The following is a 52865-nucleotide window of genomic DNA, read 5'->3' on the forward strand; positions in this document are numbered from 1 at the left end:
AACTAATTCAATCCTTTCACATTCATGGCTTGGAAGTGGATGCCAGTATTTCTGCTCTAAAAACATTTCACTGACGACTTGAATTAACATCCAGAAAGACGTGATTCAATTGTTACTTCCCAGATTACATAAATTCTTTCTGTACTCAGTTTCTCTGTGTTCCATGTATGCCAACATATCACAGGCATATTTAGGCCATACAGGGTAATTAAGTAACAACAAATGTGAGCGTCGCTCGGGGGGAAATGGCAATTTGACAGCGAGAAACATGGGAAAATATTCCAACGCTTCACCCTCGAGTCAATCCCTCTCCTTTACTAACCGGAGCGGAACCCCTCCTCCCCGGTGTGGCTTGAAGGCCTTTTCGTTGTTCGGTGGATCAGTTCAAACCCTATTGGCTTGCGTAAGTGTGCAGGCGTGCGCGTCTGTGTGACCCGTCGACCAAATTATAATGCAGGATGTTGGCATGCACGCACGTTGGATTCATTCGCAGGTGTTAAAAGTGTAAGAGCCCCAAGTGATTGTTATGAACATAATTAAGCTTAACCAAAAAAAAGGACAGATGAATATTTTCTTTCAACACTTCTATAATGTATAGGTGCGAGTAACCACAGCCATCTTCAATAATTAATTGCTATCAGCTACTAACAATTGACCACATTGCCTTGATAAGTGTCCTGTTACCAGTCACATATATGTTTTAAAAGATAAGGGCAAAACTCTCCTTACAGCTATTCTCTAGGGCTGTCGTTTCTCACGCTTCTCCGAGACCCACGGGTGCTTTGCACCGGCACTAAAGCTGCGCAGAGTCAATTATCTAGGGAAGTCTGACAGCGCGGCGGCTGGAAACCTCGGCTCGGTGGCTCGGGGCGTGTTTTTTCTACTGTGGGTGTTCCCAAGCAGGACGTGGGCGGCAACGCTCCCCCCTCGCCTGTGATTGAGGCTCCGAGGTTTCGTGGGAAAGAAGTTCAGAGGGATTTGTGAAGTTACCAGGGAAGGCTACCTGGACGCACTTTCACTGCCTTGCAGAGGTTAACAAACGCCGCTTTCACTATGAAGAGGCCTTGCGAGGACACTACCTCTGACAGCGACATGGATGAAACTATAGATGTCGGGAGCGAAAATAACTATTCAGGGTAAGTGTTTTTCTTAAAAAAGCTATTTGACATTAACTTGTTGACATGTTTTCATTTTCAGTGCTCCCCTAGGAGCTGTTTGAACAGGGTCTTGATTCTCGAACTTGGAACTAGAGCAAAATTATTTTAAAGTATTAACATGTAGATTTTAAATTCCTGTAAATTTGTTCTCAGTTGCAAATCCAATATACCGTGCTCTTTGGCGCGTGTCAAACGATTTTGCAGTTTAATCTTCAACACAGAGTTTTGACATTGCGACTGAAATTCCAATACGTGATTGCAAGCCCTAATTTAAAGTATTTTTAAATCATACATTAGTATTCAAAGTATCGTTGTTCACTTACAATAAAGTTATTCAATTTATGAGGTATACTATTAATTTCATTCGTGATGTAGCCTGTCGCATCTAGAAGAAGTCTGAGAAATTCATTTGAAGAGGATCAAAGTTACTTCTGTAATAACAGGCAATAAATAATCACATTGAAGACTGATAGCGAAACACTGATTAGTATTATTGTTTCTGAACAGACAAAGCAGCGGTTCTCTCATCAGATCCAGCTCCCCAACAACAACATCCCAAGTTATGGCAAGAAAAAAAAGAAGAGGGGTATTATTATTATTATTATTATTATTATTATTATTAGTCAGACATGTTTGATTTTCTAGCATAGAGTACAACGTTGTAACGTACAACGTAGTAAATTAATTACATGCCTTGGCTGTTTCAGATAATCGAAAAGAGACGGAGGGATCGCATCAATAACAGTTTATCAGAACTGCGGCGACTTGTCCCCACTGCGTTTGAAAAACAGGTGAGTTGTTATTACGTGAACATTGCATGTTGTTAACGTGAAAGCCTAAATTTAAACAAATTTATTTTCGTTATGTTAAAAATAGTAATAATACTATAAAGAGAGAAGGAGGAAACTCCAGGGACCAATATAAAGAGTAGGTCTCGCCTCTGTATCATTTAACCTGTTTCTTCTTTTCCAGGGATCTGCCAAACTAGAAAAAGCTGAAATATTGCAGATGACAGTTGATCATCTTAAAATGCTTCAGGCAACTGGTGGTAAAGGTAAGGAGTTAATTGACTGCTTTTTTCCCCACCTTTCTTTGTAGTGATATCCGAGCACGCAGTCCCTTTGACAAGATTAAAGGAGTGGAAATCAATGCTAATGGCAGGATTGAACTCGTGGGAAAGCACTGCTGGGACAAAAGGAGCACTTGACCCTGGGATTGTGTCTGCTTTCATAAATCCGTGGGAGGGGAGAAGGCTGCATTCACAGGCTGCCCTGCTGGGGGCTTGTTTGGGGTTTCCAGAGAGTGTAAGGACCGGCACGCTGGGGAGACAAAACAAACACACAAACACCCCAGCACAAGAACGGCATGTTTATGTTACACTGCAGTGCGCAGTCGGAGGCTAACCGTGGGCACCAGCCTCCACATGTTTCAGCGTTTATCCCTCGCTGCTATTAACAGCTGCTAGCTCCATTAGGGCCTGTTTGGTGGAAGGAGGGCAGTATTTATAGGACTCGGCCTTCATATTTCCGCTGTCTCTTCTTGCCCGCAGGGTTTTTCGACGCGCACTCTCTGGCCATGGACTTCATGAGCATCGGTTTCCGCGAGTGTCTGACGGAAGTGGCCCGGTACCTGAGCTCCGTGGAGGGGCTGGACACCAGCGACCCCCTGCGCGTGCGCCTCGTCTCCCACCTGAGCACGTGCGCCTCCCAGAGGGAGGCAGCTGCCATGACGTCCTCCATGGCGCACCACCACCAGGCCCTGCACCCCCACCAGTGGGCCACCGCCTTCCACCCGCTCCCCGCCGCCTTCCTCCAGCAGAACGGACTTCCTTCCTCGGAGGGCGCTGCCAGCAGACTGTCCGAGGGGCCCCCGCGCAGCTCGGCGCTCCTGACCGCCACCTTCTCTCATAGTGACTCCACTCTCAGGGCGCCCTCTACTGGCAGCGTCGCGCCCTGCGTTCCGCCACTCTCCACCTCGCTGCTGTCGCTCTCCGCCACGGTGCATGCCGCCGCTGCAGCAGCCGCCGCCCAGACATTCCCTCTCTCCTTCCCCGGAGGATTTCCCATCTTCACCCCGAGCGTCACCGCCGCGACCGTGGCTGTTTCGGCGGTCAGCCCCACGTTATCGACCGCATCGGGATCCCCACAGACCAACGGCGGCAGCAGCAGCAGCAGCAGCAGCAGCAGCAAGCCGTACCGACCCTGGGGGACTGAGGTGGGAGCGTTTTGAGCCTTTCAGCTCCAAACTCCCCTTATGGCTGAAGGTCTTCCACACCTTGTAGATAAAACTGTCCTTGTTGCAGGAGGCCTTTCACACCTTGTAGATAAAACTCTCCTTGTGGTTGGAGGTCTTCCACATCTTGTAGATAAAAAAAAAATCCTTTTGGGATCTTCCGTTGGAAGTTCTTCACAGCACCCTTGGACTGCACACACCAGCTTGCATCTCGTGTCTCAGCTACACGCAGAATTGAAGCACCTGCATTCTAAAACGTCTTGGGAATGGAAGACAGTGGATTGTGTTTACATATGTCACACAAACTGGACAAACCTTACTGAAATTTAACTTTTTTAAAGTTTGAGGAATGGAGCAGCACTCATTTCGGATCTTTTTACATGATTTCCTTCTTCTTTGTAATAATGTACAGTAGGCTGTTCAGACCTTGCTATGGCACAGTCTATGGTAGCCTAAGTCCATGGTATCTTTCTGTATGTAAATGGATGCAGCAGGATGTATGATTGGTCAGATGTGTGTGAGACAGTGAAACTATCTGTGATGACTCCCTTTGGTATACAATCCTGTCAGGAGTCTATCCTGAACTGGTGGAAATATCAATTGATAATATCAATTATCAACATAAAAAACATAAAATAATCCAGGATAACAGGGATGAATAGCATATTGTACATTGCACATTGTATCAGAAGAATTTAAGCACCAACCTGTCTGTCATCCACTTCTAGACCAGACAGTTATGGTCATATATGGTCTGTGTTTTTTATTAATCATAAAAATGAACCTTGAAGCCAAACCAAAGGTTTTTTGAGATAATCAGAAAAGAGTATAAAACATTGCAGTGTGTTTGATTCCATAAACTAACAAATCTGTATATATGTACATGTATGATATCAAAAACTACAAGTTATATTAAAAGTAGAAAATTGCTTTAATTCATGATGATGCACTTCAATTCCCTGTTGCGTGAAGAGGGACAAAAACTTCTCAATGAGAAAATATGTGAAAGGTGCAAAAATTCATAACCACCAAAAGAGTCAGAAAGTGATGTTAAGTGATACTACTGTAACGTGTTTGGCTTTTTATTTCTCACCCTGTGCTGTATGCTGTAACCATGTTCTATGCAAACGAAACCTCTGCAGATGTCACTGATTAAAAAAGTATTCTTTTTTGTTTTCAACACGCTGGCAGTCTCTGTCATTGCTCATGCTTTCAACACAGGCATATCATTACAAACCAACTCGCCAAAAGCCAACCCATCAGACAAGTAGTCTTGTGAGGTTTTGACAATGCAGAGAGGACTTTCATAAGAGAAAGGAAATGTTTTGGAGACAGTCATAAAATTAATGCCACAAAGAATGCGTCGAGCCTAATCCACGGAATAAAAGCACTTCTCTTTCCCTCAGTATGTTCTTCGTAGGATTCAAAACAGAGTAACTAATAAACAATAGACTTGTAGCTGGCATTTTGTGTGGTAAACGATTTGCCAGAGCTCCAGCACTCCTGAAGCTCTGCCTATAACAGTTTCTCTGAACCATAGCTGTCAAACAATGATCATTTGTTCCTTTTTTAAATGGCTGTTTTGTAGCAGTTGTAGTGGCACTAGCAGCTGTACGTAGAATTAAAATCATCTTAAAATAAATGCTTGCAGTTACACGTGCTCCAAAGATATAATTTTTGATGTTGATTTTGGAAAAGTTGCATGTGTTCTGCCTTGAAAGGCAGGCTGGATAGACTTTGCCACATGTAGGTTGTTTTCTGGTGCAAAACATGCTTTTACAACAGCAAGAGCATGCTAGCTCCTTTCAGGGACAGACCCGAAGCGTACGTAAAGGGTTTGGTTTCCCTGAGCCATGCTGCAGGGTTTGTACAGCAGGCAACACATGAAAGCCAAAACAACAGCAGTCACTCCTCCCAAGATGGGTCTTTATGCGGGGCTAATCCACTCTCTTCATCCCGGGGTCTGTTAGAAAGATTTACATTAGTAAATCACTGTCACACCATTAAATTCCTTAAGAGAAAAAGTATCAGCATTTCCAAGTGAATGGGGATTACCACAAACACTGCCTGCTGCCCACCAGCAATCATGGGAACAGCGCTGGGCCATAAATCCGCCAGTTATCTGCTTTAGTCTGACTGGTTCTCACGCCGGGACTCAGGCTTTGAAGTGGCCGTCATAAAACAGGGCACCCGTGATCAGGAGCTAAAGAGTGGCACAGCCAAAGCACATAGGGGTGGTCATCCCCCTTATGATTTAACAATAACAAAATTTGTTTGATGTAATAGTGATATATGATTAAGACAATTAATGAATAAACAAGAGTTCACATCAAATAAACATCCCTCAACATAGGTAATATACGATTTCTTTTTACTAGTCTATGGATATACAGTTGTGTGTGATGTTATGTTGATGTAATATTTTCTGTAGAATTAGGTAATCAACTGAGATTCCTTATCTCTGCAAGTTTATTTGATTTTGTCAAAAATACCATCATGACTTTGACTCACATTAATTGAAAAATAAATCGCTCTCTGTGAAAATAAATTAAGCACACTCCTGAAGAATTATGTAGGCATCACTCACTCACTCACATAGGCACACATGCATGCATGTCCATGTACACACACATGCTTGTGCATGCACACACTCACACACAGGCATGCACATGTGTGTGCATGCACACACACATACTGAGAGAGGTCATGGGTTTGAGCTGAGTTTGAATCCTTGAGACCATAAGATGACAACAGCATATATGCTGTAAATATTCATGTTTCCCTAAAAATAATCAGCATGTGTTGTTATCAAAGCAGACCGTGATCACAGTGAAATAATGATACTCTGAGAAAGAAACCGATAAAAGTGTCATATTTTCCACTTCCAAGAACTGGCTAACAGGATGGCTCTTGAAAGTATTTTTTTAAATGCCCCCTTTTATTAACTTTGCTTTTGAATGGCGACTTAATATTAGATTAAATTTCATGCTGGTAACAAACTATATAGTGATCTAACTAAGTGAAATTTAAACGCATTAACACGTACGGTTGTGGTTGAAAAAAATAAGGTCATTGTGACAATATCCCCATCTTGTGGACAAACACATGCAGAAACATTTGCAGAAACCTCGCACGTTCTTGATAAAGCTGGAAACATTTTAGCGCATAGCTAAAATATTTTTTAAAATATACTGTACAGCTACCTTGTGACAAACTGTTAGAAAATTAAAGAGTAATTAGTCAATAATATTTGTTTTCAAAGCAGGTATACTGTTGCTTATTTTGAATGTGATTTCATAAAGTGAAATCAACCATCGTTCAACCAATGAGAGAGCGCTACACTGACAAACTGGCCAATTATAATTGGGCCTTACAGCGACCAATCAAATGCTGGTGAGCTTTGTGCTTCCGCTGTGATCTTTGCAGTGATTCCAAAACAAGGAAGCCAGAACAGTTTTGTGTTGGTAGCGAACGGTGTTGGGAGAAGTGTTTCCCACGACATTGTGTTATGCTGTGTAGTTATCTAGCTGAAGAGAATAATGATTTGTCATGACCTAGCTAGAGAGGTGCCAGCATATACTGACGACACAGTTGACAAGTTAGACCAGCTGTCAAAGTAGCAAAAGTAGAAGGACTGTCTAGCTAACGTTCCATCATGGCAGAAGTAATGAAGACGTTCAGATTCCCATCTCGACACGGCTATGCAGTAGAGATATCCCCGTTTTTTGCAACCCGATTGGCATGTGCTACGTCTCAATACTACGGAATAGCAGGTGACGACTTGTTGAATACGAACATGCGCTATTAAATAGCAGCATGGAAGCGATAGGTTGCTCCTTGACATACTTTCAGCGCCCATGGTTGCTATCTCCATCGCAAAGACAGATTCACACGTGTCAAATATGCAAGCTAGCCTTAAAACGTGCTGAGAAAATAGCCAGCTAGCAATCTAGCCAAAATGACAATCGAAAAGAAGCTGCATGTGGTAGGTTACAAGAAAAAAATCACACTCCAACGAAACATTCCTGCACAGAAAGGAGTCCGTCTTTCTAAGTTTGCTCAAAATCCATTTTGTTGTTGAACTTAGGCGAATTTGGGGGGCGAGGGGATGATAATAACTAGCAAATTCGTTATTTTTTGAGTTTGACGAGTACGATGGTTTATTTGTTTAGGATGCGGGACACTGTTCGTGCTGGAACAGAGTGAAGCTGGCATTTCTCTCTTAAGAAGGTAAACTATTCACCGCTTGATGGACAGACCAAAATCTGTTAATTTTAAATACATTTAAAGCCTGTGCAAGCAGGATTTTGGAAATGCTCCAGGTTCTGATTTACACAGAACACGACCTATTTAAGTGGTTCACCCAAGACCTTTGTCTTGACCGTGGAACTGCTTACTACTCAGGCTATCTATAGCCCTCAAAAAATGCCAAATAAATTGGGTCTCATATAATTAACCTCCCAGACAGCATCGACATCTAGACAGACCCGGATCCATTAAAAAGGCTGGGTGCAGTTTTTCATGAAAGTGGAGGGGGGCCCCTTCAGATTGCCATCTGGCCTGTAGGTGTCAATGCAAAACTCCCAATGATGACAGAACAGCAGAGAAAACCAATCAAACCGAAATGTCTTTCAAACTTGTGTGCAGTACAACTAATATGACCTGCAGTGCGTTCACAACAGAATTAGTTTGTTTTTGAGGTCCTCTGGAATACTATAACTCATGTCACGGTGATGTCACTGGCTCTGGCTAAGACTATTTCAGGGGTCCTTTCAATGTTTTCAGAAGAGTACTCATTTGTGCTGGCACAATGACATCCAGAGGAAATGTCATGAGACAACACCCTCTGTCAGCCTCCTTTTGGCATTTTCATTGAGTGTTTGTTTTGACTAGGCCATTTTATGTTAGCAGATATACAATACCAGTTAAAACTTTGGACACACCTAATTAAGATAATGGGGAATCCACTGAATAATTCCATTTGCTTTATTACATGGTTTTGATGTTCTTGCTAGTATTTTAAAATGTGGAAAATTGTAAAAATAAAGAAAGAAAAGCATGCCCAAAGTTTTGACTGATATTGTGTTGTTGTGGTACAGAGTGTTGGGTTCAGCATTGCTCCCTGTGTGCACAGCTTTGACTGGAATGACGGCCTTTTCGACATCACCTGGAGTGAGAATAACGAGCACGTTCTGGTGACAGGGGCGGGTGACGGTTCTCTGCAGATCTGGGACACGGCCAACCCCCAGGGGCCTCTACAGGTGCTGAAAGAGCACACGCAGGAGGTGGGCACCTGGCGGAACACAGAACGATCACCCGGACTTTACACCTGTGTCACCTCACCTCACAGCCATCTCTAGTCCTAAGCCTGCATACAGTACATATTATTAACAGTGGTCACTGGTAGCTGCTTGGGCTGCTGCACAGGTACATCATACATAACCCAGTCATGGATTAATCACAGTTGGGACATTTAATTAATGGCTGTTACCTGATTACACAGTGCTAACATCCTCATTTCCTCTCCAGGTGCTCACGCAGAAGATAAGCACTTTACTACTGATTGCCCTCGGATGCTGATGCCGTCTGTCATGTCATTCTTACCCTCCTGTTCTATGGATATATTGCTAACCTACTGATATACTCCTATGTTCCCCATTGTACCTATTGTACTTACTATATACTCATTTCCTAGCATTTCTGCTAGTCATTCTAGCAGTTCTGTCCCAAAGGGGTATTCAGGCTAACTGTTGCATGGCGTATATGGTTTAGTCAATATACAGTCCTCAGAGGCAGGTGTAAGGACACGGTGCGGTTAAGTCGTTTTTATCTTTGATTGTTGCTATGGCATCAAAACAAAGGGTAGCTGTAGCCAAGGTGACAGTCAAGCCAGGTGTCTAATACTGAATTACAGATTTTAGCTCTTCAGTCAGCATGGGCAGCAGTCTCAGAGAAAATGTTTCGTAGGTAAACACATACAGTGCTTAAAACGTTAGCATTGCCAGATGCAGCCTCTTCAGTTACTTTAAACTGTTGACTGGTTAAACTCTATCCTTTAAATACTGTATTGGTCCACATGTAAGGTGGTCTTCATGTAAGGTATGCGAAGGTGAATTCTCAGGTACCTCTCTGCACAGGTGTACAGTGTGGACTGGAGTCAAACGCGTGTGGAGACGCTGGTGGTCTCTGGCTCCTGGGACCACACTGCCAAAGTGGTGAGTTTCACAGTGACTGCAGATGTCTGTGTCTGCAGTCTATACTTAAGTCAACATTTTTATGGTTAATTGTGTGATCTTGTCTATGGACACAACACAAGATATATGACTATCTGGACACAATTTCAATCAAAACAAAAACATATACTGTATAAATAAATAAATGGATGTGTTTGCGTGTCCATGTTTGTGTATGTGGTGTGTGCTTTTACAGTATACACACATGTGCATATAGAGACCTGATGCAGGGTTTCTGTTCTCACAGTGGGATCCAGAGCGCGCTCGGTGTCTGTGCTCCCTGAGGGGTCATGAAGGGGTCATTTACAGCACAGTGTGGTCCCCGCATATCCCAGGATGCTTTGCATCTGCATCAGGTGGGCGCCATAATTTTTTAAATCTCTGGAAAAGCCACCTCTGTGCTCACTGCAGAAGCAGGAGAAAGTGGTTTGGTATCTGCTCAGGATTGCTTGTGGTTCGGAGTCTCTGACATTTCAGTAATTATTTGATTAGTTCCAGCTACATTCAGTAAATTTTAAATAAACGTTTTTATAGACAGTAATTCCAGTGGTGACCACATGGTGTCAGGAAAGGTGTAACTGTGATACAGAGACAGAAATCAATATGAATAAGGCTTTTCCACTGGGTTTGAGTTGGTTCCTCTCAATACATATGACTTGAGGCATTTTATTTACAGCTTTTTCATTTTTGCTTTCAGTTCTTTTGGGTTGATTCTAATAAACATGCCACACTGCTCTCCTACTGCCATTTGATCATTGGAATATGCAGCAATATTGCTTTTCAAGGAAAATTGGATTCAGGGAGCAGTTTCATTGGTTCTGAGTAATTATCCTGTCTTTATGGGCTCTATGTATAAAAGACACTTAGGAAGATTTCCTTTTTACAGTGATTAAATTAGAATGTTTTGACAGCTGCATCTGTTGGCTTCAATGGTCAGAGTAGAACCTTTAAATATCAGGAAACACTAAGTGTCTTGGTCAGTATTTTCTTATATGTGTACACCTGTATGGCTTGCATGGTAAAATACAGGTCATGGGATATCAGTGATTTTTTTTGGATGTCAGCTAACCAAACTGGAGCCACCAGAAACAGTGTGAATTTATCTTTGCAATCTTGCCATTTTAGTTCAGACTGGCTTTGATTGCTTTTCTTAAAGCTAATAAATGGCACCGTGTAGCTTTGAAACACATGGATACATGTGGATAAAGCTTTTAAGTTGATCATTTTTTCCCAGCAGCTATCACTCAAAATACAGTGATTTTACCTTATAAAAGATAAATGTTCGTGCACTTGTAAGAATTCTTTGTGAAGTCCATCGATTAATTTGGTCTTATGGTACTTTTTTGTCTTTGGTTTTATCTCAGTTGATCACATACGAAAATCAATACAAGTACAGTATCAGTCAAAAGTTTGGACACACCTGTTTAAGATAATGGGAAACACACATTCAAAGACATTTTGATCAAAGACTTATCCTTAAATGCTTGAAATTTGTTTCTTAGACAAATATAGTGAAGTTGACACCTATGTATGAATTTCTTTAAAAAAAAGTTTTATTTTTTAAGAAATTTGAATCTAAGAATCTAAGAATATATGAGTTGTTTGGATTTGTTTAACAGTTTTTTGGCCACTGCATAGTTCAATCTGTGTTATATAATAGTTTTGATGTCTTTACTGTTATAAAATGTTTGTGTCCAAGCTTTTGGTTGGTAGTGTATATAATTATGTTAAGGTGCTACTAGTTTAAATTTAACATTTTTTTTTCTTTAACTTTTACAGTATATATGAGTAAAATGCAAAGTTGGAGGTTAAAATAGCCATTTGTGATCTTCATAAGTAATACAGAATGAGCACTATACAAGATGAAACTGAACATTATGGAAGAGCTGTTTTCTCATAGTCATGACTGGCCCTCTCATTCATACACTCCGTATAAGTCGCCCTGAGCATCGCCCTGTTGCTATGACGACTGCAGCTGAGGCAAGTTTGGTCAGATGTCAGCTGCCGCGGTCTCTGGATCTTATCAGCAGTTTCAGCGAAACGCCCGCTGCCCCGCCACCCCGCCGCCCAAACCAACTCTGCGGGGTCTGGTGTCAATAGGCCTTTGTCACCACAGATACGCCTGTTTCACTGCCTGGGTGACGCTGGTGCTGATGGGTATCAGGGCTCTGGAGAACAGGAAACAGTGCGGAAAATAAGAGGGGAGGAATTACATGAAGTCAGAGTGACCGCTGGTGGAGGTGGCGGCAGCAGGTTTAGTGCCAGTGAGGTCTAGTTTGGTTGGGTCATTGAGAATGGCTGCTTTCATGCGTGTGTTCAAAGTTAGATCTGTCGGACAGGCTCAGCATGAGAGCTTCTAGTCAGTCCTCGCACTGAGTATAGATGGCTGGAGTTGGTGTCTTTTTTCATTTCTTTGAAAATGCACTCCATTGTGTGCTTTATCTGAAGCCATGAATTATAAATTGTGAGGCTGTTATTATGTAATGTTCCTGTTATGAGTGTGACACCTTGTGAATGGTCAGAGCCTCAGGGCAGGCCTGTGTTTGTCTCTCAGAGGGGGGAAAAGTCTGTGACGTTAATATCTCTCTCTCTCACACACACACACACACACACACACACACACACACACACACACACACACATATACACACACATGTAAGCATATGCACACATGCAGGGCACACACTCACACACCATGAGAGAGAATTATGCACCAGGCCCCGCCTCTCCCCTTCAGTGACCCTCAGAGGCATTACTTAGAATAACGCACTGACGTGTTGATGGAGGGCCCCTTTTTTCCATTAAAGAGAGACACCACCAGCATTACTGAGGCGGCAATAAGCGTTGGCTTAAAATCAATACGCGAGCTGTGAAGCTCGGAAACAGAGGGAGAATCTGAGCTGAATCATGGGACGGAGGAGGCCGTGAGCTAGCGGAACATGTCTGGGTGTCAGCATGCCCCCCTAATTCACCCCACAAGTGAGGTCACAGCACCTGTCCTGCTCCCGGAACAGGCCCCACATTTCCTGCCCCTCCAAATGCACGCCCCCCTTGTCTCTGCAAAGGTGCATAATCAGGTTTTGGCTGATTATGAGATGTCCTTTCCGGCACCACCGACCAGAGATCAGCGAACGCAGCTGGCCTCTCAAAATCATTTATTTGTTTATTAACTTATTTATTTATTTATTTTTATGCACTGTTCTGCTGTCCATCCCCCATGAGTCAGTCTCCTTGACAGCAGCATCAACTCAAGCACAGCAAGCAAGGGACCGGTTTCGCAGAGGTTTAGAGAACTCTACTTTGTGTAAGATTTTCTTCTATGACATGAAAGATAATGTCATGCGGAGTGAGGGGGGGCCCCTTTGAAGCGATCTGGGGGGGGACAATGCCGGCTGTCCCGATTAGCGCTTACCGGGAGCTCGGAGCCTCTTTCATTCCGCCCGGATGGGTGGTAGTTACAGGGCTCTGCTCTGCGCCGCGTTTTGGCAGGGAGACGGTGAAGCCGGAGCGGAAGCGCTTTGTACGCCTGCAATCTCAATGAGGGATCCATTTCACTATAATTAAACATGTCAGTACTGCCTTGAGCAATGCATAAAAAATATCAAAGATGTTTAAACGCCAACATCTAGGTCACTCCAACTGAAGAATATTGACATAACTCTAATCTCTCTGAACTTTCCAGCAATTTTCATTTTCCTTCCACTATGGATCAGTAATCGTTTCATGGTTTTTATCTTTTTTTTTTCTTTTTAAACCATATGAAGGAGTGAACATGCTTCAGTCAGGCAGTCAGTGGGGCCGGGGCCGCTAATGCAGCGGGAGGAACATTTCAGTATGCCGGTCTCTGTGGCTGTTTTAAGACGGGCCTTGTCTGCTACTGAGGTCTCAAACGGTGGAGCTGGACGTCAGGTGGCAGGGATGTGTCCACAGGATGTGGACTGCAGATTAAACAACGTGTTAAACTGAGTGACATTCAGTGAATTGCTGTCATAACATAGTCTAAATTTGGACCCTATTCCTATGCATATGTAACGGCGCTGAGAAGCGTAGGCTATTTTTCTGCAGAAGATCATCATAGCCCCCAGTGTAAAGACAAGAACAGGATGTTCTTGAACAGCCAGATTTGAAAATCCACAATCAAAATCACATATACAATAATATGCAGGTGTTAATGTTTCAAAAAAATTGTGATTCACTATGTGCAATATGTTTCAAAAATGTTGCATGCACACGGTCTCAGGCAGCCAACAACTAACAAACAGACAATTTTTTTTGGTTGAAGGACTGTGAGCGCAGCTCCTAAATCAGCTTTTCACAGGTCAAAAGTTCTCACCACAAATCACTTTTCCTCTTGGGAGAAGACCACAGATTACACAGCAACAAAGCGTGTGGGTGTTCCACACCCATAAAATGCTGTGCATGAGACCTCCCAGGAGACCACTTAAAATTGAAAATCTAGGTTACTGTTAATATGTTGCTAGTGATACACACACTGCCAATTGTAGGAGGTCCATCAAATATGCAAGAATGATTTCTCGTTGAGGTTAGGGCTCATGTGATTTCAGAAGGACTGTCAGTTTAAGGACCACATTTAGCTTAACAGTTGTGGCCTCTGTCTGTAACAGTTAGGAACCTGTTCATTCAGATGTTTTTTAAGGTGACACAAATTAATGCTGCAGTCATTAGAAACAAAGTTGTCTCCCCCATGTGTGTACGTGTGTGTGTATGTATATATTCACCATGTGCCTATGTGCGTGTGTCTATATACTATACATGTGTCTGGGTCGCATGCGTGTGTGGTGTGTGGTGTGTAGTGTGTGTGTATGTGCATGTTTACTGGTGTGTGGGTATGTAGTACACGAGTGTGTCTGTGTTTGTGTGTGTGTATATGTGTATGGCATGCATGTACGTGTGTATACGTGTAGCACTTGTGTGCGCACATGTTTAGTGTGATATGCAGTGTGTGTACAGTACAGTGTAGTGCAGTTTGTTCTGAGGTGGTCAAGTTGTAATGAGGCTGCAGTCTTGCTGATCTCCGCAGTCCCTCTGCAGCCTGCTTATTACTGCTGCACTTCTAGCACAGACCAGAGGGGGCAGCGGTCCTGCAGAGAAGAGGCCCTTGAAATGAGCGTCACGGATCACGGATTTCCCGCAGACTTTGGAAGCACATGATTAGTGGGGACAGCCATATGGGCAAGTGCCAGAGAATCCCCCCCCCTCCCCACACAGCGTGCTCTCTGACCCACATGATGTCTCCCCAGGCGACGGGACGCTTCGAGTGTGGGATGTGAAAGCGGGCACGTCCAGGCTGATTGTCCCGGCGCACAAGGCAGAAATCCTCAGCTGCGATTGGTGCAAATACGACCAGGTACCGTCATGCTGCAGTACTCTCCCAACAGCAGAGCTCATCTCTTAAGGTCACAGCTTGAAAATGGCTGAGAGCTGTGTAATAAAGAAGAACCGGCCTGATGAGTCCTGCATCATCGAGGTGAAGAAGAGGCCACAGGCCCAAAAACGAAGTCTGTCTAACAGAACTTTTCAGAAGCTGCACTGCTCAAAGAATGTGCGGGCTTTCTAAGTAAATGTAGCTGCAGTTCAATGTGTTTGAATAAAATGAGTTGATGTCAGTGTAAAAGGACCAGTATAGAAGCTAAATTTTAACAACCTTAAAATTTAGCTTCTATACTAAAAATTTCAATTTTGATCAAGTTTGGTGTGGGAAACCTTAGTGAAAGTGGGGGGGGGGGGGGGGTGATTTATACAGGACAGGATTTCTCTCATCATGCCATGTGCTCTCGCAGTATGATATGTGCAAGCTGAATCCTTCTCACGTGAGATTACCTTAAAAATGACTCAGTTCTCGGCTCGGCTCTCTGTCCAACGCTTGCTGTGTGCTTTTTCGGGGGCGTTTCCAGAACGTGATCGTGACTGGAGCGGTGGACTGCAGCCTGCGCGTCTGGGACCTGCGGAACGTGCGGCAGCCAGTTTCCGAGCTGCTGGGTCACTCTTATGCCATACGGAGAGTAAAGGTACCTACTGCTGTTTATAACAGCTGACACCTTTTTAAGTTTCATTGTCCTCCACTTTTCTGTCTCTGGTTTGTTCAAAGCCATTAAAACATTGCCTCCAGCAATCCCAGCAGTTAAATGTTTCTTGTCTGTTGATACTTTTATCACAAAGAGAATCAAAAGAATTCACATTGTAAATGGGGAGTGGTTTCAATCCTTATTCAACCAAATTGATGATGATAAAACACTTCAAGCTTCACCGAATTTGTCACTCCAAGTTAAAGACGAAGAGCAGCAGCACACAGATAGTATCCGGTTCTTAGTCGACTTACTTCAGCCTCCTTCCTCTCATAGCTTCCAGTCTCCTTATAGGAGTGTTAGTCGGGGTGTCTGATCAAAGCCTGGAGTTGAATTAAGTGTGAAGTAAAGTGTGTTACCTCAGCTGTCTGTGCAGACCTCTTTCTGAGACCGTCAGCATTTTTTCCCTACCTGGTGACAGCTATGGATTTTTAAAAAAGATCCAGTTAATTGAGTTTGTGCAAATGGGTGCGGTGCGGTGTCTGCTCAAACAATGACCAATTACCCAGATGAAAGCACGCTGACTTCCCTCTGCACCTGTGCCTGTGTGCCGGCAGAGACTTTTCCCGGGATTTTACGCACGATGAGGAATCAATCTGTCAAAACCAATAAATGGGAATTAAGGCCATTCTATCTACAGACTTGGACCACTTGTATTAATATGCTGCATTGTGTAGAGGGGTGCTGAGCTTTCAGCTGATGACGGTTAAGTGATCGATATTCATGTGGCATTCTTCCTGAGTTTCATTCATCCAGCTTTTCAGTGTATGTTTTGACCTTCTAAATGGTATGGATTTTTTAAAAAAAAACTTGAGTTAATACGAGGCTAATATATCATTCCAGCTTGTTTGGGAAAAAAATAAATTGCTCATATTAAACAAGAAAAAATGAATTTCCTGTGATAAGTAGTCATGGTGATGGTGCAGGTGCTTTTGCTTTGGCTGGTAACAGTGGTAAATGTATACCTTTCAGAAATTTGTTCCTCAGTTTTGAAGATAGTGTTCCATAGCACTAAGTCTGAATGTCCTATCTAAAGAAATAAACATCAAAATAAAAAGCTGAATTGAAAATAAACCTTAAATAACTGCTGAACCGTAAATTACTTCAATTTCCCTTTAAAGTCAGGAGTCTTAATGGGATATTTATTAAAATATGTATATACGTACATACATTGCATGTACATGAGATTGGAGTAATATTCAGCATTGTATTGAAATCATGTACTGAAACTCATGTTCTGCCTGTCACTCTTTAAACTAGGTGCACTAATCTAAGTTGATAAAATGGTGATGATGTAGGTAGTAAGTGTAGTTATTAGTTTGTATTATAAACTCTTGTTCATTGTCCATCTCTGTCTCCCCAGTTCTCCCCATTCAAGCTGACAGTCCTGGCATCCTGCTCCTATGACTTCACTGTCAGGTAACAGTCTTCATGATTTCACACATAGTTGAAGGCTTTTGAATAGAAATTGTTTAAATGATCAGCAGCCAACCAGTGAAGAGATTTGTGAGTTTCTCTGTTTCGCTTTTCCATTAACTTTCTTTTTCTCACAAATGGAAGCAATTAAGTAAATATGGCATGCTGAGAGATGGAGATAATAAGGAGGACAGAATCAGGAGAATTGCAGTGGAATGTTTGTTTGAGTAAGCACAATTTATGTAAAAAGCACAGTTTAGGTCAAACAGAGACATTAACAGTTGGAGCTAATGTACTCCTGACTGCAATGTTAGCTCTGAGTGAAATGTGAGTGTTAATAAATCTTCAGTGCATGTTCAAAATACATATATAAATACATTTCAAAACACATTCGATGTTAAATTGTTAACGCTTGCAATAGTTGTCCTGTAGTCCTAGAACATATAATAGAACATACTTGCTTCTTTAACTGAAGTATACCTGTGTTAGGCTGAGGCAATTCAAGTTATTAAAGGTGTTAAAGTTGTTAAAGTTATTATTATTAAAGGTCTCCATTACAGGTTTATTTTCTACAGTGATTTGGCCACACTGTCACAGATGGAATCTTTCACTATGTGAGCAAAACTCAGAGCAGTGCATTCACATGTAGTCATATAACCCCAGAAACCTCATCTGTTGAGTGGCGTTTTAGCGCAGTGATGGTCAATCCTGTTCATAAATTGCTTTTGCATTTTCTCCGTCCATTTTAAATGAATTGATTGGGGTCTTTTCAATCTCTTCTGTAATGCAAAAATCTATGCAATAGAAGGAAATGAAGAAATTGATTTTAAAGATGCTTTACCTTTTGTTATTCTGAACAGTAATGAAAATGTTTAGTATGTTTACGCTTCAAGAGATTGCTGTGGCTTTCTAATTTTTTTAGGAGCTTTAAGCTTCCCTCTACTTAAAGGTTTATCTCTGAACTGATGTGTTTTCACCACAGTCATGTAATTGGAAGTAATTATACACATTTAATGAAGCAATTGAAGTAATTAAGCAAAATAATTAAAGGTGTTAATGAATGAAGCAAAGAACCCAGAATTTAAATGAAAAAAAGATACACATACAAACAGGCAAACAGAATCAATGCTGGAAAAGGCTGCAGTGCGAAAGATTGTTTTGTTCCAGTGCAGTGTTTCAAAGGTCATAAACTCAATTTCTCCACATTCTTTGGTCCTCCATATTTTTTTCCCTTTAAAATATTCTTTGGGAACAGAAATGGGTGGATTAACAAATAAATTCTTCATTCATTGCTTGACTGCATATTGAAGTTCTCTATTTTTTGGTTGGATTATTGTTCTCGTACATTTTGCTTCCACGAAAACAGTAGCCATCCGAGCAGAAGAAGGGTTGCGTATCTCAGAGAACCACTGGGCCACCAAGCCTTGGGTGGATGCCAGGTTATTTTATTGATCACAGCCACTGCTTTCCCTTGGCTACATCAGGAAGATTACAGAGAGGGTATTTTACTAGAACGTTCTGTGCAGAACCATTCTTTATGTTCCAGTGCTTTCTAATCACTTTGATTCTGGGGTGAGCTGCTTTGTTTCTGTTTATTAAGGGAGCATCCCAAAAAAATCCTGTTTTTCATATGTTGTTCTATACCTTTATACTGCTTTGCACAACTTCTGTCATGTCTTGCATTGATTTAGGTAGACTCAAAACTGTCACAGACAAGCGCAGTGGAGAACTGGGATGTCAGATTCAGAGTTAAAAAAGAACAGTTTATTTGTAGTTTTTTTTTTATTTTATTTGGGTATATCGCCTCATGTTGTCTAAAGTATACAGTGATATTTTGCCCTGCACACTGATACTGAAGGGCCACGTGTTTTTGTGGTACACAGGAATGGGAAAATACTCAGCTCACAGGAAAAATGGCCAAAAGATTGTTATAGCAGGATTCTTAGGGTATAGTAATGTAGTATGATGTGCATAAATTGCATATTCTGAAGTGTATGTGTGTTTGTGTGTGTGTCTTTGCTTGTCTGCATGTATGTGTGTATGTGTATGTGTGTGTGAATGTGTATGTATGTATGCGTGTGTGTGTGTGTGTGTGTACATACGCATGTGTGTAGGGGGTGAACTGTGATCATTGATATGATGAGGTGAAACGTATGTTATTTCAGAGAGCACCCCGCATAATCACTGGTCTTACAAGGTGCACTCCAAATCTGTGCCCACCACCAGCCAGGCTTTAGTTTTTAGTCATACATTTACTTTCAGCATATGCAGTGAAAAAAGGCCCTGTAATTCATAATCTCTGTGTACTTTCAAAAATCAATACTTACTTAGATACTAGGGGCATGGTATGTAATATATGTAACATGTTTCCTCTGGGCATTCATATTTAGGCAGGATATCTTGTAATTACATCTGCCCTACCAAAAACGATATATACTGTATCGATCACCAGGATGAGTGCAGTATGTAACGGAAATGATTTTCATTAGATCTAGGACCTGCGTGAAATGTTTTTCCCTCTGGCGTATAGGAAAGAGGCCGTATTTTACGTGCGCCCACTATCATCTTTGTTGTCTGTATTAAAAAAAAAAAAAAAAAAGGTAAATGCACCTGCTGTCACACTCACTGTTCATTTGGTTTTGTTTATTTTACGTTAGTCTGCCGGGGCCTCATTTACGTCTGTCAGATTTCAGTGTTTACATGAGATTAGGTGTCCGGCTTCATTTACAATCAATGAAGAGTCTGGGTTGCCATGGCTTTGTTAAGCAGCCAATGGCCTGCTCATTTAGAAAGGCTGGGTGAAGCCAGCGTGTGAGGTAGATGAGTTACCTGACCTCATGTTCTGGGCCTAATCAGAGGATATTGCTTCACCTAAAGTGCACCTCTGCTACACACCTTTCCCCAGCCGTTTGTTCCAGGAATGATTTCTGCTTTCCGTTTCCTTGTACATTACAGTGGAAGCATTTGGAGGCTGAAACAGCCTTAAAAAAGTGTGACCACTGATAGGTTTTGTGGTGTTTTAAGCAGTCCGGGATCCTACGTGCAGAGTGGGGCGGGCATTTTAAAGCAGGGGAATGCTGCAAAGGCCTGTGTTTCCACTCTGTTGCATCAGCTGGTTTGAAAGGAAACAATAATAACTAATATTATAATAATTTTATTTATATAGTGCTCGTCTTACATGGCACACAAATTGCTTTCCAACTTAACAGATATTTGTAAATTAATAACATTATTAATGTCATATTTAATAGCCTGAATAGGCAATTATGAAAATCTCAATATGTATGGCTAATACTTTTTAAAAGCAACCAGGAGCCAGTGAATAGAGGCCAAGACTGGGGGCAGTATGTGCTTGTTTTAGTTAACAGCCTGTTGAACTTTGTACCAGCTGGGGATGTGAAAGGGCCTGGCATCTTAGACAAGGATAAATGAATTGCAATATGAATCTACCTTAGATAACGTAAAAGCGTTGACGATGGACCTAATTCTAAATATGTTTCTTAGTTGGTAATAGCATGTCTGAGCTAAATTTTTACTATACAGCCCAAAATTCAGATTCGGAACAAAAATAACAGAAAGATGAATATTTTATTGAGATTAGGGAGCCCAGAGTCAACAAGAGTTCAACTGACCCCTGTGCTTTTTGAATTTCTTACTGTCAATTTTACATGTAGTATCACAATGTGTTTTGTATTCCGTGATCTAGTGACTGATGGTAGTATACTTGGCTTCCCTCATACAGGCTTCCCTTATTCCTTATTAATGATATTAACTGCTTGTCGACCTTCTGTAAAAGCTGAAAGATCTAAAATTTAGATCATGGACAGAGGGAGAATTCCTTATAATAATAGTATTGCTAATAAACAATGATAAAAAAAAAGTTAATACTGCTCAGGAGATGATTCAAGATTACTTTTACAGGAGGGATTTACAATACAATCAAAGTCATGAATTGTGGCTAGTCTCCGCTATCAAAAGAGAGAAATGGTCATTTATACATTATATGGCCAAAAGTATGTGGACACCCCTCCTAATTATTGAGTTCAGGTGTTTCAGCCACACCGATCGTTAACAGGTGCATAAAATCAAGCACATAGCCATGCAATCTCCATAGACAAACCATAGAATGGGTCGTACTGGAGAGCTCAGTGACTTTAAATGTGGCGCTGTCATAGGATGCCATCTATGCCACAAGTCATTTTGCAAAATTTCTGCCCTGCTAGATATACCTTGGTCAACTGAAAATGCTATTATTGTCAAGTACATGCATCTAGGAGCAACAACAGCTCAGCCACAAAGACTCCATATTAATGCCCATGGTTTTGGAATGGGATGTCCAATCAGCTCATATAGGTGTGATGGTCAGGTGTCCACATACGTTTGGCCATATGGTGTAGCTGGATATCACAAATAATACTAGATGATCAGAGACATAGGTTTAGGCCACAAGTCAGGACAAGAACATATGTATGGCAAAGATGGTTACTAGGCCCTTCAACACACTGCATAAACTTAAAGATCTTAGTAACTCTGTAGGGTCTAAGGTCCTCTCATATTTAAACACTATCAGGGGTATGAGGTTTGAAAACTCGGTTATCAAAAAGCTATTTGGTTTTGATGGGCAATAAACCAGAACACAGAGAATAGCTGGGCCCTTAAGTATGGAAGATCTAAGTAATTCAAAAGAGCATTCACCAAATGAAAGCAGACAACATAAAATGGTTTCTGTGAATTACAGCTAAACCCCGCGCCTACATTATTGTTTGCTTTTGTAATATGTCATGTCTACCTTAGTTACGATTATGTGTATATGTTTTCTTTGTTTTTAAAGAAAAGCACATTATTTTTGACACAGCGCGATAGCACTGCATTGCAAGCGGTTCCAGAATTTATCTGTTTCATATGAATGTTAAATATCATCCGCCTCTGTCATATCCGCTCTGGTTATGCACAGTCTGAGCCTTGGATCTGCGGGTGCCTCATTGGTTTCGTGGTTGTGATTTACGGCGGACTTCTTTAAGTAATACCACTGCTGAAGCCAGCGCTCCCCGAGGGCTCGTATATAACACACTTTGGCTTACACTGTATGGCAATGTTAGTATTAATGCTTTCCTAATGTACCTCTATGAGCTGGGGGGTATTTTTCAGGGAAGTGATTTAATTACATTTGCAGAGTGGATGGCTCTGTTTTGGTGCAGTGAAAGCTGCGTCAGGGTTTGAGCGGGTGCCCTCTCTCTCCCTCCACAAGAGGATGAAAAACAGCCTTTCAATTAGCCTGATTGCTTTTCTGCTTTCTGGCCCCCGCAGGTTCTGGGACTACTCCAAGGACCGGCCTGTGCTGGGCACGCTGGAGCACCACACCGAGTTTGTGTGCGGGCTGGACTTTAACCTGCACGTCCCCGACCAGGTAAAATGGCCACACTTCCACCCTAACACGAGCCTTACCATACGCGGGAGTCAAAACTATATAATGTGCAACAAGCTCACTTGCAAAGTGCACTTTTTTAATATGTTATTTTATTGGTGAAGCCCTTTAATTTGTTCTTATGTACCTGCATTTTTTATTTTTCTGTTGTTTTACGTTACGTGCTTCTGTTTTCCACATGCTTGACTGTCAGTAAAGCAATTTTCATTTTTGACTTACAAAGTACTACTCTACCCTAACCTTGCCTTAAAAGGGTTAACGAGCCATTCTTGATTTCCCATATGCCCATATGTCTCATGTATAGGGGTGTTTTTTTATTTTATTCATGTGGTGAACAGACTCTTATCTGGTCTGCCCAATATAGCTTACATTAAACACATTAACCAGTTCATTAGTCACTGTGCTCCTCTGCTGACCGAAAGGTTAAGAGCTATAAAATTCAAACTCGTTGAGGATACTGCATCATTTCCCTTGGGTTTCTTTTTATGTAGCACCTATTTATTTATCAATATTAATGGCCATATGTGTGAATAGTCTTAAATATAATATTTAATATATTTATTTAAGAGTGATGCATATCTACTTATTTCTCTTTGTCCCAGCTGTTTTGCTCTTTTAATAAATCACTGCACCTGCTCTGTGGTATGAAGTCTAGAAAGTGTCTTGCCAGTAATGTATACTGTATTGCTACATGTTGCTATTGCTATTGCTATATTTCTATAGTGTAAAACATAATTTTTCTGGATCCTTGCAAAAAAAAAAAAAAAATCCACTTTAAACTTCAGTGGCTGCCCTTTATTGACATGCAAACACAGACCACAGATCATGTGTTATTACTTTGAGGAACAACTCATGTGATGTGGTGGGGCCATCTGGTCTTCCAGGAACAATTTTGTTTTTTTATTTTACGCAAGTAAAAATGGAACATAATGATGACTGTGAGTGTCTGTGGGAGCTTGTTTTCTGGCAGTACAATGGAGCAGTCATATCATTCTGCATGTGCCTCTGCTGCCACTGTTGTGCGTGCGTGCGTGCGTGCGTGCGTGCGTGCGTGCGTGCGTGCGTGCGTGCGTGCGTGTGTGTGTGTGTGCGTGCGCGCGTGCATGCTCATTTTTAGTGCTGTCCGTTAGGAGTGACTTTGATCGTGGGGGAGCTGACTGACCTGACGTCAGCACCCAGGGTGATGAATTGAAGACAGCGCATTAGATCTGTCAGGGAGTGGACACAGAAACAGGGAGAGAGTGAATGACACTCAGACAGCTGCCAACTACAGATAAGGCCATGAACAAAAACCGTACACTTAAGTCTAGATAAACTGGATATTCCTAAAAGTCCTCCACTGCATTGCCCTAGCTTTATTTCAACTAGCTAATTGAGCACAGCATTACCCACCATCGTAACTGTCAAAAGCAGTGCTATGTTGTTCTCACCATCTTGAAGTCATGCATAAATCATAGTCATTTCTTTGATGTCCCCCTGAGAAAACAGATTAATAGAGGGTAATATCACAACTTTGATTGAGTCCCCAGGCAAGATGGCTTAAACTGAAGATGATCACAAAGAGAAAAACTGGCATGAGGTGCCATGAATCTAAGAGATGGATTTTCAATGAAGCACACTACACCAGAGAAGCATTTAAAGTTTTCTCATTACAATGCAGGGCCACTGAAGCACTGATCCATTCAAAACAAGCAAATAAAATAAACTACTGGCAATTTGTAGCATAGAGGGGGGAGGTAGACAGAGAAGGGGCTGTGTAGGAAGTAGACCACAGGAAGGCATCCAAAGTGAATTTAATCCAGTCGCCAACTGATATGGATAAGAATAATGACGTTGGGGGTGACATATTGATATGCGGAAAACCAATGGCTCCACACCTTTCAGAGGTGGCCATGAGCTCCCAGCAGCCTGAGCCAAACCCTGTGAGTCATCCATCCAATAACCCCACACAATGCACCCGATTCATGCAAGATGCTCCATGACACAAAAGAGAAATTGCGCTTGTGCTGTACAAATTACAAATCATTATTACGCAAACTGCGGAGGAAGATTGCTCTGTTTGTCTGTTCAAAAAAAAAAATATTAAAAGAACCAATCAGCTGGTGACATCACCCCCTCGCACTGGGGCCGGACGGCGGTCCCTTCAGTCACGGACTGAGCGGACTGAATGAACGTCTGAGCGCCTTACGAGGTGGAGTCACGATCTGGTTATCACGGCCAAGAACTGTCTTTGCTCTGTAATCCAAACCCCCGCTAGATGCTACAGCCAGTTTTGAGGATCAGCGGGATAGTGCCATTTTGTTTTATGTTGCTGGTGGCAGCATGCCTCATGCCGGGGGGGGTTGGGGGCAGAGTGTGAGTGCTGTTCTGCTGCAGTCACCCCCTTCCCAATCAAACACCCCCTCCACTCCTCCCTGTGCTGTGGCCCCGCCCCCCCCCCGTGCTGTCCCGTCTCTGCGATGTTCGGCCATGTGATTTATTACCTCCCTCCCCATTCCGCAGAAAAGCCCAACAGCTGTAACGTCACCGTGTCCCGGAGCGCACCGGCGCTTCTCGAAGGGGGTAGTCCCTCCTAATGCAGCAGCTCCTTCTCAGCTCCTTAAGGGAGCGGAGGACCTCTCCTCCTCCCACAGCAGTTTTGGGTCGTGCATCATAGAGGGGTGAACAGAACCGTTTGTCAAATGAAGTAACGTCATGTTAGAGCTCAGAGGGTACATAGAAGCGTGCTGCTACTTCACGATAAAAGAATTACGATTTATTTATTCATTCTTTTGGCCCTGAGCTTTGAGGGGTTGAGTGTCTGAACCTGCGTCCATCTGGCAGACTGGAATCGCCCCAGAGTCACCTCCCCCCTCCCCTCCTCTCGTCTCTCCTCCTCTTCATACTCATCCTCCTCTTCTCTGCAGTGCTGTCCTCTGCGTGGCATTCAACTCATTTTTTTTTTCTGTAAAATAATTAATGGAGGCCATTTTTTCTCTTCAATGGATGAGTCACGGGCCGGCGGCTTGGCAGCGTTGCTGTAGTACTCAAATGAATTCCCCCTGTCGCCGTCCAGGAAAAGAGAGAGAGGACGTGAAGGAAAGAAATAGCCTCCAGCAGTGTTTTCCCTCCCTCTACCGTACAGACAGTTCACTCATTTTCAAACATGATTTTACACAAACTGCTCAGCGGGGCCATTGATCCAGCTTAACACAGGCCAGTCCTCTTGTGTGTTCAGTGGGACAGCACTGGAGTACTCCACTGCTGCTCACTGTCTCTTAAAATCAGCAGCCAGGACTTCCCTGAGATAAACAGGTTTGGGTTAATTTGGCAAAATTGGTGGGAAAAATAGAAATATTTTTCTTGAAAGTAAGAGTATGAAATATTGCAAAACCATTTAAAAGTCTTTCATATCTGCCTGAAACCTTGTAATCTAGCAGTATATATGGTGTATATAGAGATTTCTGAGGTAACTGTGTGAACAGGTATTTGGTGTAGAGTACCATAACTTTATGCACTCCTTTCACTGAGAATGAACTGGTGGGGAAATGTGTTTTATTATGATCGCATTACTTTAGCAGCAGGTTTTATGTTTAGTGCCCTGTGTAAATAGTTAAAAGAAACAGGCTTAGGGCACTTTGACACCAGCTGGTTCACTTGTGGTGCAATATCAGACTTACTTTATTTTTTCCATCTTGGTCTGCTTTTTCATGCCGGGTACTGCAAATGAACTTGAATTAATTTGCAAACAAATTCAAATGTGTTTGTTTAGTGCACTTGCTGCTGCGTGTGGACCAGAATTCTCAATGTTTTTATATTGCAGCTTTTCAGTTATGCTTGTTTCCCATGCCATTTAACTGCAGCATAATTTCTCTGAAGAATACGCAGGAGTTACCATCAATACCCCACATCCTAAGCACTGTGCTGTTGCTTCTCCTTTATGCCAGTTTCATCCATTATCTGCAGTAGAAATGGAACTTGGTCTTGAAGAGCTCTGTGCTAAAAGTGGTCTTGGTTCCATTGTGATATTAACCTTGGTGCAGTTATGTGAGAGGCTTCACATATAGCCTCAACTAAAGTGAACTGCACCTCTAATTAAGCAATACAATTTTCTAAGTAAGAGAGTGCCTTTACACATATAGAATGAAAAGACATTTCATACTGAAAATGTTAAGGTACTTTCTTTCCTGTGTTGGCATCATTTTTATTTCCTTTCTACTCTCACTAATAGATTTATTAATGGAGAGTAGCCAGGGCAAAAAATTAACATACGTGCCTAAACAAAATGTCAGCTAAACATTGTCAATCACCCAGTGTAATCCCTTCTCAACCAATTCCCTGCCACAGCCCCACAACTTAGCCAACCAAAGGTTTTCAGAGTATGCCAGTCTTTGCTATTGTAACAGCATAATTGTGAATGTCTGGAGTCGTATTTATTTTCATTTTAAACTTCACATTCATTTTCATAATCATTAACTCTTTGGGTATCTTTTATTGTGCCGTCATTAGATTGAGCAGTGGGGAGCAGTGAAGATGTCTCGAGGCTTTGTACTATGTGTGTAAGTGTGTCACATGTCTGTGGTCAGTGTGTCAATGCCTCACATTTAAAGCACAGTTTCCCCTGTGGAACACCTCCACACGTGCAAACCCTTTTGCTAATAGGACAGGGGATGTTTGGATCAGGACTATCATCCTACAGTTAGTCGACATACTCTGTCTCAAGATTGGTACAGCTGGCATAATTTCATCCACTTCATGTGTGTTTTTGATATGGTGCAGTATTTAAGACCTGTAAAATTCTACATTATGTCTGAGGGAGTTAGAGGTACTCTCAAAGACAAGAGAACCCACCGTTGCCAGCGTAAGCCCCTCTCTGCATCACTGAATTGCTGCTTCAAAGCCTCCAAAGCTTGCAGAGCTTCAGAAATAAAGGTCAGCATCTACTGTGCTCACATATACTTTTACAGGTTGCCAGGACGATATCTTCAAGTAAAAGCAGCAGGCCAAAATTGCTGTTCGTAATTCTTCCCAGTGTAGAATAGTCTAATTGATTTTTAACATTTGCAAATTCTAAATCACACCTGAATATTCTATTGGGTCATACAGTCAAGGCATATGTTTTAACTACAAATTGCAAATATGCAGACGTAAATATATAGGACCAATTACATAATTACATCAGTTCTGCCAGGAAAAATTTTAGTTGGAACAAACACTGGAATACACATGGCCTTCTCCTGAGTTGGACATTTCTGGAACAAGACCTGCGATAAATTATCTGTGAAATCATCTGTTATCATATGAATCTGTCCCCTCATTGTCAATAATAGTGGTATTTTAGCATTCTGAGGTGACATTAATGTGTCTGTTGCAGGTTGTGGACTGCGCCTGGGATGAGACCGTGAAAATATATACACCTCCGTGCCTAGCAGCACTTAAGCACAGTACTCCGTAGAGAGGAGATAATTACTCTGCCCCGAGGAGGAGAAACGGACTTTTCAGGCTGACTGAGATCTAAATCACGGACGGCGGTTTTCCAGAGCGTCATGGCAGTTTTGAAAATGACGCCATTAAACGGATCCCTGGGGACCAGTGTCGCGCGGGCAAAGTTTGAATACAGAGGGAAGAAAAATGCTACACGGCGTGGAACACGAGCCACCGCCAGCAGTAAAACCCCAGATGTCTCCACGTAGTTTTCATCAGAGTCCCTTGTTTATAACGTGTGAAATTAGACATCTACATGCATGTGTCTTGTGTGCCGTTTTTGCCAAGTGTGGAGCTGAAAGGAGGAGATGCTTGAGTGGTTTTGCCTGCTGTTTCCCTGAAACCCGTGGTAGTGTGCGACAATACACTGTGTGTCAGGTAAACGGTGATGACATTCAAAATGGCCTGTGTATTTCTTAAAAATAAAAGGAAACCTGGAGTGGCTTTGTCTCGGTGTCCACTGATGTTCTGTATGTGTTCTGCAGTTCTGTGGAAATTGAAACGACGCAGGACGTAATATATTCCTAATATCAATTTGGCATTAGTAATTTTGACAGAAAGGTTTTAGTTAATCGCAGATTCATCCTTGCACGTTCTAGCAGGTGGAACATCGTCAATTAAATGGATCTATGCTATCTTAGTTGCTGAAATGTAAGTGAGACGCTCTTGATGGTCAGTAATAGTTGCCTGAGACAACATGCGCATAAAACTGTAATGACAAAAGCTGACACTGTTTGGTGGCAGTCGGACGCATCCGCGGAGCGGCGTGTTAGTATCTACCTAACAGGAGTGTCGCTTGCGCAATCACCTGTACGCATTTTATGGAGAACAAGACAGACTTGATGTGATTGCCCTAAAACTCTGGAAAATCCATAAATGTTGCATTTTATGACTGTCAAACAAAACCAACAGTGACTAAACCCTGCAAAATACATCCTGGAATTGTTTCAGTATTTTTAGTAGTCTCACAGTCATTATGTGGATCTGCCGCCGCCAAAGTACTATTTCTAATCTCTATCAGGAGAATTCTCTATTAACATACATAATTTAACTGCTTATTTTTATTTCATGTATAAATGACTGCATGCTTAAGCTTGCATGTGGCTACAACAAATCATCACAATGAAATTTATTTCTCCTACATTAGTAATTGTCCCATTTTTAGCATGAAGACTTCTGAAAAGTCAATTAATAGATAACGCTGGGGAAATAATTATACTGTCTGTCGAATTAACCGCTCCTATTCTGATGATCTCGAAGTGTGCGCCTGTGCCCAGGAAAACTTAACTAGACCTACATATGGGACTTCCTCAGTGCCTGCGCGTTTGATTTACACCCCGTATTCGAGCTGCAAACCGTAGGCGCTGGTTCCCGGCTCAAGGGAGTTTAGTATGTAAATAAAAAACGAAAAATCCGTCAGAGTAATTGGGTAGGCTGCGGACGTTTGCATTTTCATTATTCTGCACAAGGACAGTCGGCGCTGCAGTGAATGCCGCACTCACTACCACAATCGGAGCGCAAATGTCTCTCACTCAGTCTCCCTGGAATTGCGCAGAGGGGACACGGGTGGGTGGGTGTGTTGTAAATATTCTGCATATACCTCCCTCTGCCGCTGTTGATCTGTGCGGCACGTGATGCTGAGCAAAGACAGGGAAAACTCCCGAATGAAATAAATGTATTTGAATGAGAATATAACAGTCGCCCCTTAAATGTATGCGTCAGCAGATCTGAGTGTTTTTTCTTAGTCCACCTCGAGTAACAAACTCTGAGACTCCGTTCTCTGAAGTGGACGTCCTTAAAGTACAAGGTTTTGCTTGCACATAGATTTTTTTTTTTTGCCTGACATCGATAACTTGGACGATTACAGGGGGTGCGCTTGAAGAGTGAGGCAGTGTTGCGTAGTTAACTGAGCACGAGTCTACTCCTGTCTTTCCGATCGCTCCCAGTCGCGGCAAAAGAATTGATTCCAGGGAAGCATGGAAGTTTGCAGGGGCCGTTTTCTGGGGATATCGGTGGCAGTTGCGCACGGATTCTTCTCGGGATCGCTGAACATTTTGTTGAAATTTCTCATTACGACTTACAACTTCAACTACCTCACGCTCATTCAGTGCCTGACCAGCATCACTGCGGCGCTCACCCTCGAGATCCTCAGGAGACTTGGAAAGATTGATATCCCCCCGTACAACCTGAATTTGGCCAAAGTTTTCGCAAGTGTATGCATCCTCTCCACGCTGCAATCCACTCTAACCCTCTGGTCTCTGCGAGGGCTCAGCCTGCCCATGTATGTGGTTTTTAAACGGTGTCTACCTCTCGTCACTCTGGGTATCGGAGTCTGCCTCCTGAAGAACGGAGTCCCCTCCTTTGGGGTGACCGCAGCGGTGCTCATCACAACCATTGGAGCCGCTTTAGCCGGTATGTTCAATTGCCACCTCCGTGTGTTGCCTGACTAAATAAAGAGTCGAATTAATGTATTAATAATAATTGTTGATCATGTATTGCTTATGTTCATATAAAGTTAATTAGCATTGGCAGAGATACTGTTCTGAATAAATTTTGCATCCTGAAGCCACCGTAGACCTAAGAAGCAATGACAGTAGCCACGTATGCTCTGCATTACTGGGGGAAAATAAAAAAGGGCACGAATGTATATTGTAATTTAATGTTGCCTTAAAGTGAACATGTTTTCTAGGGTTCCATTTTAGTTTAGCTATTTTGGTTTGTGATGTAGCCGCATAGTTGCAGCACAATATCTAGGTGCTGTACTCAGTTCAGTACCACACAATGAGAAACTGTTTGGTGTATGGAAGTATGGAGAGGTGTTTTTAGTGTGTAAAAGTACAGAGAGGTGTTTTCTAGTGTATGAAGATATGGTGAGGTGTTTTTTTTTTTGGTGTATAAGAGTATAGGGATTGTCTCTTAGTGTATGAAAGAATGGAGAGATGTTTTTACATTAGATTATTGTTATTTAGCAGACGCTCTTATCCAGAGCGACATACTTATGTTATAATTTCTACATGTTATCCATTTGTACAGCTAGATATTTACGAAGACAATTGTGGGTTAAGTACTTTGCCCGTGGTTAGCAGCAACAGTTCCCCAACAGGGAATCAAACTGGCAACCTTTTGGTTACAAGCCCCACACCTTACCACTATGCTGCACTGCGACCCTTTTTAGTGTGTGAAATGTAGAGAGGTGATTTTAGTGTATGGAAATATGCGAGAGGTGGTTTTTGTATCCTTGCCACAGTACAGTGGAACTGGAAGTCACAGGCTTTGCCGTGACGTGCTGTGTGGCTGTTCCCACAGGAGCGGGGGACCTCACAGGCGATCCATTTGGGTACGTGACGGGCGTCCTGGCCGTGATCATCCATGCCTCGTACTTGGTTCTGATCCAGAAGACGAGCGCGGACAGCGACTACGGCCCGCTGACCGCCCAGTACGCCATCGCCGTCACCGCCTCCCCCGTGCTGCTGGTCTGCGCCATCGCCAGCATGGACTTCATCGACGTGTGGTCCTACCCAGGCTGGACCAACCCCTTCGTCCCCTGCATCTTCGTCACCTGCATCCTCATAGGCTGCGCCATGAACTTCACCACTCTCCACTGCACCTACATCAACTCCGCCGTTACCACCAGCTTTGTTGGGGTGGTGAAGAGCATAGCCACCATCACCGTGGGCATGCTGGCATTTGAGGACGTGAAGCCCACCCGCCTGTTTGTGGCTGGGGTTGTGGTGAACACGGTGGGGTCGGTCACCTACTGTGTGGTGAAGTATTTTGAGACGAAGAAGAAGAGCAAGTACCAGGACCTGGAGGAGGCCAGCAAGGATGAGGAGTTGCCCGGACAACCGTACACAGAGGAGAAAAAGCCCAATGGGGACCTGGAGATCATGCCCAATGGAGATGTGGTGGCCCCTGTGGAACCTCACCACTGCAATGACTCTACTGTACAAGAGGGTGGCTCAGTGGAACCCACTGAATTACAGACACATGGAAACCCACCGCAGAACGGGGCCAACAATCTGTCTTTGAGTGACAGTTATGTAGGAGTGTGGAGGTCTATTCGGAACATGAAGTTTCTGAAGAAAGACACTTTAATCGATAATATGGAGGTACAAAGCCCTTGAAAGAAAATCTTTATTTTGGGAAAAAGGTGCATGTCATATAGCTGTTGTTTCTGAATGACTGGTATGAACTGAAAATAAAGTTTTTGTGTTGCTGATTCTTTTTTCTTATACATGGCTCAAAGGAAAGAGATTTCTTAAATGGGAGTTTTTTTAAATAATTGTTCTTTGTACAGATTGAAAGACATGTCAAGAATATTTCTATATGCATTAGGGAAAACCATAAAAATATTTTATACCGATTGATCAGTTATAATAAAAAATTCTGATGAATAATCATACATGACAAAATCGATGCAATTAGAAAGACTGCCCTTTTCAGTGGAATAAAGCTGTTGTGTAAAGTGCTTTCATAAGGGTAAATGGCACATGAAGAAGGACATGTTGGTAAACAGGGATCGGTTTTCATAATTCATTTGTTTTTGCACGCTCACATGCACAGTACATGCCTGTTCAAATGCTGTATTGTATGTATTGTTGACAATATTTGATAAGTGAAAAGCATTACTGACTCACGTGTGCATGCATGGTGGCAAGTAATTTCAAATGGGTTTCATATGCGGAAATGTTACTGTGATGTTGGTCTCGTTTTTTTGAGGATATCCTCGTTATTGTGAGGTTTTCCTTGCTGTACTGTACAGAAATCTCTTTGAACTAAGATCTGTTGATCTGTTGAAGAGGTTTAATTAACAATGAAACAGTATTAGTACAAATTAAAAGACTCCATCCAGGGTCCATGACAGGTTTGATTCAGTTCAATCTTTAAAATGGTAGGTATAATTTATACACCTTCTTCTGTGTTGCTGTAACCTCTTGTTCTAGAAGTACTGTGTTGTGCAGGTAATTGTAAAAGGTCAGAACAATAATGTGAGAAGTACATAGTATTATACACAGAAAACAAAAATTCTTTAACCTTTTTGGTAGAAGCCACCAGCCTGAATATCATACAGGTAAGTATTTTGTATTTCCCCATTCCAAAATCTAACCAAACCATGGTCCTTGTGTGCATGCGTGTGTGTGTGTGTGTGTGTGTGTGTGCGTGCATGTGTGTGCGAGTGTGTGTGTATTTATATATGTGTAATGTAAAATGTACATGAAGCAATTATAAAAATCCTCTCTCATCTTAATGTATTCAGGGGAAAGTCCTTCCTCAGTATCTTTAACGGGAGAAAGGTGAGCAATCTGGCCATGCGGTTTCCAGAGTCAGCAGTTTCGCCAGCGGGGAAATCCATCTGAAAGTGCCTCTGAAACATTTAATGTGACTGAGAAAGCAAAGCTGCACAAGGGTCCTCCGAACAACACATTTGGAGGGGAAAATGTAACTGTCGGGTGGGAAAAGGGAAAATATTAAAGGAACAGGAAACGGAGTGGAAAAATGAATCATATGGATACGCTGAGATATGCAAATAAGCATATTAATTTTAATACACATTTTCTGAGTGCCGGTAGTGTCTTCACTGCACTGATCTTTCTGAGACACGTTCTTCCTCCTGTGTCTCTTCATTTGTCTTATTGTGAAGGAGCACAGTTCCCTCAGCAGGGGGTAGTGGAGCGCGGCTTGACTGTCTGCTCTCATCTCTTGGGAACTGAAATTGCTTGGGCAGACTACAGTAGGAAAGGTTGTGTTTGGGGATGGTGCAGTTGGTTACAGATGGCTGTGGCAGTCAGGCTTCCCTGTATGAGGGAAAAAAAATCAGTAAAATAAGATAAAATAAAATACCAATAAAAATAAAACTCTTGAACAGATGGGAAAACATCTGAAAGTGCCCTGCATATGTGGAATCCCTCCAGCTACTGGAATCCCTCTAGCTATTCAGAGCAAAGTTAAAGATGACACGAGGGAAAGGTCAGCAGAGGAGCCCATGTTGTGGCCTGCTCTGTATTTACCAGCATTCTCCATGTTGACATGACTCAGGCATGGTGAATATCTGGTCCTAAATAAGCGTGATCTGTTATTACGCTTTGTTGTGTCTTTGTTAGGTGTTGGCTTTGGCACTTTTGACTGCATCTTCCGTAATGGACTTTGATCTGATTGTTATACTGCATTTCCTTTTATAAATGCAGTGTATCTCTGTCTTATTAATAATTTTTCCTAAAGAACAAAAAGACAAAGAAAAGTGCTATAAATTACTAACCTTTTCAGCCATAAACTGCTGCCATAAATTGCAGTTTAATCATGTTAGCCATGTCACAGATTGTTCTAAATTAATACACAATATTAGCATGGACAATTTTCAGCAAGTACTTTATGTATGTTCTGCCTGAACCAGTGTCCAGTCCACTTGAAGCTTTGAAGTCAATATTAATGGAGCATACATTTCCTATTGATTACAGCTAGGTTACACACAGGTCCATGACAGTGCATCACTGTTTATACTCTGTGTAAAATGGGCTTAACCTCAAATGCTCTTTGGTTATCAAACATCATTCTTCACAATGGAGATAACTCTAATGGTTCTCTTTGAGGAAATCCTTTGTTATCCTGTGTTGGTTTCCACTGTGCTGTTCCTTTTATAATGCCAAAAATACAGAGAAAAAGCCAACTGGTGAGGGTAGAAGGGTATGCTGTCTGACTTTATGACAAAATGAGATTATACAGAAAATTTCATTATTTTACTACAACAATGTTCTTCCTCAAGTATATATTCATATATATGAATGTATGTATACGTACATGAACTGAAATGAACCAGAAGGGACAGAACGGTGATAGAAAACTCCTGTATTTGTGATGTTTCTGAATTCCTGACCTGTCAAGTTTATGTGATGTCTGGTGATGTTTGCAGAGGACACCCTGTCTCGTTTTCTTGGCAAGAGTCTGCCTCTACCTGGCATCGGCCCACTGTTAGTAAGGGTTTGCCAGGTAACTCAACCCTCTGAAAACACGCTCTCTCTCTCTCTCTCTCTCTCTCTCTCTCTCGCTCGCTCGCTCTCTCTCTCTCTCTCTCTCTCTCTCTCTCTCTCCCACACACACACATACACACCTCTGTGTCATGTCGGAGAGCATCAGACCTGTTGTCTGGCTTTTATAGTCTGTATTGTTTATAATATACACAGAGAGGTTTCTAGAAACAAAGTGCTGTATATGTTTAGTTAACAATGCTTCTTTGTGTGAGTGTCTGACAAATGTTTTGTACTCCTTATTTTATAATGGATGCTCCAGAGGGATATGTTGCGTTAAGGTGTTGACGTTTTAACTGAGAGGAGGCCATCATAGGCAGGGTTGATACACCTCCAGCCAATTTTACTGGGACACATACAAGTAAGTTCCCTGTTCAAAGGTTCAATGGCCATGAATCGCCTCTCTGATGAACCCGCATCAATCATCAGTCTACTGACCTTAGTATTACTTCTAACAGTGCCGACCTAGCCTACCATCTGCAGTCAGAGTCCGCAGCCTAGCGGCTACCTGCCAACATTTCTACAATTCAAACCGCCAATTAATGGCAACACTGCGGGCTGAAACAATTTCACTGAGTAGCCTGGCTAATAAACCATCTATCAGCATTAAGCGGCATGCTCTCAATCTATCGCCGTCTCGTGAGCTATTACCCCATGCGGCGAACGCTATGGATTTCCTTTAGCGAGGAGCAGAAAGTGACGTGCTCGGCCCATGAATCTGCTATACGATCATTTCTGAACCATAAAACGTGGTTCACTATAATGAAAGGGGTTAGGAGCCGTGTGTGATAGATTTGTTCAGACTTGTATCTTCCGTTCGCAGGGGTGACAGACTTCTGGGGCTCAGACTGTAAAATTAGCTGAAGGGATTCCTGTTACCGGAGTCATCACAGACTCCCCATGCAGAGAAAGCAATTGGTTTAGATTTATGTTTCGTATCTCCAATGTGTTCAATATCACCTTTTCACCTCTAATTTATGCAAAATAAGCAATATGAATTAACCAACCAAGCAGTCTGTCTTCCGCGAAATTAGGAAATTCATCTGAGGACACAGGTGAGGTGACATTCACCCTGTAGGTGCAATTTTGGAATCATCTGGCTATATGTATTTTGGGGGTGCATGTTTCATATAACTCATTTAACATTTAACCCCTGAGTATGGTTTGATTTAATGTCTCATCCCTCCACCCACATTCGGTATGTTTTCGAGAATTGGATAGACAGTTTCACTTCAGCCTTTTCCTCTAGCCTGATAGAAAGTACTCTACCAGAGCATAGCCTACACTACCGTAGACAGACATTATTGCATGGTAAGTGCTACACATGGTAAGTACTGTGCAGTATATTGCACAGGTATTGTAGCCATTCTTGGCAGCCGTACTTATATCTTAACCATATATAGTCATATTTAGGGTGACCATACGTCCTCTTTTTAGAGACTCCTCGTTTAGAGACATGTCCGGGAAAAAGAGGACGTATGGTCACCTTACATATATAAATCCTTTTAGAACAAAATGTGTGTGTGTGTGTGTGTGTGTGTGTGTGACACACATATGAACATATGAAAAAACTTTTGAAGTCTGAAAAGAATGGGCTACTGTGGAACATCTTGTTTAGTACAGCATTGAGAATTAATTTTCACATCAATAGCCGCTCAGACAGTGTGGTGTGTAGTTGCGAGAGAGATGGGAATATTGCGGCATCTTGTGGTCATGAATTGATTTACAAAGACGGGATTTCAACGTGACATTTTCTTTTTCCGTGTTCATATTTCAGTTGCCTATTCATACCTGTCCAACCTGACTGGCTAATCTTTGTCAAGTTTTCGTTAGTGTTCGCGATGCCAGGTACAAGCTGTGTCTGCCCTACAAATATTGTCCTCAAAATAATAAGAAAAATCCTTGAGAATTTTTTTTTTTTTGCTTTTTCAGTTTTAAAAATACAGGGCAATGTTTTACAATGGTTAATTTAGTGAAAATACCTTTAATAATTTTTGAAAACTTTCAGGCAATTTTATTTATGTTGGTGTTTTCTCTGTTTTCTACATTTGTTTTTATTCCACTGTCTCTGGAGACATACACCAATCTTTAATTTTTTTTTTTGAAACATATAGACCTGATGCTTGCAATCTACATATAACACAGTAAGTGGCTGATGGCTTTAAGAGTAGCACTACATAGCTGAATTGTGGTTTTAGTTAGTTCTTTCTCATGAAATAAAAGATCTTGCATGAATGCCTGATCACAAGGGCCTTGGAACTAGAAGAGGCTGGTATTCTTTTTAGGCAAAGCTGCCAATGACTGGCTCCACACCCCAATCCTGGTTTACCTTTACAGGAGATAAAAATGCTGGCTGGCTTAATATTTACTGTCCTCCATTTTATCACAATTATAAATAGGCCAACAGGCTTACCCTAATGATAGCCACTAAGACATACCAATAGACCTGTCCAAAACACGAAACAGGTATTTAATTCTAAACTGAACAGAACCCCAAACCCTCATTCAATAAAACGTTTCCCAATCACTGTGAAATCTAAAGTCTGCATGTGTTTAACACAAACAAAGAATGCTGCACTGTATTTCAGGATGTAACCTTCAGGAATAAAATGGGTCCAGTTTTACCCAATCTGGCAACCTCTGTGATGTCTCATCCACAGGGTGCAACAGAGCGCATCACAGCTCAAAGCTCAATTCAAAATGGTACTAAATGTCAAGTATGGCAAACTGACAAGAGATGATGATGTATGAAAAGGCACCAGTGTAATGAGGCAGCACACCAGCCCAGCATGATACTCAGTGCTCATCAGAAAACATTAAACTGAAAGACTGTAGGATTGTTCTGAAGTATCAGGGACTGTATCAGACAGGACTACAGATGATGACAGGGAAATCCCTCCGGAACTCAGCGCGTCCTGTGTGTCTGGAAGCTGTGACATAAATGTGGCTTTTGAAAGGACTCTTGTCAATGAAAAATGAAAACACAGGAAAGGATTTCAATTCCCACTGCAGAGAAGTGTCAAAGTAAGTGATATGTGGCCATTAAAAAAATCAATCACTTTTAATTTAATGGTTCTTCACTAAACTTTGCTTCAGGGATAGAAATGTCAGATCAGCAACTATTCTATTGGGAAAGTCAGGTGCCTGAAAATGGATGTGAAGAGTGTGGTCCTATGAATGAGATTCCCTCACTCTCCCCTGCTCATGTGTGCCTCCGCCCCTCTTTGCCAACCTACTGAAATAAAACCCAGTGATTATTTGGCACTGGTAAACACATTTGAAACTTCATCACAGTGTCTGTTCTACATTTTATTTTTCATCATGAAAGAGCTTGAGTTATGCTCCATAATAATAATAATAAAAAAAAGAAAACTGAGAGCTGAAATGGAATTATTGCTGTGCTAGGGATGTGGCCCACGCCAACATCATATAATAACCTTTCCAACATTTCATGCCCCAGGAATTCAATCACTGCTGGAGCGGTTACTTCCACAGTATGGTCTGTAGTGAATGCGTTTTTTTCCACTCACACAGCATCTTGAGCCTTTGCTGAAAGGAATGAAACGATATGATAGAACGAATTACATCTGCGTTTAGATGAAACAGCAAAGTCATATTCTTCATTATTTGTACAATTCCATGAAGTGATAATATTTTTATTATGTTTAAGCAGAAAAACATATTCTAAACAAAATTTATTGTAATATTATGTTGATGGGTTGATTGACTAGTAAGAACAGAATTAATATTATCTATATTTTGATCAACAGTTTTACAGCATTGGAATTCACCTGCAACGTGGACTAAGTCAATGTTATATGTCAAAATTGAATTCTTTAAATTCTCTGAATTCTCCCATCACCTGGTGGCTGCTACTACTACTCCTACTAATAATACAAACAACCTTTTAATACAGCACCTTTCATGCAACTGCAGCTCAAAGTGTCTCACAGTCAAAGCTTACAATAAAATACACGAGTATAAGCGAGATCTACATAGAGGAAACATTATTGCATAAAACATAAACCAAGCAGGTAACATTTAGCTAAAACAAATGAATATCACACAAATAAGAGAATTCTTTAAGACATGGAGCATTTTGTAAAATAAAACATTTCAATTAAAATCCAACCTTAGAAATATATATTTTCACATTCGGTGTTATTTTTTTGTTCCTTTTTTCAGGTGTTTGAACAGAGTCGCTGATGAGAAGGAAGATGCATTTATTAAACAAAGGGCGGCCACCCCTGATGGCTCCAGTTTGGAATGCAGTCAGCCGGCATCGCTGGATCAGAGAACTCCCCTTAGCTAGATGGAATGAACATTTCAGACATATATTCCGGTGCCAATCATTTTGCCTCAAGTGAAGAGATGTTATCTGTTCTGGATTTATCACCATGAGTAAGGATCTTGCCACATCCTTTCAGTAGCCTGAAAACAGGAGCACTTCCTGATTTAAAGTTCATCTCTAATTATTTTGTACACCTGTTGGTAACATTTTAGAGTTAGGTACATAAGATTGCCATCAGAATAATACCCTTTCACAGATGAAGGCAGTATGCTTAAACAGTTGTAATGGTAGCCTCATCTTTCATGGAAAACATTGAGTGTACATCTTTCATGGATGTACTTCCTTTTTTGTTCTTGTCAGCATGCTGGCTGCTGCTGCATTTTGTACAAGTTATACCTATCCTGTGACATGAGTGGAAGTTGGTAAAAGAGTATTGCTTTCATCTAGTCTGGATAAGAGAGCACGTGTAATTTTCTCTATACCTGGTGGGAGAAACACTCTGATGTTGATTATATTACATTAGTAACACAACACATTAATAAGACATTTGATGTGGTTTTCAAAGCTCAAATCAGAATTCAAAATGCCCCTTAAAGTTCAAATCCCAGAACAGAAAGTGTAATTCGCCTATGTTTTCTGCAATTGAACAAGAGAAACCTTTCTTTTGTGTCAGTCAGACATTCTGTAAAACCTTTGTTCTCAGTGCTGTCAGCAGGTTAGACTGCCGTATACAGCTGTGTACCGTCAGCATGACTGAGTGTTATCAGCATAGCATCACAAGGGCATAGGTTTGGTTTCAACATTGGTAGGAACACAACAACCAAGGGCACATCGGAATTATCTAATATGACTTCACTCCAAAGATAATGCGAACGAGTTCGCTCAAATTTTAGGTAGGGACAATTCTGTCCTCTCAAAATATTGGTAGGGACATGTCCCTACCGTCCATATGCAAACCTACGCCCTTGTAACATCAGCATACCTTTCAGGAAGTTTTTTACAAAGCAAACTGTTTAGTTCTTATTTACATAAAATTCTGGGGACCTTATTTAGGAGGGGGAGGTTTGAGATGGGTCCTATATTGTTTAGATCCGAACTCTAAGCAACTGTTTTACAACAGTTTTCAAACAGATGAAAATATCCCTATTTATGGTGAGGTATTCACTATGGCCAAATACATCTGTACAAGTGATTATCTGAACAAGTATCTGGCCTTTCATGTCTTTCACCACCAAAGATCTGAACGTGAAACCTACTGATTTCAAAATCGTAGGCAGTTTATGGCTTAAACCATGCTAAATTGAGGGTGCTTTCCCTACTCTGCAGCTGAGATCAATTCTACTTATCTTAATGAGTTCAGACTCATTACAATTAAGGTTAATTAACCCTGAAGAAGATCTGTCACATCCTCTCCCTCTAACCTCATCTCAGTAATCTCAGCCATTGATACAAGGTTGGCTCTCAATTGGCAAACAAGTCCTCTCAAATAATGAGTTGTTTCTGGGAATCAAAAACACCGGCCATACACTCATGATTCACGCCACCATTTTTTTTGAGTATTTCATAAAACATCACAAATCTATTGGTTAAGGTGTCATAGTTTTCATTGGATTGCATCAAAACTTAACACAATGGTAAGACGTTGCTCAAAATGTCTGTAACACTAAATCTGGCAGCAATTGACCCAGCGGTGAACAAGATGTACTCTTCTGCATATTATGTTCAAATGCTGCAAATGGATTTGCTTGTGGCAGCAGTGTTGTTTAACCTAGAAATCAGGGAGTCCATTGGCTGTGTGTACCAAGTTTCACATAAATCAAGTAATTTACCGTCACATTTTACTGGGCTCCTGTGTGGCTCAGCCACCAAAGACACTTGCTCTGAGTGTGGACTGAGCCCTGCAGCCCGGGTTCAAGCTCAGCCCATCATCAAGTGCCCACAGTAGTGGAACAGCCTGGCTTTGTTCTGCCGTAAAAGGGGTGGGTTTGTCTGCAGGGCTTCATGTCTCCCTGCGGCACCAGGCTCCTATGTACTGCCATGATGATGTCAGCTTGCAGTTACCCCTCCGCCAGTCAGCGTTTGCTTCACTGTGGTGCACTGCAGGACTTTGGAAAAAGTGTGAAATAATTGTTCCTATAGGCCTGCAACTGTATTGGAGGATTGCACTTGACTGGCTTTAGTGCTGCTGCTCGAGATCAGAGGCTGGCACAGTGCAGCTAGAAAGAGACATAATTGGTGATCCCAAAAACAGCTGCGAAGGGGAAAAAAAACCACAAAACATTTACATTTTATCATTTAGAAGATGCTCCTTTCCAGAGCAACTTGCAAAGTAATAGTACAAAATGCGTATGATAAAATTGTAGGAACAACAGAACACACTATAAACCACAACTACTCATGGATTAGCCCTTCACACAGTGCATAACTGCCACAGCAAATAAGGTATAATAAGAGGTTTATGAGAAGATATGAAATGTGTGCCTTTGCAGACGGAATTTGTGTGAAAAATGTCCAGCCTCTCTAATGTATTAGTGATTTTTAAAGAAATTTTGAATGCTGGATTTTCAATACATTGTTACAGTGCCACCATGTGTCTGAGGTATAAGCAAAAAATCTCAGCGTGGGGAAGGGAAGCGTGGGAAGAAAAAGAGGAGGGAGAGGAACTAAAAGCAAGAAACAGAAGGGAAGCGTGGGAAGAAAAAGAGGAGGGACAGGAACTAACTAAAAGCAAGAAACAATCAGGGGCCCTGTGCCATAGGCCCTTGGCCTCCTTATAATATTAAAAATAAAAGTTACTATCAGTTTTAGTAGTAGCAGCATTATTACTGGCATCTACATTTATTCAGGCAAAGATCTAAAGGTGAAAATATGCAGTGTGAGTATTTTTGGAATATTTTTTTTTGCCTGGGGGAATTTAAAACCACCAGGGCTGCTGTCATGCTGTAAATGACAATAAAATAATGTAACATGAACTGTTGGCATTCTTGCATGTTTTTTTTTTTTTTTTTTTTACATTCATTGAAATTCATTAAAATAATTATTCATTAAACCCTTTTTACTATTAATCCGTTATCAAAATTTGTTAGTACATTGGTTATAAACGTAAAACTTAACCGTTAATGTCTTCAATGAAAAAACAGAGAAGAGCAAGCATAATTTTTTTTTTGTTTTTTATAAATTGGCCACTAAATAATTCTGGTATCAAATTATAAACAAGGTTGTGTGTATTCTGTTTCAGTCTGATCTGCCTTTCTGGACCGCACAGAAGAGATCGCATTTTTGTGGGGTTGTGGTGAGGAATGGATTAAGCGGTTCCCTTTTAATACGGTCATGTTTCAAAAAGCATTTGTCTTCATAATGGTGGTGGTCAGTTTCTGTGTGTTTTTAAAGAGGAAGGCGAAGGCTTAGAGAGCGCTGGAATGCATGTAAATAAAGGAAACTTTGATGAGCAAAAGAACATGTGAAATTGGTTGGTTAAGGCTTTGTCTGTTACATGGGAAAAGTTCTGGTGATGTGCAAAGCTTCAATTATATTCCCCACAGATAGCATAATGGAAAAAACAGCCTTTTTAGTTGTATTGCAGAATGGAATAAAACACCCACTTACCATATTTATAAACATTATGCATCAGATCAGAATATTAAATGCCTGAAGGTAAGAGCAAAAGGTATCTGGGATTCATCTCTGCTAAATTGTTTGAGAGCTTTGCATTTAAAGAAAATTCTTTCGCATATATATATATATATATATATATACATATATATATGTATATATATATTTTTTTATGTTGCATGTTTTACTTGAAGTGTGCACATAATCAACGAAAGATAAATACAGATGTTGTCATCATTATGCCAGGTAACCAACAGCATGTTATCTGACTGCACAGAATGAAATGAGTAACAGCAGCCACTGTTGTGAAAAGAATGTTCCAGAGGTCAGGGCTCCCCTCCCTTTAAAGGAATCGAGTATCAGAGTACAAGGGGAATGCAAGCAAGTGTCAGCTATGTAGTCAAACAAGTGCAGTAGGCTACCAGTCGGATTGAATATTCATAGTAGCATTCATAATACGGCTGTCCCTCATAAGCTTGATTGTATGTCACTTATGAACTGAATGCAGCCTCACCAACAGGTTTAGCAAGGTAGACACTCTAAGTTAAAGGTGAAGTAGAGAAGTGAAGTGATAATACACTCAGCCTTTGAAATGCGGATGTGTTTGGAGCAGCAAGGAAAAAAAAAACCTGGGGGCTGGTCATAAGCACTGGAAGTCTGTCACATGAAAAACATTGCCTTTGATCTGTAAAGTTACCTATAGCCTCCTGTGTCCTGTTGGTACTGTATGCTAGTTCAGTACAATGAATTTTTTTTGTTGTAAAGCAAGAGAATAGATGACTTTAATATTGTTAATGTAATACTTCTATACTTAAGGTTCAGCTACGGGAAAACTATAGAACTATAGAGACTAAAGTCATTACACCCTTAGGTAAAAAGTATTTTTCAGAATAAAAAGACTGAATGACATGCAACCAGTAAGTAGGTAAGCAGGTCAGCTTGACAGAGGTTACAGTACTGAAAAACTAAATGAAGTTCTGGTATGCCATACTGAAGGGAGGCAAAGGTTCTCGACTCTCTACACAAAACAGTGAAATATACCACTTCCACTCAAGGTAATGTATGCTACGCAAGTCTCAACCAAAACAACAGCAGTGGCTAACCCCAACTTGCTAGTTGTCACAGACACAGAATTTTATATCCAAGCAATCTTAAAACATCAGCACTGCATTTGCACATGGCTTACATATAACCCATCACAAACAGCAAACTTTAACCTTTCAGTAACTAACCTGACTTTATGGGTTTTTCAGTTTCACTATGAGTCACAGGGTGAACAGAGAGCACCACCTTATACTTTCCCGCTTTCCTTTGACCCTCCAAAATGCTTCTCAATCTTCTCATCTGTTACAGGAACATTACAGTTTGACATGGGAAAACTGTATCCAATTTGTCAGATAGGTAGGTAGCTGGCCAGCTAGCTACAATATGTTTGGAGTATGTTCAAAATTAATTTAGATGGTATTGTAGTAATGGTTTATATTGTGTCAGGTAAGCTTTAGATTCTTTCTGTAAGACATCCTAAAGAGTCAAACTCTCTGATATGAGATATGTTCTGCCAACCTATAACTTGGCTGTTGGTAGCTAAAGTAGCATGCCATTGTAATGTCAGATAAACCCTGCTAAATTGCAGTCATTTAGATAGGCAGAGCTTTTATTTTTTTCCTTCATTGGTACACATAGTCAAACATGAATATATATAATGAAAATTGTGAAATAGTATAGCGAGACTAAAATGTTTGTAGGCCCAACAACAACATTACGTTAAACCTGTAGCAGCATCTAGTTCAAAGTAAAATGTGCAGGTAAGATCACAAGATCCAAGATGTCTACAACAAACGGCATATTTAAACAGACATTTTAAAACCACAATCTACAGACACAAACTGAAGAACAGCTATAAGAGGCCAAAAATACCATTTTTCAAGATTATTCATGTTTAAAATTTGTTTTTACCTTCATTTAAATACTTCCATAGACAGTCTCCCATAGTAATTCAATATCATTCATTAAAGACAGTTTTATTTATGCAACTGTATATCTAAAAGCAACAAAAAGATTTGAATACACAAAGTAAAACTATAAATCATTAGCTGTACCAGAATAAATGATTTTCCATCTGTATTTCCTTCATTTTTGCATAGAAATATGAGATATATGCACCTTTGTTACATTACTGCTCCAAATCCACCTCATGGGAAAGCTAATATTTGTGACGACTATATCCTTCAGTATAGAAGTTCAAAGTGTGCTTATGCCAGAACTACTCAGTCCTGATCAGTTCACCAGTTTAGCTTTTCTCCCTTGTTCTTTGTGACAGAGGTTTACAGAGAGCTGGAATACCTGGCCCTCCACAATTGCAGCTGATGAGGCCCTAGAAGTAGTTTTGGTTGAGTGGTGCTGGCTGAGTGACCCTGTGTAGCCTTCCTTCCATTTTACCTCATTCGTCTATATTGAGCCTTAGTGCCCAGTTGTTTTCCATTTTTGTCAAGGCATCCTGCTCGCTGGTCTCGGCAGATGACTGCCTGACAAACACTCTGGACAACATATCACTGGTCTCATCCTGATCACACTCTGGCCTCTCCTCCTGCTGCTCGGGCTCTTGTTGGAATACAGAGAGCAGAGGTATCTGAAGTTTTCTGGTGCTCGGGTCCCAGTCCACCACAATGCTCCCATCCAGCTCCAGATCTTCCATTTCTGACAGATCCACACTGGTCTGGGTTGCCTGACTCTGTTGCCTGTATGATGTCAACCCTGTGCTGTCTTGCTGTTGAGACTGTTGCTTGTATGATGTCCAGACTGTGCTATTGTCCCACTGACACTGTTGCTTGTATGATGCCATCGCTGCGCTGTTGCCCTGTTGGGACTGTTGATTATACGACACTGGCCCCGCTTTGTCCTCCTGTCGGGACTGTGGCCCGCACAGTGCCCAGACTGTGCTGTCGTCCTGCGTGAGTGGCGCCCGCTGCAGGAGAGCGACGTCATCACAGCAGGATCCTTCTGGCGTGACTTCGCTCTCCGCCAAGGGCTTCTGAGCGCTCACCACCAACCCGTAGTCCGAGGGCATGCTCGAATCCACCCACACCGGCGAATTCCGGCCTGATGCATCAGCGCTGCCTTCATCGCTGCCAGACACAGCCCCAACCATGCCATCGCCCCCGCGGGGTGCGCCCTGCGGAGCATAGGACTGGGGTGCAGACACACGGTTGGCTATAGGAGCCAGAGGCTTCTCCTCCTCTGGCTGCTGATTTGTTGGAACCGTAATGCTGAGGTTCAAGTTAAGAAGAAACACGTCGGTACAAAACTTCTGCATGTCAAGCAGATGTGGCACCACCTGGATGGAAAGAACCATGAGTGTGCATGCTATAGTTATTGGGTCATATTTAACTCCCATTTTTACACTGTATGTAAGTGGTATTAGAATCATATAGAACTCCTACTTTTATACTTAACAGAAGTGTTAATGGGTTATATTAATGGGTTAATGGGTTATATTTAACTCTATTTGTCACCCCTAAAAACAGTGTTAAATGCTTTATGAAAGAATTGTCACAATGCAAGTCAACCATGATTAGGACATACAGAGACAAAATCCTTCCTGTTTTCTAGGTCACTGCATAAGGAAAATAAGAATGGGTAACCTGAACACTTCCAAAAGGTAACAATAAATACAACTAATACACTTGTTCTTCCACATGGCAGCGCTTACAATGGATAGATTAATACCTCTGAATCCTGTTTCTTTATCAGCAGATAACATTTTAATGACTTATTCTCAGACAGGTTTCTGATTAAATGTCTGATACTGGCTGATGAAAAGGGATTTAGCTAAACTTGCCACATTATATTATTTGCATTTAGCAGATGCTCTTATCCATAGGGATTTACATAGGTTACAATTTTTTACATGTTATCCATTTATACAGCCGGATATTTACCGGATATTTAAAATTCTGGGTTAAGTACCTTGCCTAAGGGTACAACAGCAATTTCTCAGTGGAGAAGCCAACGTTCTAGTTATGAGTCCTGCTCCTTAACCACTTTGCTACACTGTTCCCACATGTTTCAGAGTAAAAATTGAACCTACCTGAACCTGTCTAGAACTCCTTGTTAACCTTGAACACCTTACCGCTAAGTAAACAGCATACACCTGTTGGAGGAAAAGCTAAGTGATCACATCTTTACCCCTGGAGGTCCATACATGACTCACCAGATTGGAGGGGGGTTTTGGTTTATTGCCAAAAATGTAGTGGTACACAAGGCATCCACTCAGCAAGAGGACGAATAGGATGATCGCTGATGGTAAAATGCATCCCAGTGTCACCTGCAGAATCTGGACCATGAAAGGATCTAGGGGGACAGAGCGTGGGGATGGTGATGTCATAAACTCACCCACTGTATTAAAAGGTCAAAGCTTAGAGCAAGCCCACACATAATCTTTATACTTCATACATAAACTTTAAACTTCAGAATTTAGAAAGGGAACCAGCAGGAAACAGTTTCCCCCTGTTTAAAGTGATCTTTATCTATGACAATCTGCAAAGAACAAACCCACACAGCCGGTATATAACAATATGTGTACACACACACACAAAACACACACATGCATGCACACATACTCTACACAGAGATGTTTCATGAATTTGTAACAGGAAGTTTGTTTATCTCTGAGCGCAGTGGGAAAGCACCTGTGTTGGGCTGGATTCCTTCATCTTGTGTGGTTACGGTGATTACCAGATGAGGAAGAACATGGTGCAGACGTTCGTTTGTGAGCTTTTCAGCAGTATATCTGTCTAGTTAACCCACTCATAGAACAGGCCCTGCATACATAAGAATATTATTGCAATACTGGGGCAATATTGTCTTACCTTTTTCCGTTGTCACACATCTCCTGTCAGACTCCTGGGTTTTGTAATCCAAGGAGGTGAAAAGAGCGCGTGCAGAGACACAGTACTCAGTGCTAAAATCCAGCACACCCAGCTCCATTGAGCTGTTATTTATATGGTACAACAGCTGAAAAGAAAATGGATGAATTAATTCATTAATAAAATGCATATTATAATATTTTAATATTGCTCCATTGTCCTTCCATGAAGGAAATTTGCATTATTTTTGTGGTTGATGTGACTATATCACCTTAACACAACATCCATGTGTGAAGGAGTACCAACCGTTTGCTTGGTCCTATTGTTGTAGACCGACACGTTGTACATCATATGACGGTAGTATTTTGCCATTGAGTACTCCTTCTTGCTGTTCACAGTCTTCCATCTCATTGGACCTTTCAGCTTGATAGTTATGCTTCTCTCTTTGACTGTGACTTTTACAATGGGAGGTCCAAATGTGGCTGATTAAGACAGAAATCACACTGAGATATGAACATTGAGTTCCATGCCCCTCCGTCACAGAACAACTTGAATACTGTAAGACTTTAATGTCTCCACATGTCTATGAATATCACAAATGTTCCACAATGACCGACACACTGCTGGGATAGAAAAGACAGGCACAGAGGTAAATTCCTGCCCACCGTGACTAAAATAACACAATTGATTAAACATTATCCAAAATGCCAATATTTTGGTCAATGACAAATGTTCTGGCAAAGCTTAATAATAGCATTTTGAGACACAAAGCATGAATCTGTAGTACTGGTGCATCAAATTAAATGCATTTTGGATTTAGTGTAGCTGCAGATGACTGCATAAGGATGCTCAGTTCTGAGATATAGAGGAGTTTGCTTACTGTCCAGCTTGGGGAAGAATTTGGCTGTTGTGGCCCATTTTGAAACTTCATTGGGGCCGGTAACTCTCACTCTGGCATAGTACTGGTCATCCAGGTTTCTGGTCTCATTTGACAGGTCACAGGAGGTCTGGACCACATCCATGCACTGCTTCATGGTCCTCCACACCACCCTCTCCCGGTCCTTCTCTCCATCACCGTATCTAAGGCAGAGCAAAGTCCTCACTGGAAAGAAGCCCACTGTCTGAACCTCACAGCTTCCTCTGCTTGACTGAGGGGGAATATTCTGAATCATAGCTTTCTGTGACTGGCTCAGGGGGAATGTCTATCCAGTGCAACTCTGTCAACAGCTAAACCCATAGCTGTCTCATCCCTCAGCATGACCGTAGAATACTCCGGAGGCCTTTAGGTCAATTCCTCATTGTGACTCTACTGTTGTACAATTCAGGGAGATACTTTACCTGCTGTAAATAAGAGAACAGTTTCCAAACGTGGAATTCTGTTCTGTACAGGCAATACACAACTATTTATTAAACAACTCAATAAATGACTTGTGAGTGCTCAGTCCCCATTATACGTCAGTAGGCTGTGAAGTAACAAGCATTTCAGACTTTGTCCTCACATTGCATATTGTACAGTGTACTGCGTTCCATTTCCTGTTCTGTTCCCAGGCCTCCACTCCACGACATTCCTCAGATTACAGGAGCTGAACTGGACATCTTGGGGTGGAGCAACAGCTGTAACCACTGAAAAATGGGAGAGACAGAAAAGTATTAACCAAGGCACTGTGCTGTATCAAAATTGATTGACACTTTCACACTAGATGTTACTTATGTTTTGCTTATTGCAGCACTTCATATGTATTTTCATTGTGTAGTCCTATGATATACACATAAGTAACTTTAATTAGTAAGGATAAGAAGATGGGCCACATTAATCACAAATGCACATGTAAAATGGTCAAGCACAATAACTCTACCAGTATCTTAAAATTGCAAGATGTGGAATAACAACACCTCATTTAAGTTTATGAAAATCAAAGATATCTAAATGGTTTTGATTTAGTAAAAATCTAAATATTACAGCACTAGTCTGTATTACAATACTGAACAGCACTAGTCTGTATTACAATACTGAAATACATCAATTACATGTGTATTTTACAAAGCATGTAATATCACATTTATTTTGCCATCTAGACAGACAAAATACGTTGAAAACAGGAAATTGTGGTTTCTCTTATTCATTGACTTAAGTGTGCAGTTGTGCTTGAAGTATGTGTACTTTTCTTGAACCAAACACACACACTTCCTGAAGTTTATTCCCCTGTGGTTATTCAACTGTTACACTGTTGCACTTTTGAACAAACCATTTACCATGAGCTATTTCAGGAAACATACACCTTTATAAGCACATAATATGTCATATGTAAGGTATGTAAGTCAACCCATGCAGGAAGGCTATTCCATAAATTAATACCATAATTTAACGTGTTCATTTTTGGAACAGCATGGCATAGAGTGAGATATACGGGTGCATACAATATACCTTAGTAATCTAAATATGATTTCAAGCAAACATCAATCTCAGATTTAAATTCTCAATCTATATAAAATCCAGAAATCCCACAGCTGTTCCAAAAGGACATGGTACTGTATCTCTCACTTAAAGTTACTCTTTGATAGAGATAAACAATATTTAACTTATTTGGAAGTGGAAGTTTTTTTCCCTGCAATGAAAAGTTAACAGGAAGGACCGTGGAAGATTAAACTGTTAAACTGTTAAACTCAATATAAATGTATATTGAGTGACCACTTCCTTGTGTGGGAAAAATCGTGCTTATTTCATCACTTTTTGAATTCCCGAAAGACCTTTTAGGTGCCAGACCAAATGTTGGAATCCAATAACTTGTCTGGAGACCGAACCACCACCACAAAACTTATTTTCTTAAAGGTTGACACCTCTGTTTAAGTCCATTCTAATTTTTAAAGCATTGTTCTGAGACATCTCAGATTCAACATAACCACTGCAACAAATGTCATCACTACATGAGATCACCTGATTTAAATATGAAATCCTAGCGATGCTAAACTCAGAAAACCGTGCAATGAAATACCATAACCTATTTGTGACAGGCGCGACACTAAGCCAGTTGACAAACACTGTAACTAACAACAATAAAAATGTGACATTTACTCAGTTTATCTTGCACAGCATTGATGGATTGGCGATATATTGTCATACATAATATTCATATGAAACACGGAAACAAAATGTAGGACTAAGATAATTGAAATTAATTACACATCTTGGCAATAATCATGGTTAACCACAAAACAGAATAGTTACGCAGCGTGAGATCGCCGTGACTGGTATTTCCCAGCGGTAGATAACTGTTGCGATGGAGGTAAGTGTACCTGTCGCCTTCAGAATGATAAGAGCGGTTAGCAGTGAAGTTCCACGGGCAAAAAAGTTTTCGTTTCTGAGTCCATTCATGCCGCTTGCCTGTTATTCCACGCGTGTCTGAATCAACAGCGGCGCGAAGGACACGACCTTAATAAATTATACAGGTCACAGACGGACTCGGCTTTCTTTTCGCCTCTCGTTCCGAACACATGGCAGCGCAGCGCTGCTAAAGCTTGCCTTCGCTTTGGAAGGTGCATAAAAAGCACGGGACTTGCTTGGCAACTTCTTTTGCAGGTGGGGCGGAGTTTTACTGTGAACAGGGCGGAATGTGAAACTTGCAAAAAACAGCTTTCTTTCATGCTGTTTCATTCATATTATTACAACTGGACTTAGACTGGGCACTGAATGTGAGTAAATAGATATATGTGAATAAATAGATAAGTGTAGACATATACTGCAATGTGGTCAAAATCTAATATTTATCTAAATATCTAAAATTGAATTCTGTCTTAAAATGAGACACTGAAAATGTAACACCATTTTAGGAAGTGCCTTAATAAAAACACACAGAATATAATTTTAAATCATAATACATTTATATGTATGCATGAACGTGAGATCTTGTATAATGTGCTATGCGCTAAAATGACTTGTGCGCTCTACTGCTCACAATCTTTATAACCACTTAAATATACAAGTAGACGTAATGTATTATGCATCCAGATCTCCTAAAACATTGTAACAACCCCCTTTTCTAAAAAAAGGTGTGAATTTAGAAATTTGTTGCTATGTATTGCAGTGAAAACTTGGATGGTTTTGTTTTCTAATGACTGGATCATGTAATGTCTGATTACAAACACATTACAAACACATTAGGTCTTCTAATCATATAAGGGGATGTAGGTTTGAATAGCCTGGAGTCAAGTCATTTTTCATAATGTATTGTATGCAGAATATATGTTTCATATAAAGTGTTTATAAAATACATGCAGTACTACATGTACTATGCAACTGTTCCTGTTTTACATACCCAAACGTGTAAACTTTGAGCAATTGTTTTAACAACAATTGTTTGTCAAAGTACAAGACACAAATTCTTTCTGCAGCAGACTGCCCAATGGAACCGTATAGCTCACTTGAAATGGAGAGAATTTAAAGGAAAGCATTTCTTTGCATGATTGTAGAAATCCCTCTAGATAAGGAGTATCCAAAGGGAAGAAAAATCCAAAGTCTATTGTGCTGAAGTAATCATACATTATGTGAATATACTGTACATATCTCGTTTGGGTAAACCATAAGCGTTTTTCCATGTCCTTAAATGGTAAAAAGCACTACGAAATGCAAATGTGTTGTTTTCATCTGAAACATTCTTATGAACCCCTGAGGGAAATGCAAGCAAAAACTGTGTGGGTAAACACCGAGAGAAGTTCTGAGCGTCGACGGAGTTCGCTCGCCAGTGAGTATACATACTGGGTGCTGTTCAGGTTTTGGTGCCACTATTTGGACGCCCAGTTTTGTGTTTTTCTCAAAGAGTACCCAAAATGTGGAAGCCCGCCCCCAAATAAATAAATAAATAAATAAATGCTATTCTCCATACACCACTCTCGCCCTCGATATGGCTTAACCCTTGAGTCTACGCCGAAGTAGACCACTGAGCTCTATGAGAACTGGATTTTAACGGAAGCTTTTTAAGTTATATCGTTTTATCTACCACTACTTGGGTTGCCAATTGAGTGTACGCATGTGCACATTTCATGTAGTGCGTTTAATTTGCATTGAC

General features: G+C 41.3%; 4 protein-coding genes across 5 annotated transcripts; 3 read left to right on the forward strand and 1 right to left on the reverse strand.

Annotated features, from left to right (window-relative positions):
- Positions 1-979: 979 nt before the first annotated feature.
- On the forward strand, positions 980-4126 carry hey2 (hes-related family bHLH transcription factor with YRPW motif 2). The gene is made up of 5 exons (XM_036550272.1): positions 980-1136; positions 1665-1743; positions 1865-1948; positions 2130-2211; positions 2707-4126. Exons 1-5 carry the CDS (start codon positions 1054-1056, stop codon positions 3384-3386), a joined length of 1008 nt encoding a protein of 335 aa, XP_036406165.1. The 5' UTR covers positions 980-1053; the 3' UTR covers positions 3387-4126.
- Positions 4127-6845: 2719 nt separating this feature from the next.
- pex7 (peroxisomal biogenesis factor 7) lies at positions 6846-28445 on the forward strand. 2 transcript variants are annotated; one of them, XM_036549200.1, is made up of 10 exons: positions 6846-7162; positions 7562-7619; positions 8524-8674; positions 9527-9604; positions 9870-9978; positions 14884-14990; positions 15538-15651; positions 17072-17127; positions 22432-22531; positions 27903-28445. In XM_036549200.1, the coding sequence occupies exons 1-10, from the start codon at positions 7045-7047 to the stop codon at positions 27981-27983; spliced, it is 972 nt and encodes a 323-aa protein (XP_036405093.1). In that variant the 5' UTR covers positions 6846-7044; the 3' UTR covers positions 27984-28445. The 2 variants fall into 2 exon arrangements, with proteins under 2 accessions (XP_036405093.1, XP_036405092.1); XM_036549199.1 differs by lacking the exon at positions 27903-28445 and having other exon boundaries at positions 22432-22830.
- Positions 28446-29988: 1543 nt separating this feature from the next.
- LOC118791755 (solute carrier family 35 member D3) lies at positions 29989-32136 on the forward strand. Its single transcript, XM_036549179.1, has 2 exons — positions 29989-30424; positions 31319-32136. Exons 1-2 carry the CDS (start codon positions 29989-29991, stop codon positions 32134-32136), a joined length of 1254 nt encoding a protein of 417 aa, XP_036405072.1.
- A 12899-nt stretch (positions 32137-45035) lies between these two features.
- On the reverse strand, positions 45036-51323 carry il20ra (interleukin 20 receptor, alpha). The gene is made up of 7 exons (XM_036549414.1): positions 51097-51323; positions 49302-49425; positions 48683-48882; positions 48109-48284; positions 47806-47950; positions 47148-47287; positions 45036-46271 (listed from the first exon to the last, which is right to left on the reverse strand). Exons 1-7 carry the CDS (start codon positions 51173-51175, stop codon positions 45378-45380), a joined length of 1758 nt encoding a protein of 585 aa, XP_036405307.1. The 5' UTR covers positions 51176-51323; the 3' UTR covers positions 45036-45377.
- Positions 51324-52865: the final 1542 nt, after the last annotated feature.

This window comes from Megalops cyprinoides, chromosome 17 (genome assembly GCF_013368585.1).
Source record: "Megalops cyprinoides isolate fMegCyp1 chromosome 17, fMegCyp1.pri, whole genome shotgun sequence".
Classification (NCBI taxonomy): domain Eukaryota; kingdom Metazoa; phylum Chordata; class Actinopteri; order Elopiformes; family Megalopidae; genus Megalops; species Megalops cyprinoides.

Coding starts and splice junctions, on each gene's coding strand:
- hey2 (XM_036550272.1), top strand. CDS start 1,054: ATGAAGAGGCCTTGCGAGGACACTACCTCTGACAGCGACATGGATGAA. Junction 1,137..1,664: donor AGCGAAAATAACTATTCAGG/GTAAGTGTTTTT, acceptor GTTTCTGAACAG/ACAAAGCAGCGGTTCTCTCA. Junction 1,949..2,129: donor CCACTGCGTTTGAAAAACAG/GTGAGTTGTTAT, acceptor CTTCTTTTCCAG/GGATCTGCCAAACTAGAAAA.
- pex7 (XM_036549199.1), top strand. CDS start 7,045: ATGGCAGAAGTAATGAAGACGTTCAGATTCCCATCTCGACACGGCTAT. Junction 8,675..9,526: donor TGAAAGAGCACACGCAGGAG/GTGGGCACCTGG, acceptor CTCTCTGCACAG/GTGTACAGTGTGGACTGGAG. Junction 9,979..14,883: donor ATGCTTTGCATCTGCATCAG/GTGGGCGCCATA, acceptor ATGTCTCCCCAG/GCGACGGGACGCTTCGAGTG.
- il20ra (XM_036549414.1), bottom strand. CDS start 51,175: ATGAATGGACTCAGAAACGAAAACTTTTTTGCCCGTGGAACTTCACTG. Junction 49,426..51,096: donor TATCATTCTGAAGGCGACAG/GTACACTTACCT, acceptor CCCATTTTTCAG/TGGTTACAGCTGTTGCTCCA. Junction 48,285..48,682: donor ATTCTTCCCCAAGCTGGACA/GTAAGCAAACTC, acceptor TGTCTTAATCAG/CCACATTTGGACCTCCCATT.
- LOC118791755 (XM_036549179.1), top strand. CDS start 29,989: ATGGAAGTTTGCAGGGGCCGTTTTCTGGGGATATCGGTGGCAGTTGCG. Junction 30,425..31,318: donor CATTGGAGCCGCTTTAGCCG/GTATGTTCAATT, acceptor CTGTTCCCACAG/GAGCGGGGGACCTCACAGGC.